This window comes from Lissotriton helveticus, chromosome 5_1 (genome assembly GCF_964261635.1).
Source record: "Lissotriton helveticus chromosome 5_1, aLisHel1.1, whole genome shotgun sequence".
NCBI lineage: Eukaryota > Metazoa > Chordata > Amphibia > Caudata > Salamandridae > Lissotriton > Lissotriton helveticus.
Genome location: NC_136065.1, coordinates 1,917,182,567 through 1,917,254,655, shown reverse-complemented (window position 1 = coordinate 1,917,254,655; position 72,089 = coordinate 1,917,182,567). Strand labels below are relative to the sequence as shown.

The 72,089-nt window shown below is 43.4% G+C and overlaps 2 protein-coding genes across 2 annotated transcripts in view; both read left to right on the top strand.

Moving 5' to 3' along the window:
- Positions 1 to 1,416, top strand: part of LOC144756023 (keratin, type I cytoskeletal 12-like) — an 8,231-nt gene extending 6,815 nt beyond the window's left edge. The window contains exons 6-7 of the mRNA XM_078645496.1: positions 816 to 1,033; positions 1,270 to 1,416. Of these exons, the coding sequence (XP_078501622.1) occupies positions 816 to 1,033; positions 1,270 to 1,345 (294 nt within the window). The 3' untranslated portion in view covers positions 1,346 to 1,416. The remainder of the gene's footprint in view (positions 1 to 815; positions 1,034 to 1,269) is intronic.
- A 34,356-nt stretch (positions 1,417 to 35,772) lies between these two features.
- Positions 35,773 to 45,928, top strand: LOC144756022 (keratin, type I cytoskeletal 12-like). Its single transcript, XM_078645495.1, has 8 exons — positions 35,773 to 36,192; positions 37,307 to 37,389; positions 38,945 to 39,101; positions 41,437 to 41,595; positions 41,955 to 42,080; positions 43,351 to 43,568; positions 43,804 to 43,856; positions 45,240 to 45,928. Exons 1-8 carry the CDS (start codon positions 35,839 to 35,841, stop codon positions 45,341 to 45,343), a joined length of 1,254 nt encoding a protein of 417 aa, XP_078501621.1. The 5' UTR covers positions 35,773 to 35,838; the 3' UTR covers positions 45,344 to 45,928.
- Positions 45,929 to 72,089: the final 26,161 nt, after the last annotated feature.

Genomic DNA, 72,089 nt, shown 5'->3' with positions numbered 1-72,089 from the left:
ATAAATGTGACTTTGGAATCATGTGTTGACCCTTCAATCTGAATGTTACTCAAAGTAGCTGACTATTGCGTCAAGAGGCAATTTGATTTCTAATGCATTCTTTGGAAGTTTTCTTTGCCACATAACTTGTGTGTTGAAGTAAAGTTCATCTATAAATTACCATGGGCAATACTACAATATATTTTTACTTAATGTATTTACAATGCTCAGAAATTTCACGGATTAATACAAATAACATCTGGGTGGGGGGGTGATATTGGGAGTGTTGAGGGCCCTTTCTTAGGCATAGAGAGTGGAGCTGACTCTGAGAAAACCAGGGAAGAGTTGCAAATGCAGTGGGGTGGCTTTAACATACACACAGCTGCATCAGCAGCTTGGAGTGGTAGTAGGAAGTGCACTGCGTGCGTACCAAGAACTGGCATGGAGACTATTCCAAGGCGGCATTCACAATGGGAATGAAAAGAAAGCATGAAGCATGTGGTCGTCGTCCCAGCATCTCCCCTCTAATAATGCCCCCATGCAGCCTTAAAGGCATACTGGGCCCCTCTTGGGCATGAATAAGAGAGAATGCTCTGAGACTGCTAACAACTCCTGCCTGTGCTTAGTTGGCAAATGCCTGTTTTTCTAATAAAAATGAAAAGAAACAAGGCTTGGTGAAGTATCACACGTAAATGTAAGTGACTGCAGAATATTATTCTGGACTCGGTGTAAGGGATTTAGGCTAGAGCCATTTTTAATCACTCTTGGCCCACTGAAAGCTAGAACACATTCCATCTCGTTTTTTCAGGTGTACATCTTGTCTTTTTTACACACAGAAAAAATCCCTTGAAACCAACTTGGCAGAAACAGAAGGGACCTACTGCGCCCAACTGGCACACCTTCAAGATAAGATCAGTCAACTAGAGGAGGAACTTGAAGGAATCAAGGAAGAGATGGAGAACAATATGGCAGAGTACGAGCAACTCCTGGACATCAAGAGCCGGCTGGAGAGGGAGATTGAGACCTACCGGTGCCTGCTAGAGGGTCAGGGCAGGTAAGATGATGGCAAATCCTGAACACCTACACTTGACCAATATTTAGGTTCCAGGCAAAGTTCTTCACCTTGGGTACCATTGCAGTGAAGAGAGGAGCCCTAAATTACCCAAACAAGTAACATTGGTAACCCTTTGGTAAACCCTCACTTGTCAGCAGACATCAAACATTGCGTATAGAATGGTTATACAACATTCTTAGTCATGTGTATGTAATATGCATGTCATTTCCTTTCAGTTACAAAGTCGTCGACCAAAAGCCCAAGCGTCCTAGCCCTCAGTCATCAAAAGGTAAGCGTCCCTCTTTCTGTTAGCTTTGTTATAATGCTCGGAAATCAGAGTGGCGGGTTCTTGCGCCCTTCTCCCATTTGTCTGTTTGAAGTCTTGTCTCGTATAATAAAGCTTAGGCACCAAATGATTCCTATGAGACATATCGGTTCACGGTGGTAACAGTAGTTCATGTCATGCCACCAGATAAGGTGAGTACTGGCCTTTGAAATATTCTAACCTCCACTGCTCAACTTCTCTGTGTGGATTATTAAGAGCAGAGATGACTTTGCTCCAGCAGGTCCAATTCAATGAGGGATTTAAAGGTGAAGTTAAGCCCATCACATTTCTGGGGCATGCCCCACAATACAAAACACTAGAAACATCTTGGGGCATATTAGCAAGAAATAGCGATATTTATCGCTAAATGCGACTAGCGCATTTTTTTTATCGCTGCCTATCGCTGGATATGTTAGCGGAGAAAACCTGCTATTAGCAACGTTTTTCTCCATTGTGCTAAAATATCCAGCGATAGTGGCGAAATGCGTGAATATCGCTGGAATTCCAGCGATATTCACACATTAACGCCAATGGGGACTTAACCTAAAGATCCACCTCCCATTGGATAAACAGGTAAGTTATGTTTTAGCAGGCATTAGATTATAGCAAAAATCGCGCTTAGCGAGATCTTTTTTATCGCTGTGCCTGCCTTGCTAAAAGGCGATAGCTGTGTTAGCGACTGCTTTCAGTCGCTAACAGTTTGGGTACGCCCACTTTGCATGTCATTAGCGATAAATATCGCTGACATGCAAAGCGGGCCCCAAACGGTAGTTATTGCCTAAAAGCTGTCGCTCACTGCTGTGAGCGACAGCTTGCTAATAGGGCGATAAAATATTGCCGCTTTAGCAGCAAAAAGTGCCGCTAAAGCGGTGATATGGCTCTTGCTAATATGCCCCCTGTTTTTTTTTTCCAATGTAACTTCTGGCACCTTTCTCTAACTTTAAAAGCTAAAGTTAACATTTTTGTAGCGGCCATCTTGTTCTCTCTTTCCTTTGCTCAGACGGTGCTAACGAGTCACCTGTTAAATTGCTACTTTACGATGCATGGGTGTGAGTGCTACATATAAAGTATCAAAGTAAATGTGCTTCACCTATACTTGAAATGTGACAATGAATACCAAGGATGGAAAAGGATGAAAGTAATAAAATGACTGTATATTATTCTATGATTTTGTTTCATGTGCCATTCAATGCCCCATAAATATGTTAGGTTAATTTATTCTTTAAAGCATGAACATTTCTTTTACATGAACCATAAGTGACATATAAAACAGGATTTGCATTATATTTTGCCTGATTAAAAATAACCCTTTTAACAATGATAATTCCCTTTTTCGACATAAATTATTGAGTTAGTCTCAACTTCCAAATGTTTAGAATGAAGCACTCCTACTTATCCGGAGCACTGGACTCCATACATCTGATATAGTTGGGGGCCCACTCTATCTCCCCTTAATTTGTCACATACAATGTACCTTCTCCCTCAAGCACAGACTCACTCCTTTTTGCCACTAAGTTGCTTCGCTGTGTGATGAAGGTGGAGATGACCTTTAGGATACCTACGACTCCTGGATGAAGGACAACAAACACTGGAGGGTGCCAGTTGACTGGGTTATGTAAAGACGGTCATTAAGTCTAGGCATGTTAGAGCCAGAGAGGTCTGGATGGCCCATTAGGAGAACCTTTTCACAAGCCACTTGCACCACTGTTAACATGTTCTACTGCACCATTATTAACATGTTAGGATGAGGAGCTCTCATTATAAGTAGAACATTCCCACATTGTGCTTGCACCAACTAGAACATTAACATAAGTCTTATTCACCAATCAGAATACTTCCACGAGACACATACACCAAATTTCGGGCCGTATTTAGATCTTGGCGTCGGATTACTACGTCACAGCGGTGACCGATATCCGCCTACTGAATATCCCATAGGATATATTGGGATTTATATTTCGGTGGACGGGATATCTGTCAAAGTTGTGAGTCTTACAAGTTGTTAGTCTTTATGTGATGCACATGACCAGTGACAATGGTCACATGGCATACATGCACCATCTAGAAAATTCCCCCGAGGCGGTTGCACCACAGACTCTTCACGAGGCACTTGCACTAACTCGTCTATTCTCATGAGGCACATGCATCAATGTAAACGTATTCACATGAGAAACATGCACTGATAGCATGTTTAAATGAGGGGCTAGTAACAATATTCAAATGAATATTAGAATAATTAGAATATTAGAATGATCCGACGGGGCGCCACCTCAGCACAGCAAACGTTCCAATGAAGCCCATGCACTAGCGCCCACATGAGGTACATGCACCAGCTACAAAGTTCACACGAGGCAAATGTATACGACTTTCAATGTTCACTAGAGGCATGTACTTTCACTAAGAAGAATGTTTACCTCAGGTCACTGCACTAACGTTAGCAGGTTTACACAAGGGTTGAAAACATACAACGAACCATTCACAGGAGGCACTGACGCTACCGTGTATAAGAGAAATGCACCAGCACAATAACAGCAATAGTGAACAAGCACAAGTTTAGAATGCTCAAAGGTGAGACCACGCCAATATGTGCATGATCACATAAGGGCCATGCACTATTCTAAAAGTGCTCACATGGGAGACATCTGTGAATGGTCACGTTAGGGGCGTGTGTCTAGAAAAAATGGTTCAAATAACAGAGATGGGAAAAGGAGATTGCAGTCCTGTCATTAGAATGTTCATATGAGGCACATGTGCATTGTTGAACCATTCACAAAATACATGCTCCAAAATGGGCCCGATTTAGAAAGCTATTTGCTTACCTGAGTTTAATTTAGGTAAAAAATAATTAATTAATTGGAGAGGACTACCAAACTTTATCCAACATGCCATTGACCTTCTCTGTCATTAAACACATCATCTGTTCTCTCAGGATATCCTACCTGCATTCCTTTGTTCACCGCTTCTTTTCTTGTTTCAGCCTCAGATCCAGTTAGAAGCCGAGTTGTAAGGACCATCGTCCAGGAAGTTGTTGATGGCAGAGTAGTGTCAGAAGAGGAGAAACAAAGTGAACAGAAAATATAGACAGAAGCTGGGCCTCTCCTTATGGATCTACCGGTAAACCTACAACATGATGCACAACCCGGGAGGAGGAACCCATTCCACAATTCTACCCCGCTGCTCTTCTGCTTCTCCAGGGGGTTTGCAACTCTTCCAACATAACCGCAGAATCTTCTGGACAATTAAATGCGCTGAGCGCCAAGCAGCAGTCCCCGTGCATACAGGCAAACCAGAAGACACCCAAAATGAATGAGCGAACACCTAAGAAAGCGAGAGGGCCTCCAAGATGTTCATCACGTGGCTTGGTATTGACCAAGGAAGAGTATTCTTGTGAATCATCGGTTAACAGCCTTCTAAAACTTAGGCCAACTGAGAGCATTTTAAACGCCATACTGGTTGTAAATTGACTTCTGAAGACCTCATAAATTGACAGCTCGGCAGGGGTACCAGCTCGGAAGTGAGGCTATTCACTGTATCAAGGTTCTTACTTTGAGCTTTCACCTCTTCCTCTTTTCCTTTCTTTTGCACAAAATGCTAATCTTTTCTTCTGTGACATTTTAATTCAATAAACTATTTTTGAATGCTTGAAAAAAGGGTGTTTTTTATGACATTTCCCCAAATTTAGCTTTTTATTTATTGAGAAAAATCATATGACTCACATTTCTGGACGTTAGTATGAAATAACCTAAATTGGTACTGAAGTCAGTGGTAGACAAAGCATTTGAAGAACATATGCTCAGAATAGGAGGGCATGTGACAGCAGTGCTCTTGAACAGTGGCGTTTTTTTTTTTTTTTTTTGCAGAGTTTTATATAGCGCGAACTAGAACCGAATCAGTTATCAGAGCGCTTTACATAGCACCAGTTACGTTACATGAGGACACACTTTCATTTTTAGGCACGGGGAGATTAAGTGATTTGCCCAGAATCACAGGGGGTTTTTGGCGTCGTTACCGAGACTCGAACCAAGTTCCCCAGGTCCGAGGTCGAGCGCCTTAGCCGTTAGGCCCTAGAGAGGGGTTCTTAGAGTGATATTTAGGAATGCTTATACAGGACCATGGATAAAACTGAACTGCGGGTGCTGGCTGCAAAGGGCAGTTGCAGAGAAAGTGTGCACAAGTGTGTGTGTATGTGTGTGTGTATATATATATATATATATATATATATATATGTATATTCACTGTAATAAACAAAGATTAAAGTACGTTATAGTTAGGTGAATATGTCAGTGACAACATTGATGTTTTGAACTAAAAAGAAAAACAGGAATTCACCAGTTATAGTTAGCAAAGCTCCGCCATGCACTGCTTATGACCTTACATATTATAACAAGTATGACATGTTCTATCACATCATTTATGATATCCCAAATGATATCTCAAACACAAAGTTTGGCCCTGACAGTGGGCTTCCTAGGGCCTTTAATTGCTCGAGAGGGGAGCAGCGTGCCCTCCCTCCCCTTAAACAATGACGCCTCGGGGTTGGGTTCCCGTGGCCTTTGATTAAAGATTAAGGCCCCAGCTGTTAATTTTTGATCCTGAGGTAGTCGTGCGAGATCGCAGCAGAAACTACTGAGGTTTTGAGGATTTTGGCGTGCCTCTGGGTCCTCCCCATGAGGACTCGGGGGGCAGGGTATCCCTACCTTGCCCACTTATATATCTTTTTTAAATTTACTACTGCAGAGCAGGAGACAAAGTCCCCGAGTTGTGTGATGGCTGCAAGCAACATTTTTCTGATGTGGCTGGCAGTCAATCAGTGTGACTGCCGGTAGATCAAATATGCCCAAAGGAACTAAAGATCCCTGGGTCAATTGGAATGCTCTGTTTTTAAATTGGTGCTCCAGCAAGAGTATCTCAAGCTTCTCACAGAACCAACAGTCCAGATAAACAATTACTTTTGACCCTTCAGTTCTGATAAAAACATACTAAACGGATTTACACCAAATCACAAAAAGCTCAATCTGCGTACCAAGTTTAAACTACCTTCCAAATCTGTTGTAATTCTGTTGAGCAATTTTTCCTGTAGCCCGTCTTAAAGATGTCAATAGAAATTGTATGGGGATTTTGTGTTTTGGGACATCACTGATGACATCACCCAAGCTTTGTTTTCCCGCATATAAATTACTATGGCATTAGATGTCTGACAGTAAGCACACAATAGCTCAGGAGAAGACCAGGCATTGTTGCTACCAACACAGAAACGACTCCCTTAGGTGTTAAAAATAAGCATTATGTGCAACATTGACTCTATAGCCTATACTTTAGAGGTTGCATAGTTCACATTAACAATCAACCACATACATTTTGGAAACTCTCATTGAGTACTGTGTTCAATATTTATACAACTGTTAAGAGGAAGCCAAAATAGTGAATGCAAATTACTACGTACATCTTTTATCTGTATCAAAGCCTACATTAAGAAATGAAGCTGATATCAGTAGATAACTAAGTATGGTGAACAGTGTTTACTCTATGGGGAGAGTTCACTCTACATCATACTGTTTGCAAACAGTTAAACTCTCATGAGAAATACACCACATAGTAGTTAAAAGAACAAAATGCTCTTAAGTTTTCACGTGTCCTGGCAGTGACAAGCAGCTAAATTTGTTTTTCACTGCTGTGAGGCCTACTCCTTCCATAAGCTAGCATTGGGGTTCCTTAAAACGCCTTTTAAGCTGTTATTCATGATTGGAAAGGAGTAGCTTCTTCGTGTTTAAGATCTTTGGAACGGTGCAAAAAACCGCTGTGTATCCGCACTCAAAATGTCCATATTCTAGTATTTTATGGTCAACAAAACAGTGTTAACACTATTCTTGCAACTGCTCACAATCAAGTAATTCTTTCAATAAATAATTTCGTAAAGTCTGGCGGTCCTGCAGCAAGGATTTCAGAAACACCAGGGCTACGATATGCCCCTAATCTTCTGTATTTCTCCCGTCCGGTCCAGGAAATCGTAAAGTAACAAAACAGGTGTCGGTGGCCATCATCTCTCAAAACATCGAGGAAAACATCAAGAACACGTTTATCATTGACTCAAACATTATTTCCTGTTACTATGCTTTATGAAACATGATCTTTTATTGTTAAGTGAAGTACTATCATTAGATAATTAAAATTTAAACCTCTTTGCAAATGATCTGAGAAATCACTTGGAGTGATTTATTGAAAGAATGGACATTTCTCTGCTCTTACTGCTCTGTGTGCCTTACAGTCTGTCTATAATACAGGTCTGGGCTGGGTTACACCTACACTTTATGCATTACCTCTAGACAGCCACAATACAGTAAGGACTGTGTGTGACAGGACATTAGTCTGTATTCATCTGCATACTGAAAGCCTTCCTGGGCAAGAAGGGGAAAAGATGAATTACGCTTACATCTGAATAGGTTGTGTCCTGCCCTCACACAAAGGACTGATTTATCCCCTACTGGTAGTCTGGGGCCATGGTTGGGCTGAAAGGGATTCTTGTGCACTTCAGAGAGTTCCTTTGAAGCCACACCCTACATCAAAAGCACTTTTGAATATAAGTACCAGGGCTGTGGCCCTATCAAATCTGTATACTACTGGACCTGGGAAAAACTCCTGCTGGAGTAAACACTGCTGTGCTGTAAGGATTGCCACTTTGCTGTGGCTGACTGTTCCGAGGAACCGCTTCTCTGCTTTCCTGTGCTTTTCTGCTGCCAGCTGATCTCTGACCTTCTGAGGACAAGGACTGAACACATAACACTTGAACCCAGAGTGACTCCAAGGGCTCGTTGGCTTGCCTCCTGTAGTGTGGAGTCTCAGGGACACAAACGACTTCCTGTAATCCTGCTAGTGCTGCTGGACTCTGCCATCTGATAGTCCTACCCTTGCCTGCCTGAGGTGCCCCCTCTTTTTTCTACCTCGACACTGACGCAGTGCTGACTTTGCGCCAATCAGAACTGATGCATCGCTTTCAACACCGAAGCAGTGGACGCTGTAGGACAGCAATTCTACAGCCGGCGAGGCTTGATGCTGATAGACAATGCGGCTCGACATAAACGCAGCGCCTGTATCACAATGGGGTTGTACACTGAAGCTTCCATCGAAAGCATGCATCAGCGCCGACAGTCGCCTCCATCTTTGGATCAACGACAATGCAGCTCCTCCTTGACACCTCACCTCGAGTCTTCAACATCGACCAAAGCTCCATCCAAGGTATTATTTCAGCAGAACCTGGCTGTGTCCTACAGCCGGTCTGCCATCGATTGCGGTCGGCCTGAATTTTGTCTTTGCACCGGTTCCTCACGACCTCAAGTAACCTCTTGACTGCCGGTGACTTCTAAGCACCTTTTTCACATTTAATCTTTAAAAATACATATCTCAACTTCTACTGGTTTGATGTTTGTCTTCCTGGTCTTTTTTTAATCAGATAAATATTCTCTATGTGTGGAGTCTTTCTGTGATGTTTACATTTAGTTTCAGTATTTTAAGTGTTTCAAATACTCTACACCTTGCCTCTTACTTTAAACGTAACGCTCTGTGCCAAGCTACTAGAGGTAAAGCGTAGGTTAATTTAGGGTGTGTATCTGACTGACCCTGACTAGGGTGGTGGTCCCTACTTGGGCAGGGTGCAAACCTCTACCCACTAGAAACCCCATTTCTAACACCTGCACACAGAGTGATTCATAAATGCAAACATTTATAATGTTTTCAATACCTCTAAACAGCTAGGGTGCATTACAAGCACATGCATTTTGTAAACACTCACACCCTGGCAGTACACCCTGGACACAGGAAGTACAAAATTCAGTTGAGAAGTACTATAGTAGTTACTCACCACTATGTAAACGATAAAACAAACTAACACTCATTGGATGATGTCATCAGTGATGTCATTTGAGATGTCATCAGGGATGCCATAAATTATGCAATGGAACATGTTATGATTGAGGTCATAAACAGTGCATTTTGTTTATGTCTTTTTATTGTTAATCTTATTCGAGATCTAAATCTTTAATAAAACTTGTGAACTTGGGGTGTAAGTTATAGTTCATGCTGCTAACTATAACTGGTTAATTTCTATGGTCTTTTTTGTTCAAAACATTAATGTTATCACTGACATATTCACTTAACTATAATGTTACTTTAACCTTTCTTAAAAAAAAAAAAACGGATCCTTTTATCACACCTCACTATAACGTTACTTTAACTTTTGGTTTTTCAGTGCAGTTCTAGTTTTCATTTTACGTAAAGTAACAGTTTGCTTTACTGCAGCCAACATCCCTCCCACACACAGTCAACACCAAGCGGCACACGAAAATTTGTCTGCCCTGTAGGGGGTTTGCCATAGTCCCTAGGCCTGGGAACACCATCCACAGGTCTGTTTATTTAAATTAAAAGGGAGGCGACCCCTCTCCCCGAGCCCTTATTGGCCCCGGGAATGGCTTCCCCGGGGTCATTTATTTAAATAATGGGTGAGAGGGCCATGTAGCCCCTCTCCACAACACTTGTTAAGCCCTGGGGACTCCAGGGCCACTCTTTTAGATAAAGGGGAGAGGGTGTATGTGGTCCCCATCCACGTGATTTGGCCCTTGGGACCACATCCGAGGCCATGTGTCCTCCTCACCGGGTCGATTTTGGTTCTGGGTACCCGATCTTCCGGGGCATTATTCAACCCCATCCCCCGGGGTCTGTAGGTATTTTTAGGGGAAGGGGTTTGCATGGCCCCCCTACCCACACCAATGTCGGCCCTGGTGACATGTCCCCCAGGGACCCAACATGTGCCCCCCCCCCCCCCCCACCAGGCCAATTTCAGCTCAAGGACCCTATCTCCCAGGGTCTGGAACCAACTTAAAGGGGGAGGGTCAGGTGGCCCCACTCTCTGGGCTGATTTCTGCCCCAGGAACCCCATCAACCCATGGCACAGCACTAACTTAAAGGGGGACACATGGGCCCACTGGCTGATATTGGCCCCAGGGACCCCATCTCCCGGCAGCATTTTAATGGGGATGGGGGCACTCGCACTCCTCGCCAGGCTGATTTTACCCCCTGCACCCCATTACTCAGGGCCAAGCATTAATATTTGGGGACGGGGACACAGGCCACCCTTCCTGGGCCAATTCTGTGTACAGGGACCCCATCGTTGGGGGCCTATCATTGAAATTAATGGATAGAGATAAGTGGCCCCCTCCCAGGGATTCCTTTGGCCTAGGGACCACACTCCTCAGGGCTCAGCATCATAACCAGGGGGAAGGGGGAATGAGGCCCAACTCCCCAGGCTGATTTCAGTCCCAGAGGCCTCATCCCTCGGGGCCTGGCACCTTAAAGGTGGATACCCACCCAGGGCAACAACCACACAGTTGTTGTGGGCCGTGGATGTAGCCCCGAGGAAGTAACCCACATGCAGAGGAAGCTGGCAGTGCTCCCACCCTCAGAGATCAGTTAATAATGCTGCTCCCTGCGGGCAATTGTAATATTTAGATCTGTTTCCCTGTCCACATCACTAGGGCAGGAGAACAGATCTCAAGTCCACTCCCAGCGGGCTGCAGCATTTCTGAAACTCCCACCAGGTGGGAACGGACTTGGTGTTTGCTGCTGCTTGGCGAGAGATTTAAAAATACTCCTGCCAAGCCCGATGACACTGCCCACAGCCTCGGACACTAGATCGAGGACTGTGCCAACACCCTCGCCCCGCAGAAGAAACCCCCCCACAGAGACACCAGCAAGAGGGCCAGCTGGTTCACCCCCGAACTCCTAGCCTCCAAGCAAACCTGCCGGAAACTAGAGAAGAAATGGCACAGTGAACAAACTCCGGACAGGCACGCAGCACACAAGGACGCCATCCGCAACCACCACCACCTCATCAGGGTAGCCAAAAGGACCTCCTTCAAAGACCGCCTCGACAACAACGCACACAATAGCAAAGAGCTTTTCAACATCGTGAAGGAACTCTCCAACCCCAGCTCCAACACCAAAAACACCCTGCCGTCGAAAGCCCTGTGCGACTCCCTCGCCACCTTCTTCCACCGCAAGATAGCAGACATCCACGACAGCTTCAACACCGAGACAGCCTCAACAGACAGCAACACAACAGACCCTCCATACACCATCGACCATGACCCCTTGCTAGCCTGGGCCAACGTGAGGTTTGATGACACCATCAAGACCATGCGCTCAATCAACTCCGGCTCCCCGTCGGCCCATTCCCGCACCACATCTTCAACAGAGCAAGCAGCTCCATAGCACCCCACCTGCGCAACATCATTAATCTCTGCCTCGAGACCGCGACCTTCCCAGAGATCTGTAAAGACGCCAAGATCAACCCCCTACTCAAAAAAAACTAAGGCAGACCCAACAGACCTCAAGAACTTCCGGCCCATCTCTCTGCTCCCCTTCCCGGCCAAGGTCATCGAGAAAACCGTCAACAGACAGCTAACCCGATACCTCGAATAAAACAGAATCCTGGACCCTTCCCAGTCAGGGTTCCGCAGCAACCACAGCACCGAGACTGCCCTCATCGCCACCACAGACGACATCAGGACCCTGCTGGACAACGGCGAGACAGCAGCACTCATCCTCCTAGACGTCTCTGCCGCCTTCGACACCGTCTGCCACCGCACACTACGCGCACGCCTCCACGCCAAAGGGATCCGAGACAAGGCTCTGGATTGGACCACCTCCTTCCTCTCCGGCAGAACCCAGAGTGTCCGCCTCCCCCATTCCGTTCCAAAGCCTCTGAGATCATCTGCAGTGTACCCCAGGGATCCTCTCTCAACCCGACGCTGTTCAACATTTACATGGCCCCGCTCGCACACTTAGCCCGACCTCAACATAATCTCCTACGCAGACGACACTCAGCTGATCCTCTCCCTCACCAAGGAACCCATCACTACCAAAGCCAACCTCCACAAAGGAATGAAGGTCTTCGGCGACTGGATGAAGACCAGCTGTCTGAAGCTGAAATCAGACAAGACGGAGGTCCTCATCCTTGGCTCCAACCCTTCAGCCTGGGACCACTCCTGGTGGCCGACGGCACTGGGAGCAGCCCCGACACCCACCGACCACGCACGCAACCTGGGAATCATTCTCAACTCAACGCTCTCAATGACCAACCAAGTCAACGCCGTCTCCTCCTCCTGCTTCAACACCCTCCGCATGCTCCGCAAGATCTACAGATGGATCCCGACAGATACGAGAAAGACAGTCACCCAGGCCCTCATCAGCAGCAGACACGGCTACGGGAACGCCCTCTAAGCGGGAGCCCCGACCAAGCTCATCAAACGACTACAACGCATCCAAAACGCCTCAGCACGACTGATCCTCGATGTACCACGCCACGGCCACATCACCCCCTACCTGAGAAACCTGCACTGGCTCCCCGTCAACAACAGGAAATTCTTCAAGCTCCTCACCCACGCACACAAGGCACTCTACAAGACTGGCCCAGCCTACCTCAACAGACAGCTCTCCTTCTACATCCCCAACCACCAGCTACGCTCTGCTGACCTCTCACTCGCCACTGTCCCGCACATCCGAAGAACAACCACCGGTGGGAGATCCTTCTCCCACCTCGCCGCCAAAACATGGAACACCCTCCCACTGAGCCTACGACAGACCCAAGACCTGCTGACCTTCAGGAGGATACTCAAGACCTGGCTGTTCGATCAGTAGCACCCCCCCCGCGCCTTGAGACCCTCACGGGTATGTAGTGCGCTTTACAAATGGTTGATTGATTGAGAGCAACCACAGGCTTCCCTGCCTGCACTGTTTTTTTTGTTTTTATCCTCTGATATTCTTGCATGATTGACCAGGGGTGTATAGGTATACATATATATTTTTGTTTTTTTGTTTTTTTACACATTCAGGACTGAGGACTAAGTCCCAAGTCCTGTAATGGCTTGCAGCAACATTTTTCTCATGTTGCTGGCAGCCAATCAGAGAGCTCACTCTCACAGAAGTCTGACAGCTGCAGGAGCAAGATGGTCCAAGAGAAATAAAGCTCCCTAGGCCAATCAGAAAGCTCTATTTTTAAATTGGCACTCTTGCAATAGTCTCGGAGACTCTTGGCAAGACCGGCTGCCAAAATATACAATTATTTTTTTACCCTTGATGTCTCAAAAATTACTGAATGGATTTACACCTAATCACAAATCTAGCTTCCTGCTAAATCAGGTGTAATTCTGTTCATCAGTTTTAGTTGTAACCTGTCTTATAGAAGTCTATGGAAAATGCATGGGGATTTTGCATTTTGGGACCCCCGCTTTTCTCTTGGTACCTGCTTTATGGATCATCCTGAACGTTTTCAGGAAGGAGCTGAGGTGGATGACATTTTTTTGCAGAATGTTTAGGGAAGATCAGTCAGACGGGGCCAAAGTTATTAGCAAACCAAATAACGCTCCAGCTATGGAAAAGCAGACCTTCTATAACTACTTAGTGGTGATTACCAATAGGGAAATTATCCACATTATATCATTTATAATATGTATTATGTACATATAAACAATATGCAATACATATTCACTGAATAAAAACGAAGGTTACAGGGACATTATAGTTAGGCTCAGATATATCTCCTACAAAACCACTGAAATTTAGCAGTTATAGTTACCTGAGCTAAATGTAACTTGCACCTTTCTAATGCACTGCTTATGACCTCACATATTACATCACTCATGACATGGTCAGTGGCATCACGGATGACATCACTGCTGACATTTTAAATTAAATCACTGATGACATCATCCAGCGAGTGTTTTGTAATTTTTTCTGACAGTTAAAGATATATACTAAGCTACAGCATAAGTTAAATTATTATTCTTTTTGTACTACTAATAGGTAGAACTGTTTCTAGTGCATGTCATTTAAATGGCACTGTGACTGTATTGGTGTGGAAGTTTATTGTTTATTGTTTATTGTGGCATACTTATATAGCGCAACCTGTCACCACCAAGGGCATCCTGGCGCTTTGAACCCTACTCAGTGGAAACAGTAGCTCAGCCTATCCTGGGAAGAGATGAGTTTTCAGAGCCTTTCTAAAGGAAAAGAGATCTCCAAGGCTTCTCAAGGATATGGGTAGGGAGTTCCAGAGTTTGGCTGCCGCTACTCTAAAGGAGCGGCCCCCCATCCTCATTCTCTGGAATCTTGGGACTACCAGTAGTCTGGATGACGAGGAGCGTAACACTCTGGAAGGACAATGCCAGGCAAACATTCGCCGCAGAGGAATGGGGCCCAGGTCATGAATAGCCCTAAACACAATACACGCTGCTTTGTAGCGTACCCGTAGATGAACTGGCAGCCAATGAAGTTCTCGCAGTGCTGCCGTAGAAGAGCTATGGTAAGGGCGAGAAAGGGCGAAGTGAGTGTCTAAGTGGCTGTATGGGTGAAGACGTGGGTGTATGAGTAGCTGTATTGGTGGGTGAGTGACTGTGTGAGTGGCTGTATGGGTGTGTGACTATGTGTGTGAGTGGCTGTATCAGTGACTGTGGTGGTTGTGTGAGTGGCCCTTTGGATGGGTGAGTGTGTGTGAGTAGCTGTATGGGTGACTGAGTGGCTGTGTGAATGGCTCTAAGTGGATCTGAGAGCGGTGTTTGTTGACAACTGTTTGAGAAGTGGCTGATCCTCAGACAGTGTATTTAGAAACTTTTTGGAAAACGGGGGACCCCTACATGTACTAAGTTTGCTAGTCGTAGGGAACAATGGACAATTATGGAAAGAGAGAGAAAGCTCTCACTAGCAAACAGAAGGTTAACAACTGCCCAATGTATTTATTAAGATCAAAGCGACTTTCTTTAATTAATAAATGATTCAACACCATATATTAAAAACTTTGGTTTTGTTTTTATTTTATCTATTCTTTTTTATATAAATATTTTAAATCATTTTTCATTCCATATTGTATACTTTATACAGATGTTGACATACTGCAAACATAAATATATATACACAAGACAAATAAATGAAAATTAAACTGTGAAGCAAAAGGAAAATTTCCGGTCGTTGTAATAGTGAAGTAGGCAAAGCGGTGGAATAGAACTACGCGCGTTTCGGCCAGTAGCCTTCGTCAGGTGACCGTCATTCGCAACTAACAAGACATGACATTGTGCAACATAAATCTACAAAAAAAGAGGAAACACAAAAATATATATATCAGTCGCTATAGAGCTTAATGTAATATATTACACTATAAATGTAAAAACTAGTTTGGTCAGTATTCACATTTCTATTAATAGCATAGTGCCTCATAGTTATATAACGGTAAGCAGCACCACATTACATAGTATGATAAGTCCAATAACAATTGTGATTCAATATTCAATTTATGCATTCTTACATTGGATATTTTCAATTCATATTATTAAATATATTGGTCGTTGTACATTGTGCGTGTCTCTTCTAAAAGATATATCTTTCTCCTACTTAGCAAGAGTTATTCATCCATGTTAGGTACTATGCACATATCCCATAAATAACGATCTATATCCTTTATATGTGAACAAGGTAAAAGGTAAGGGAAAAGGACAGAGAAAGAACAGCAAAGCAATGGAAGCATATTGTGATTAGTTTGGTCCAGCAAATAGGTATATTCTATTCATTCGGATGTTTTCAAATGTAGACACCTAAATTTTAAAGATAATGAAATCTCATCAATACTTACTATTAAGATATGTAAGTTGAAGTTTCAATTTTTTAAAACGTCTATCTTTTTACTTCCCCAACTTAGATAAGTTCCAATAAGGACGCTCGACTTTTTGGTTTGTGGTAAGTGCTCTGGAGAGAAGCTGTATAAGGAATAAGAAAACTTTTACTAAACCTTCTGTTTTCTTATTTTGGTCTGCTAAAAAAACACCATTATCCTGACCCTCACAGTTGAAAGTAAAGTTTATATCTATTACGTATCTTTATTATGCTCTCACATATAGATATAGAATATGTGTGGTAAGGGCTAAGGGCTAGTTTGTTATCAAGAAATCATTAATACTGATCTAATACGACTCCATAAGGTTGGAAAAAGGAAAGAATATTGTATCCATTATTCTTGGAAGCAGCGATAAATGAAGTCTAAGCTCCACTAGAGTAGCTTTCTTTAGTATTTTTATTATTGCATGCAACTCATTAATGACAACGAGATTCAAATCAATAATGCCCTTTATATGCATACAATAGACAAACTTTCCTATTTTACCGGTTGAAATTTTTCGATTCTTGTAGGATTTATTTAGAGTTGTTTTCAAGAACGGTACGAGGGAAGTGAAGAGCAAAGCCTATCAAGTGAAATGAGGAGAGAACGATGTTTTACTTCCAACTACCCACAATTATTAATAACTATTTAGGATCTCTCTAGTGGTCTTAATTTACCTTGAGAAATATTGTGCCCTGCCGAGCATTTATTCTACGAAGTCGCTAACTCCGTGCTGTACGATCATTAGATCTAATCTGAACACTTTCAGTATTGCCTCTACGGGTTCAGTCTATGGGGGAACAAAACGATTGATTGAATATCCGGTATATTACATTATTGTATATATATGAAAGTCTCAACTCTGACACATATATAATAGCAATACCTTTTATTTCTGTTTAGGTGAGGTATGGAGCCATCCGGTTTCCTTTTGGTAGAGTTATCTATACATCTAAAAAGATATGGAAACAGAAAACACTGTAAACATCAATACAGCCGTTATGATCTAAAACTAATCGTTATCTACGGGCTCCTAACATGCTATCTTCATTCGCGTACCTTTGTTCCGGTATGGCCTCTCATATATAATGATATTCCTCTGTTTTCAGCCGAGTCTCCGCAGCGGTATAAGCAAGGAGTTTACCTAATATTGGGTCCATATATATAGAGATAAAAAAGACCCGCGTTTTTTAATTTGTTAACTTCAGGTGTTTAGAGTTTGGACGGCGCAGCCTGATGACGTTGTTATAGCGTCAATGTTTTACATTGATGGTCATAAAAATAGAGAACGGACTAGGGAAGCACAGTCAAAAACGTCAGAAAAAGTTGATAATGTGCCCCAATGTAATCTCTTATCAATGCATTGCCATAAGTCAAAAATGATCGGGCTTTTATAATAGTTTATTTGCCGATTGGAAAGACCAGCGTTTATCGTATTTTTTGAAGATTCAAGTGCTAGAGTTTGGACAATACTGCCAGATGACGTTGGTATAACGTCACTGTAATTCCCTAATGGTCACAAAAATAGAAAACGGACTAGGGAGGCAAAGTTGAATTCGCTTAACACGTGGATACTGTGCCCCACTGGGCCTCATTTCCGTATATTGCTCTAGGTCAAAAATGCAAAATGCTATATAATAGCTTGTTCCCACGGAATTTCTAGGTTCAATCCAGATTTTACAGTGTCTAAAGTAAAAATCCAGAAAACTTCTCGTTTTCACCGGATTTTATCGACACATAGTCCTTCTTTTGGGGTCATTTTCTCCAAAATCACCCATTGGATCTCTTCTGGCTTATGTTCGTATTCTATATAATGGGTTACTAGTGGGGCATTCATTTTTCTGGTACGAATCGCAGACTTATGTTCTGTTACTCTCTTATATATAGAACGAGAGGTGTGGCGCCGCGGCCAGGGCGACTGACTCCGGAATCTGGGGATCACGGTTCGATCCCCGGCACCGGCGGCAGATTAGCCCAGCACCATGTGACTCTGGGCAATAGCTTGCTTAATCTTCCCGACGGCCCCCAGTGCCTAGAGACCCTTACGGGTGATTGTGCGCTTTACAAATGTGGATTTTTTTATTTAGAATTCTCCAACATATCCTAATTTGCATGGACATAATAACAGATACACAATGTTTTTAGTTTTACAGTTCGTCATGTAATTCCATTGTATTGTAATCCCATTATGTTGGAACTCCTTTGTTTCCATAGCTTGTGGACAAATTTTGCAAATTCCACACTTATAGTTTCCGATCACCGGATCCCCGGTGATGACATTGCTTTGTATGCTTTCTTTAACTGCTGGCATGCGTGATCTTACAACCAGATCTTTTAAGTTTTTATTTTGACGAAATGCAAAACGTGGCTTAGGTATCAGTTCTTGACCAGTTTTATTGACATTTAACACATGCCAATTTGAGTATATAATTTGGCGTACCTGGTTGTTTAAGAGAGAATGTCTTGTTACAAATACCAGACTAGCATCTTGTTTTGTTTTGGTATTTTGTAAGAGATGTTGTTGATCGTAATACCTGGCTCTTTTGCAGGATTCGCGTATTAATCTGTGGGGATATCCTCGCTCTTTGAATTTCTCCTTCATTAAAGTGGCTCTTTCATCATAATCTACCAATCTAGTACAATTTCTCCGTAGTCAGAGAAATTACCTGAATGGTATGCTGTTTTTCTGTGTAGAAGGATGAAAACTACTGTAATGAAGGAGAGTATTGCGGGCGGTCGGTTTAACAAAAAGGTCCATAATCAATTGGCCCTGATCGTGTTTAATCATTAGATCCAGAAATTCAATATATGTATTGCTTATTTTCATAGAGAATTTCAAATTAGGATCACAAGCATTAAGCCAAGATATGAATTCTTGTAAAATATCTTCGTTGTCATCCCAAATGAATATAATATCATCGATATATCTCCACCAATAAAAGATCGATTCAAAGAATGGAGCTACCTCGTTAAAGATATGGCGTTCTTCAAAATATGCTACATAAATATTAGCAATAGTAGGGGCGCAAGATGCGCCCATACTTACTTCCTTTACTTGCCTAAAGAGGCTACCACTGAATTAAAAAATGTTGTCTTCTAAGATAATTTTGAGACAATCCAGCATAAAGTTTATATTGCAGTCAATATCGAATGACTCAATAAACCATTTTGTTGCATCAAGGGCCCCTGCACAAGGAATATTGGAATAAAGGCTTTCAACATCTAATGTTATGATACACTGTCAATACGCATTGAATGGAGTGCCTTCTAGTTGATTGATGATATGTCTGGTGTCCTGAATATACCCAGGTATTTTCACAATGTGTGGACGCAAAATTGCGTCCAAATATTTGGATATTGGTTCAGTGATACTACCAATAGTTGTAACGATGGGACGGAAAGGCGGATCCCATTCGTTTTTGTGCACTTTCGGGATGCCATATAAACTAGCCATTTTCGGATTTTCCACATTCATGTAGGCATGTTCTTTGGGACAAATAACTCCATTGTTTAGTGCCTTAGCAGTTAGTCTAGATATTTTGCTTTTAATCTTTGTAGTTGGATCTCTGGAGATTTTAGCATAGAAGGTAGTATCGCTCAACATTTCTTCTATTTTATCGACTTATTTATCTGTGTCTAGAATGGCAATCCCACCCCCCTTATCACAGCTTTTAACCATTATTTTGCTGGAATCTTTAAGTTCAATCAAAGCTTGATGTTCATCCATTGATATATTACAGGGGGTATGAGGTACATTTTTAGTAATATTTTTCAGTTTGTTAATGACAAGTTTTTCAAAAATTCTTACTTCTGGGGCTACCTGTTCTAGTGTTGGAGTAAACACTGATTTTGGGGCCAGACCTGATTTGTTATTTTCTAATACATTATTTTCCATGTTAGAAAAGAAGCTTTTTAACCGGATTTTCCGAAAAAAACTCATCATGTCATTAAATAACTAAAATTCATTCAACCCAGAATTGGGAACAAACGAGAGTCCCTTTGAGAGTATAGAATAGGTGAATGCACTGGCTACATGGCTACTTAAATTAAATATAGGGATATTTTTTACTCCCTCCAGTAACGGGCGTTTCTTGTTTCCAAGTATCTGCCCGAATTCTGTTGATGGTCCTGGAAATGTGGTAGATACTGTCCCTGAGGTTGGAAAGATTGATTCTGTTGATATTGTCCCTGAGGTGGATAGGATTGATTTTGTTGGTGCTGGTATTGTGACCGATATTGGGGATGATAATTTGGTCTCCAATTCCCTCGTTGTTGAGGGCGTCTCCCTAAAAAAGGTCGATATCCCTGATTGGATCTAAATCTGTTACCTCTCGATTGATATGGTGACATACTGGAATTACTACCAGAGTCAGAAGAGTTGGAGAAGGTGGTAAATGTATTTGACCTAGGGTATGAAAGATGCGGCACATTATCTTGATCCACAATTTCTGATTGGGCATAAAAATTTTCTGCTAGATAAGGGTAGATTTTTTCACTACCAAAAAAGCGAAGATCTTTTTGAAATTTGTCCAGTTTTCGTTTATATAGATAATCGCTATAGGAGTTAAGGTCCATTTCTATGTCTTCTAGTTTCTTTTTAATATCTAGTATGACAGTGGACGATTTGATTTTATCCTCAAGTTCTATAATTTCTTGGACCAACTGAGTTAATAACTCCTTAGCGGTTTCCACAATCAACATCATTAGGTCCCTCGAGCATCGATTAGCGATAAGGGACCAACGTTCCAAAAAAATGTTTTAGTTGTACAAATAGACCTGGGATGTTTTTTATTTGGAGACCTTGGGGAATTGCTCCAGCTTTTAAGTAATCTAATATAAATTTGCCATGAAGTTAAATTCTTTTTGACTTCTTTTTTAGAGCTAACAATTTAGTTAAATCTTCATTCTGCTCTGTATTGGTTGTATTTCTTGAGTAAAAACCAACAGAGGATCCTACCATGGAGACAAAGTCTTCACCACTAAATCCAAATGATTTTATTGTGGCCAATATTCGATAGATGGATTGATGCTACAGCTAATTTTAATTACTATGGTTTGGATCTAGTAAAAATATTGCAATTAGAGATTCATCAAAAGGAAGAGGGTTATAGAGTGTGTGGAGCAAGAAAACTGGATAGATTCGCAATCAGACACTAACAAAGAGATAGAAGAATGAAAAGTAAAAGAAGAGAACAACGCACAACTGACAGTGTAAGCAGTATATAAGAGGCTGAACTAAACTTGATCATTGACTGATATGTCACTAGCAACAACTACCCCTCATGGACAGGCCATGAGTATGCAATTTTTGGAAAACGGGGGACCCCTACATGTAGTAAGTTTGCTAGTCGTAGGGAACAATGGACAATTGTGGAAAGAGAGAGAAAGCTCTCACTAGCAAACAGAGGGTTAAGAACTGCCCAATTTATTTATTTAGTATCAAAGCGACTTTCTTTAATTAATAAACGATTCAACACCATTTATTAAAATTAAAAAAACGTTGTTTTTGTTTTTATTTTATCTATTCTGTTTTATATAAATATTTTAAATCATTTTTCATTCCATATTGTATACTTTATACAGATATTGACATATTGCAAACATAAATATATATACACAAGACAAATAAATGAAAATTAAACTGTGAAGCAAAAGGAAAATTTTCGGTCGTTGTAATAGTGAAGTAGGCAAATCGGTGGAATAGAACTATGCCCGTTTCGGCCAGTAGCCTTCGTCAGGTGAGCGTCATTCGCAACTAACAAGATATGACATTGTGCAACATAAATCTACAAAAAAAGAGGAAACACAAAAATATATATATCAGTCGCTATAGAGTTAATGTAATATTCATAATGTAACACTCTAAATGTAAAAACTAGTTGGGTCAGTATTCACATTTCTATTAATAGCATGGTGCCTCATAGTTATATAACGGCAAGCAGCACCACATTACATATTATGATAAGTCCAATAACAATTGTGATTCAATATTCAATTTATACATTCTTACATTGGATATTTTCAATTCATATTATTAAATATATTGGTCGTTGTACATTTTGCGTGTCTCTTCTAAAAGATATATCTTTCTCCTACTTAGCAAGAGTTATTCATCCATGTTAGGTACTATGCACATATCCCATAAATAACGATCTATATCCTTTATATGTGAACAAGGTAAAAGGTAAGGGAAAAGGACAGAGAAAGAACAGTAAAGCATATTGTGATTAGTTTGGTCCAGCAAATAGGTATATTCTACTCATTCGGATGTTTTTAAATGTAGGCACCTACATTTTAAAGATAATGAAATCTCGTCAATTCTTACTTATAAGATATGTTAGTTGATGTTTCAATTTTTTAAAACGTCTATCTTTTTATTTCCCCAACTTAGATAAGTTCCAATAAGGACGCTCGACTTTTTGGTTTGTGGTAAGTGCTCTGGAGAGAAGCTGTATAAGGAATAAGAAAACTTTTACGAAACCTTCTGTTTTCTTATTTTGGTCTGCTAAAAAAACACCATTATCCTGACCCTCACAGTTGAAAGTAAAGTTTATATCTATTATGTATCTTTATTATGCTCTCACATATAGATATAGAATATGTGTGGTAAGGGCTAAGGGCTAGTTTGTTATCAAGCAATCGTTAATACTGATCTAATACGACTCCATAAGGTTGGAAAAAGGAAAGAATATTGTATCCATTATTCTTGGAAGCAGCGATAAATGAAGTCTAGCTTTCTTTAGTATTTTTATTATTGCATGCAACTCATTAATGACAATGAGATTCAAATCACTAATGCCCTTTATATGCATAAAAAAGACAAACTTTCCTATTTTACCTGTTGAAATTTTTCGATTCTTGTAGGATTTATTTTGAGTTGTTTTCAAGAACGGTACGAGGGAAGTGAAGAGCAAAGCCTATCAAGTGAAATGAGGAGAGAACGATGTTTTACTTCCAACTACCCACAATTATTAATAACTATTTAGGATCCCTCTAGTGGTCCTAATTTACCTTGAGAAATATCGTGCCCTGCCGAGCATTTATTCTACGAAGTCGCTAACTCCGTGCTGTACGATCATCAGATCTAATACGAACACTTTCAGTATTGCCTCTACGGGTGCAGTTTATGGGGGAACCAAACGATTGATTGAATATCCGGTATATTACATTATTGTATATATATGAAAGGCTCAACTCTGACACATATATAATAGCAATACCTTTTATTTCTGTTTAAGTGAGGTATGGAGCCATCCGGTTTCCTTTTGATAGAGTTATCTATACATCTAAAAAGATATGGAAACAGAAAACTCTGTAAACATCAATACAGCCGTTATGATCTAAAACTAATCATTATCTACGGGCTCCTAACATGCTATCTTCATTCGCGTACCTTTGTTCCGGTATGGCCTCTCATATATAATGATATTCCCCTGTTTTCAGCTGAGTCTCCGCAGCGGTATAAGCAAGGAGTTTACCTACGCTTTGATACTAAATAAATAAATTGGGCAGTTGTTAACCTTCTGTTTGCTAGTGAGTGTATTTAGAAACTTCAGTCTGTATCGATAGAGAGGATATTGAAACTGTTCTCCTAGTAAGTATACTTAGAGGATTTTATTGGGCTTGGTTGTGGATTGTGAAATACTGATCAATTTATTATGTTTGTCACACATATGATGTTTGATTGCATGTTTTTGTATAATTTCTTGGTGGTGGTAAATGTAACACACTGGGTGTAATTGTACAAATACCACGATGGCCCTGAATAGGTAGGGGTCTAGTGGTCTGTGTTATATGTCTGTCTTAAAGCTGGCACATAACACATTATGTGAACTTTTGAGCACATAACGTCAAAGCAATGTATATTGTTTCTTTATTATTGCAGAAGATGGTCCTTTCGATGTAAAAATTGTTCTTACATAGTTTGTGGGCATTCTGTTCTTATTTTTCTTATACCTCCTAGGTGGTATTCTCTTCCCCGGGTGGAGTGGCTCTTGTGAGGGCTTTATATCTGGCAGGTCCTGATGAAGGTGGCATTTTATCATCTTGCAGCCACCGAAACGGGCTGACCACTGCCCTGAGAACATACTGCTTCTTGCAGTTTTTGTCTTTGGGCATTCCAATTACATTGGCATTCTGTAGTTGAGCTCCCCAGATATGTTATGAATGTGAAGGTTTGTCTGGGTGTGTGTGAGTATGGTTTGAATGGGTTGTTGAGAATTGGCTTTGTTTTTCTCTACAGGGGCTTATCTGATTCATTTGCATTTATTGTTTTCTTATTTTGTGATTATTTATGAATTTGTAATCAATGTTGATGAAAATGAAAAGAGCATATAAAAACATGTATAATAATGAAAATATTTTTGACAAAAGAAATGAAATAAAAGAACATATTTTTATAATTGATGGAGCATTTGTCTAGTGGGCTAACTCGTTGGTTTGGGTGCTCACTTTATGTATTTGGATTAATTCCAGTGTAGAACAATTTAGGTCTAGAGGTAGATTATTTTCTTGTCCATTTTTTCCTATGTACATGATACCGAGGTCAAAAGTACAGGACATAATCCACAGTTGCCTTGACCTCTGGGCAAACTGGACCACTTAGGTTAGGTTGAGCATCAGCGAGGGTTCACCACCACTTCACACAAAATTATCAGGGAGTCTAAAAGCAATTCTGCTCCACTTCCAGCAAACAAGAGCATTCAATGCTCTCACCTGCTGGAAGCAGAGCGTTTGCTGTGGCTTGGCAGAAGCGGTACAGCTCCCATCAAGCCACAGCAAACAGCTATGTCCTGGGGGTGGGACCCAGGGACATAGGAGAAGCCGGCCATGGGGTGGTCCCAATGGCCACCTATGGCTCCAGATGTTGGGCCATGCAACACCCTCCTTTCTTGATGTTGGGTCTGCCCCCTCCCATCTTTTCAAAAACAAGTTGGCCCCGGGGAGGTGTTTGTCCCCAGGGTTCAGGAGGCTTCTGAGGCCCCCGTTACAAATTAATCATAGACCCGGGGAGGTGGTGGTCCCCAGGGCCAGGGGCGGTCTGACAGAGCCCCCATAACAAAGAATTAGACCCGGGGAAGTGGTGGTCCCAGGGCATGGTGGGGTCCAAGAGGCCCCCCATTTTGTATTTCACATGTGGCTCCAGGGAGGTGGTGGTCCAGGGGCCTAGGGGGTCCGAGAGGACCCCCCCATTTTAAAACAAATAAGCCCGTTGGAGGGGGGCGTGGCTAGCAGCCAACAATTGCGGCAGCAGAATAGAGAGACTCCTGGTGAAAGGCGGCTTCCCACTACAATCCGCATACATATCCGGATGCAACATTGCTCAGACGAGGCGCCCCGGGTCGGGTGACCGAGTGACCACTCCAGAAGCAATTTCACGGCGGCGAAGCACCGGGAACCGGCAGACGGACGACGCGACTGCAGGGGCCTAGCGCTGGTCAGTGAGCAGCGGGCTGAAGTAGCAGCGGTGCCCAGGCGGAAGTGCAGCCTCGGCGGAGACCGAGTGCCGGAAGTGGTCCTCAATACAAAACATAAAAAAAGAAAAAGAAAAAAGAAACAGCAGCGACGATTGCCAGTTAAACACCTGAGAGGGGCCGCGCATATCACCAGCGACCTGTGAGTGGAGACCGAGCGGAGGTAACACACGGCGGGAGGCGGTGACACGGACAGAAGCGGCAGCCAGAACGCGAGTAATGGCGCCGCCGCCTCATGCAACAGCAGTGACCCTAATGGCGTGACGACAGGCACTGGAAGCCCGAACTACAACCTCCCCAGGTGCGTGCACAACGTACGGGAAAAAGCGTTAGTGGCTGAGAGTGTGACACACAGGCGCCCACTGAACACCGGAATAAGTCGCCTTTGCGGGCTATCTGGGGCATCGTGGAGGCGGCGGAGGCTGGAGTGCAACGCAAGTGCAGACGCCGGAGTAAAGGGACCAGGCAGACGCGGGCCACCGGGCAACGGCGCATTATGAACGCAGCGTAGCATGTGGTTGAACTCGGGCGAATAGACACGGACTGCATCCGGAGGGAGCGTTGCTTAGATTCTTAGCAATCCATTGATTGGCCCACACGCCACCCTGGGAGAGCGAGCCAAGGGCCACAGTGGAGCAGTACTATTCATAACATTACTCTGGCTTACCATACTGTCAATTGTGAAGGCTGGGCAAGTAGACAGCGATCTTGACACGTCACATCACTTATAACACACAGCGAGAAGCGCGATCTGGTGCAGGACGCCTTTTAGAGGGCCCACACCGCGGCACGATCACGAAATAGCCGCGTCCACCCGACATTGATAGCGGGTTCCGGCTTGTGCGCACCGCCCAGTACGTCAGGGAAGAAACACGACGCCAGACAGCAGCCAGAATGCAAAGCGAGTGGGGAGTGAGAGGGGACAATCCCACCCCCGCCCCCTAGGAATAGTGCAGCGCCACTCGAGGGCGGAAAGACTTTGGGGTCGCAAACATGGCTGGCAGAGGCCCCAAACATAATTCCACACAAGCCAAACTTGACAAATTCGCCTATGACAAGCAGACCCCCCCGTCGGGGGACCAACGCAAGTCAACAGGTAAATCGGTGGATAGCGCAGGGGTGAAGAAGGCCATGTTGGAGGACGTGATGAGTGCCCTGGCACAAGTGCAGGCGACGGTTGGGGCAACAGCGACGGAGGTGACCTTGATACGTGCGGACTTCCAAAAAATTAATGAACGGGTGAAACAAGTGGAAGTGGTGACCAAGTCCCTGGTGGAGGATGTTTCGGACCTACAAGTGGAGATGGAGAAAATGCAAGCCGAGAACAAAGTTCTCAGGGAGAAGCTGGATGATCAGGAAGGGCGCTCTCGTCGAAACAACGTCCGAATACTTGGGGTTCCGGAGTCGGAAACTACAGGGGCCATGGACCTTTTTGTAGAGGACTTGATTAAAAAACAGCTCAATCCTAAGGGTCTATTGCACTTCTTCTCTGTAGAAAGGGCCCATAGAGTACCCGGTGGGCAGCCGAAGCCAGGGGCGCCTCCAAGGCCAATACTAGCAAGACTTTTCAACTTTCGGGATCGGGATGCCATACTACAGGCAGCTAGGGTGGCGCCAGCCGTACAAATCCAGAACTCCAGAATAACATTTTTCCCGGATTACACTGCGGAAGTATCGCGGAAAAGAAGGACGTTCCTTGAGGTTAAAAGGACGCTGCGAGAAAAAGAACTGCCTTATTCAATGCTGTATTCGGCCAGACTGCGGGTCGTTGCCGATAAAAAGGTCTGGTTCTTCGACACTCCGGATGCGGCCAGGGACTGGCTCGAGGGTTGGCGTACTGCAGCACCTCCCCGAAGATCGCATAGATCAAACGACGGACACCGTGACAACAGCCAGGCCGGGTCACACACATCAGGCAGAGGAGGCGCGGACCGGTCACCGACGCAGGACCACACCGAGGCTGAGAGAAGAGAATGAACCGGAGCACCCGGTGCGGTGTCGGACGCCGATTCTTTTACTTAACTTCTTTTACATACTGGTTGCGAATGGACGCTGGCCTGGGATGCCCGGAAGAGTGCAGGGAGGCCGCCTGCCCGGGGAGACACTCTACCCCTACACGCAAGTACTTTGGTTGAGGGATGGGTAAAGCGCTCTGCTCAGTTGGGGAGGCGGGCAGTTGAATGTCCGTTAAGCAGGGAGGCAGGGAGGGGGGATCAGCGGGGGCGTTGTTTCATAGATGTTAGAAAACCACAAATAGGGTCACGATGTACAAATGGATACTTGCACCGCTTGACTGTCGAAGGAGTGTGGGGCGCATGTGCCGCAGGGAGCGATAAACATACATTACACCACAGGATGATCTATGGCCGATTACACGGTACCTAGCACAGCGGGAGAGGGGCCGAGGAAGCAGGGTGCACCACTCCGCATGCTGACATGGAATGTAAGAGGGCTGGGGGATAAGGTAAAGCGCGGACTGGTACTTACTGCACTGAAAAGACAAGGGTCCACCCTAGCACTTCTCCAAGAGACACACTTGATGGGAGGGGCAACCAAGGCTCTAGACAGGAGAGGTTATCAAATGGTAGTACATTCCGAATTCACCTCTGGCTCCAGAGGATCCGCCATTTTAATCAAGAAATCCTCACACTCCATACTAATGGGCACCAAGGTGGATGGACAGGAACGCTTTGCGGCACTGCAGGGACAATGGGAGGGGCGACTCATTAATGTGGTTTCGGTATACATCCCCCCGGCGCTTCACTCGGTCATGCTGCCGGCACTAGGTGATTTCCTTTTAACCCTACCAGAGGGAGATGTTATACTGGGGGGGGATTTCAACGCCACAGTAGACACCCTACTAGACAAATTCCCGGTGGTGACTCCGACGGGAGGTCCCTCCCGCTTTCAGCGCTTCCTAACCGCTATGGGTCTGGTGGATATATGGCGGCATACCCACCCTCGAGAAAAGCAGTATACCTTCCACTCCTCTGTCCACAACAGTTTATCGAGGATCGACTATTTCCTGGCACTGGGAGATGGCATACAGCGCGTAGACACCGTAGACATTCACCCTAGAGGCATATCGGACCACTCACCGGTCACCCTGACGATCTCCACCCAAGAAAAATCACGTAGACGCATTTATCCCATACAGGCCACATACCTTAAGGTCCCCAAGGTCAGAAAGGCACTCAAGACGGCGACGACACACTACTTTGCTGAGAATGCAACGTCAGTGCCTTCCGCAGCAATTTTGTGGGAGGCGTATAAGACGGTGCTCAGGGGCCAGGCCATAGCTTCGATCACGGGTTACAAAAGGGAAAAAGCAACTGAACTTGCTGGACTAGAGTTGGCACTGCGAGATGCGACAGCAGCACATGAGGCGCACCCCGGGCCCGACACGTCCCATGCCCTACACATCCAACAACAACTATACGCGGAATATTTACGTCATCAGGTGAGGGGGCAAATTACTGACACACAGCACAGGATTTACGATATAGGGGACAAGGCGGGTAAGATGCTGGCCTGGCTAGATAAAAAGGGAGGGAGCTCCAGGGGTATCCAACTAGTGAAAGACAGGCAAAGGGAGGTTCACACAAGCCCCGAACTAATAGTGGAGACGCTGGCTGAGCACTTTGAGGAGGTGTACACACCAGGCGGGGAGGTATCGGCCGACATGGCCAGGGCGGCACTAGAAGCTATCCAAACACCAACACTGCAGCCGGAGAGATCGGCAGAGTTAGACGCCGATATAACTACGGAAGAAATACAAATGGCCATACGAGCGATAAAGCCCGGTAAGGCGCTTGGACCAAACGGCATCCCGATAGAGTGGTACCAGGCCACACCGGAGAGACTGAGCGAACACCTACTTGCTATGTATAAAGACTGCTTGGGAAAGGGCGAACTTCCTCATGATCAAAGAATAGCGACCATTGTCGCAATCCCTAAACCTGGGAAACCAGCGGAAGAGTGCACTTCCTACCGCCCTATTTCTCTGCTTAACGCGGAAGTTAAAATACTGGCCAAGCTCCTGGCTACCCGGTTGATGGCGCACCTGCCTGACCTCATACATCCCGATCAATCCGGGTTCATGCCACACAGAAACACGGCAATGAATCTACGTAGGGTACACGGAGTGTTGGCAAGGGCGGGATCGATCCCCGAGCCGGCGGTCATATTGGCACTCGATGGGAAGATGGCTTTCGATTTGGTGGAGTGGAATTATCTGTTCGAGGTCCTGACACATTTGGGTTTCGGACCCAAGTTCGTAGCATGGGTCAGGCTACTCTATGCTAAACCAGTGGCGCATGTGGTAGCAAATGGCCACATTTCGCGAACATTCCCGTTGAAGAGAGGCACCCACCAAGGTTGCCCTCTGTCGCCGTTGCTCTTTGCAATCGCCTTAGAACTCTTAGCGAACCTGATTTGGTCTACTCCACTGCTGAAAGGTATATCCTGGGCTGAGGGGTGGGAAGACCGCCTCTCCCTATATGCGGACGATATGCTGGTGTACCTAACGGATCCAGAGCGTGGAGTTCCAGCGCTCTTGGCCCTCTGTGATGAACTCGGGAAAGTCTTGGGCTACACGTTGAACTGGACTAAATCGGAACTATATGTTTTGAGGGGCCCGACTCCGGCGTTCAACAAAGACTGCCCCTTAAAGGTAGCCGGCTCCTCCTTTAAATATTTGGGAGTCCATGTCACCATGGATCCATTAGAATTTGTCCGGAAGAATTTGATGCCACCCGTGGAGCGGCTTAAGCAGGACGTTGCATATTGGGCAGGGCTGCCCCTGACGATGCTGGGTAAAGCAGCACTTTATAAGATGATGTCACTGCCCCGTTTCTTATACATTCTAGAAAATACGCCATACCCGGTGGAACCAGGATACTTCAGGAAAGTATCCGCGTTGGTGGCAGGTCTTCTATGGAGTAATCGTCCGGCTCGCATTGCACAGGCTAAAATGCATAGAGGTTGGTACGACGGGGGGATCGCACTGCCTAGTTTGCAACTGTATTACTGGGCAGCGCAGTTGAAACCCATAAATCAATGGCTTCATGCTCCCCAGAGCGACCCTGCATTCCAGGCCGACAGGGCGCAGTTAGGCACCAGCACCTTACTGGCCCATTTATACGACCGCCGAAAGGTATACAAATTGGTGGGACCCACGAGACTAACCGCAGCACTGTGGCACACAGCACTGACAGCCCTGGGATGGAAAGGAAGAATAACCAAACTCACTTCGCTGTGGGTCTCTCGAGCTCTGGGAAACCTGAGACATAGCAAGGGCTTCTCCCATTGGGATACCATGGGGATTACCACGGTGGGAGATTTATGGGAAAGAGGCACGGTGGTCCCCTTCGATCAGCTGAGGGAGCAATACGAACTGGGAACTCGGGAATTGTTCCGATATGTTCAGATTCGGCACGCATTACTCACGGCCATTCCCCCGAGACAGAAGTCCCAGAGGCCTCTCCGCTTGAAGATTGCCTTCTTACGGACTTCATGCCGGAACGGGCAACCTCCCTAGTATACCGTAAGTTAATTAATAACTTGCCGGACCCCATGCTTAAACTGAAGGACAAATGGGAGCGAGACGTAGAAGCTATGGACGAGAATGAATGGACTGCAGCACTGGCATCGCCCAAAGAAGTCGGCATCTCGGCTAAATTCCGACTTGTACAATTAAAAATTCTACACGGGGTGTACTATACAAGAACAACACTACACCTCATACACCGTGCACAACACCCATACTGTCTTCGTGGATGTGGTGAGGAGGGCACGTTCTTCCACACGATATGGGAATGCCCACGCATTCAGGAGTACTGGAGGCGGATAATGAGCACAATATCGCAGACGGTAGAGACCTCCTTAGTCCCGGAGCCGCGACAAAGCTTACTAAATGTATGGGGACCCAACGATTTGTCCAGGAATGGACAGCAGTGGGTTACCTTAGGCATAATAATCGCAAAGAGGGACATAGCGCAAAAATGGGGGGCGGTAGAGGTGCCAACGAAAACGCAATGGTGTATGAATATGGACAGGCTGATGATAACAGAAAGGGCTGTGTATGCAGGCCGGGCTTGTCCAAGGAAATGGAACAAGATATGGACCCCGTGGAATGTATACAGGGGGGAGATTTGTGAACCCTTACCGGAGGAAGACACACTAACATCAGATGATGAAGGGGAAGACGACTAAAGGAACCTAGAAGTAGAGACGGGGAGGGACATGCCACGGATAGGGAGGGATTGAGAATCGGAGGGTGGAAACGAGTGGGTCCCAAAGTGTAAAGCCCCAGTAAGACCAGACACACATGACCGCACTCATTCACAGGCAGCACGGCCTCGGCCGCTACTAGGAGTGTTCGCACTGCTTTCCTTAGCGGGAGCACTACCAGGCACAGTTAGTGCTAATTACTTATTATACTGAGGACCTAAATGTGGTTTATTCATTGTTATGTTGTTTAATGCTATAAAACTGAAAACCAAACCTATATAGATCAGCATGCTGCTGCGAATGATGCACCTTCATTATGCTGTGAATTAGCCAAACACCGAGCATGGCGGCTGGTGGGCGGTATTATCCTATTGATCAATACTTGTTTTAATAATGTGGCGGCCGGCCCCCTGGGTTGTAGGCCAATGGCTGTGTAAAAGGATCAAGTGCAATAAAGGTTTTTAAAAAAAAAAAATAAGCCCGGAGGAGGTGGTGGTACCTGTGGCATTAATAAGCCCCAGAACGGGTGGCCCATGCACACCCTCCCTCATTATCAAAATGCCCCCTGGACCTGGCCCATCCGGAGGACGATTACTAACGAAGCGCGGGAGCCCACAATTTTTTTTTTTTTTTTGGCGGGATCCGCAAATGTATTTTTTTAAATTAAAATAAATCCTTTTTTGGTCTTGCGGTGTCCCTTCTCAAGAGGCCTATGGGGTCTGGGTATTTTTACCATGTTTTTTCTGGGAGTCAGCACGAGATTGGAAGTTATTGGCAAATGAAAAAACGCTACTTCTATGGAAACTACATCCAAACTTTACATACTGGCGACTGTACACATACATATATATATATATATGTACGAGTCGATTCCTCCCAGTGAAGAGATGGAAAACCAGCCACACCAAAAGAGCTTTAATCCATGATTTTTTATCATTCAGCACAGGTGAAAAATCACGCGTTTCGACCTACATCGGTCTTGGTCACATGACCACTGTTTCCCAGCAACGGTAATAACTACTACTTCTAAAATTAGTTCTGAGCTGCAAGTCCTTTTTGCTCCCAGAAACGCGTTGTACGAATATATATATATAAAATATAGAAACCTCTGCTCCACTTCAGGAAAAGAGTATACACACGAGGGCTATTCAGGTTAAGGCCTCTTCATTTATTTATTGCGATTTTATATAGCGTGAACATTACCCGAAGGTGTCAGAGGGCTTTATATAAGAATCAGTTGCGATACATAAGGACTTAGGATTACATGCGTTACATGAACAACACAAACAGAAGAAATTGCAAATGTACAAGTTGTAAAGTCTCACAAGGGAGAGACACAGAAAAAAATTGCAAATGTACAAGTAGTAAAGCCACTCAATGTAGAGATATAAATGGATAAACTCTAAGAGTCACATAGGAATGGTAGAGAGTACAAAGGTCTACTGTAGGTACAAGTGATTAGAGTTATCTCTATATACATCTATATACAAATAGTAGATTTCAAATCAGAAAAAGGAAGAAACATTTGGGGATCGTCAAGGGGGAAACGAGGGAGCAGAGTAAAGATTCGGACAAGCCGTCTTTGCTCCCGCGCACCCATACCTGGGCAAAGTTCACAAACAGATAAACTCTAAAATCACATAGGAATGGTAGTTAGTACAAAGGTCTACTACATATACTAGTGGTTTGGGTTATATATATGCAAATTACAAATTCACTCAGGATTACATTTATCAGCGATTAGGCATGGACAAATCTATATTACATATTTATAGAGCAGGAAATGTTTGCCATTGTTCAGGCAGGTGTTCAGGTGGTGTTGCACTCAAGAGTGGTGGTCTTGGGTCTGGAGGGATCCCAAAGTTGGAGATGGCCCTAGGGGTAGACACAGCCGGATGGTGGTGGGGGAAGCAGCACACTGGATCCCCAGGCCGATCCCGAGGTTATGCTGGGCTCCATCCCATGGTAGACGTGCGTATCTCGAGCCGACTGTGAACGGAGCTGTGGTCGCCGTTTCTCCCTCAATTGGCCACCATGTTAGGGTCAGGCAGGCAGGTATACATTGTCCAAAATCAGTGGTTAGCAGTTAAAAATCAGATCCAATTTAGCCTATTTAAAAGCAGATCACAGTGATCTTTAGTTTTAGCTGAAGTGACTGGCTTTCCGCATAGGGCCGCACTTCTAGGGATCACGATCAGCCGCCATGTTAGGGTCAGTCAGGCATACAGGCAGATACACGCTGGCCGTAAATTAGCAAAGTCATTAGCTCGTATTTTCAAGACTCGTTGGCAGCCTTATTTGGTGTGGTAGTAATGTACCTGGTAATACTGATAGAACAGATATGAGTAATTCTTGAATGCAGCATTATACTAGGGCCACAAATGATGCACAAAAGGTCCCTTCTGAAATAGGTAATTGAATTCAGAAATCGATGTTACTCTGCCGATTTCCGCATGATATTCCAGAGTTGAGGAATATTAAGTTTGACCAGATAGAATTGTCCCCATGATCAACTGTAGGAATACCACACGAGTTATTATGGTGTGCGGTATTACAAAATCCTGTATAAAAACGACTGGACAGAAAATCCAGTTTCCACCCAAAACCATTTGGAAAATGGACCTATATGATGTGGTTAACATGTAATTGGGGCAGTAATTTTATTTTTACGTTACTATTTTTTTTACAACTTGAAAGGCATCGAAAGAAAGTGATTGACCGAGACTCAGGCATCCTGTGTGCTCACCCTATTACTTGTGTGAAAAATCGCCTGACTTCATACACAGCAACTTGGCTGCTGAGCACTAGACATCTCAAACCTTCAGACAAAACATTGTCCCATTTATAATCCGTGGGCCTCATTTATGAGGCCATGCGTCACTTTTACGCCGCCGGTGCGTCACTTTTTGTGACGCACCAGTGGCATAAAAAATGCGCCTTGTTGCGCCATATTTACAAAGTGACGCATCTAGGTAGATGTGTCACTTTGTAAACCCCTGCGCCACATTATACCTGCGCCAGGTATAATGTATGCAAGGGGGGCGTATTGACGCAAGGAAGGGTCGTAGAAGTGACGCAGTGAAATCTATGAGATTTCACTGCGTCACTTTTAGGATGCCGTTGCGTCAAAATCTTGCACCTGCCTCACAGCAGGCATAAGACTGACGCAGGCCCTTTCACATGGGGCTTGCCCCATGTGAAAGGACGCATTGCTGGAGTTGCGTCACTTTTGTGACACACTCCAGCAATGCGTCAATTTTGCGCTTACAGATACGTCAGAAATACTGACGTATCTGTAACTCCTTGCAACATGATACGTCATACATTAAATATGGCACATCAGGAATGTCGCAAGGAGTGCGCACTGAGAAGTGACGCATCGCTGCTTTCACGCAGCGATGCGTCATTTCTCATAAATGAGGTCCCGTGATTTTTTGAGAGGCCATTGTTAGCTGGTTCTTAAAGGGAAAAGAGTGGTACAAACTAATTGCAAATTCTTCTATTTATTTATAAATTGCTCTTAAAAAGTGTCACAGTCCTGCTTTCAGTTACTGTAGAGCACTATATTGTCATTGCCATTGCATTCAAGCTGCAAGAATCCTTCAGTCCCTCGGGATACCTCGGTTTAGGACACATGTTCTAGGCGTATCCTCTGTGTGTTCATCTTTTTAATGAACGTGTCACACCGCGTACACTTCAAAGCTGAAAACTGTCTATTACTGCTCCTTGCATACAAATGAATCGATAAGAAAAGAGGGCAGCGCTTTAATGAAATAAGATTACAGAAATAAAACAATTAAAGTAAATGCTTAGCATTGCCCCGCCCGCTGTATCTTGATTCATAATTTGATGAGGAATGGATATGCCCAACAAGGCCTGAATATTAATTAATCACACCTATGGTAATGAGAGGGAGAGTCTGACCTTGAAACAAAACCGCATATTTAGCAGTTTACTCACAGAAATGAAACACCCACTAAGGTTTGTATATATAGGCAAAAAAATCCAGCCATTGCACCAGCACCCTCCACTCTCTCCTACTCAGTGCCTCTTTGCAGGGTAGCAGTTCTTCGGGAGCATCATGTCTTACTACCATAAGAGTGCTGGTTCCAGCCGGGGGTCAATGGTTGGTGGTGGAGCCAGCTTTGGCGGCTTCCAAGGCAGTGTTGGAGGAAGCGTAGGTTTCCAAGAGGTCTTTAACAATGCAGTTATTGGGAGCCAGCCCAGCAACGAGGGCCTCCTCTCTGCTGGGGAGAAGCAGACCATGCAAAACCTCAATGACCGCCTTGCTAGCTATCTGGAGAAAGTCAAGCAACTGGAATGTGCCAACTTGGAGCTTGAGAACAAAATCAAGGATTGGTATGCACACCACCGTCCAGCAGTGGCTCATGACTACAGCAAATACTACACCATAATTGCAGAGTATCAAAAAAAGGTAAGAAAATTATAAATCATTACAAACTTGGCCTAATGATGTACAGGAGTACATCATTCCTTGTTATTGCTGCAGTGTGTAATGCAGAAATGAATTGTTACTTTTTAAGTGATTGCAGCTGAGGATTTCGTCTCTCATAGTTTCGAGTAGGGCTTTACACAGAGTACAGGACACTTTCTTCTCTTGATGTGTAAAGAAAGGCTCTCTTTGTCTGCATTTCGTCACTGCGGTCAATTGCCAACACGCCTTAATTGTGACCCCACAACGTCCTTGAATGAAACTGTGACCAATCTCTAATAAACACCGGATTATTAAAAGTTCCCATGTTGTTTGAAAGACTACTTCCCTGTTGTAAATATCTGTAGTACCTTTCGTGATTATCAGAGATAAATTACAGGCAAATCCGTTCGACTGGGTTGCTGTTCGATCATTGGGCCGTTCAGCCATGTTTTGTGGGTTACCAATTGACTCCATGGTGTACCACGTTTCCAGTCTAGGGCTTTATTTTAGCACATGTTAATTCAATGCACACTTGAAATTGGAATCTTAGTTTTCTTCAATAGGGTCATTTCGATGATATTGATTATGTAAAGGGATCAGGGGAGACAATGTCGCATTACGACCAGAGCGGCCGACTTTGGAAATGGAAACCAGGTTCGAGTCCCAGCATTGGCTCAACATCCTATGATATCTGGGCAAATCATTTAATCTCCCTGTGCCTAAAAAATGAATGTGATCATGTGTAATGTAACTGGTGCTCATACATTCGGGTCGAGCTTGCGTCCTCGAGCAATATAAAGCTGCAAAAATAGCTGAAAGATGGTTTTCTAGAGTTATGAAGCCACAGAGTGTTTCTATGGATATTGCAAGATGGTGTCTGGAATATTAATTACAATAGGAAACTCGGGAACTGGATACTATGTGCACGCACCAGATGTCTGCACAAATACTCATTGAACCGACAGAAATGCTTAATCAAAAGTGTAAATGTCTAAAATTCTTTTTAGAAGGATTATTGACTTTTGTTTTTGAAGGTCAGAATATTTGCCCTATTGGAAATGACACGCCACACACTGCACCATTGTCTTCCATGTAAACTTTTATTGTCTTCCAGATCATTTGTACATCTACTGATAATGCTAGGATCGTCCTGCAAATCGACAATGCCAGACTGGCTGCTGAAGACTTCAAACTTAAGTAAGTCTGTCCATTTCCTCCATCAGTGGCAATACCTTAGCAACGAGACAGTCATCCAAATGCTAAAATACTCTTGACTGTCTTCACCTTCCTTTCCTCACCGCCAATTCATCCGCATAGCCTTGCCTAGAGTAGACTAGATCACTGGAACACTTTAATTAGGTGTTGCAATACTTGCTCGCCCCTTTATAAGGATATTACCATTGCCACATGGACTCTTTCTAACCTTGCTTGGCACACCAGGACCACCACTTGTCAATAAAAGGATAAACAAGTATCCAAGAAGCACTGATTCCTCTCATTAATTCCTCTTAAATCTTGAAATCTTAGGGCCGGATTTAGACCCTCACTGATGGACCACATTCCAAGAGGGTGGGAGGGGACATCTCCTCCACCACCTTGACCATGACCTTGTGCGTCACAAAGAATTTGGCTCTTCAGACAAGGCCCAATCACTGGACTCACATCTGGTAACTCTAAAACATTCAAGTGGATGGAGACCTCTCTTTTTCCACTCTTTACCTCACCCTTTTGCCCCAGAAAGGTCATTCCCTTTGTGCACGTCTTCTTATCTCAGTGGCTACTTTCCACCTCACCCACCTTCTACATTATATCACCACCTAATACCCATTCAAATACATTTCAAAACAATAAATAGAGCAATTGTGTTTACTTTTAACCTATATATTTTCTTTTAAATAAACAGTATTTAAATTACATTTACCTGTCTTTCCAATTGTGAAATAATCCTTCCTCAAGAGATAAGCACAAGATTAGGGTTCAATCCCTTAAACTTCACCTAGATGGATGGCATGCTTAAATTATTCTCAATAACTGCGATCACTCGAAAATATATATCGAGGACTCATAGGTGGATAGTGTGGATGGAATGCATTGCACTGCCTACCGTGGTGTGCAATTATTTACTGTAGAGAGGTCTTCTGAACGGGAAAGAGTTTCCTCGTGGTTAAGATTTAAAAGAATATCACAACTCAGTTACATTGATTCTGTTGCATTAAGGATGTCCATTTTAATGTCAGATGAGTAGCGTAGCATTCAGACCCTTAACCCTTTGGAATAACTAAGTGCTCAGACTTTGCCATGCACATTTGGAGTTCAAGGAAGGAACATAGCGCCTACTGCAAACTCCATCACCTAGGAGATATCACCAGGTGTTAGCTAGAAAGAAATGCTAATGGTTTCATTGAATTTAGAATGATACTAGTCCTATTTGGTCTTGTCTTAGCCAACAGACATATATCAGAAATGCAAAAACCATAAGATCGGTCTTAACCTTGTCCTTCTTTTTACTGTACCAATAGTCATATATATATGAAGACATTTCTTTGTTATAGATGTCTTCCACAATATTGTACTTATACACCTTTTATAAAAGCATACAGACTTAGATGCACATTTGAAGTATCACAGGGCGTCTGGCAATGTGTTGTTGCAAACTTTAATTTACGTGCTTGGAACCTCAGTTGTTAGAACTTGCTGTTTCAGATGAGGTTTTCCTTTGCTGAGATTGACGTCTAGTTACTTTTTTTACCAGGTATGAGAATGAGCTGGTCATGCGCCAGAGCGTGGAGGCCGACACCAACGGGCTGCGCAAGGTGCTTGATGAGTTGACCATTGCCAAGTGTGACCTTGAGGGAGAGGTAGAGAACCTGTCTGAGGAGCTGTCTTGCCTCAAGAGGAACCACGAAGAAGTAAGAGCAATGTGGCATGAAAGTGATGGTATTGAGATAGATGGAATCCTATGATGTGTTACACGCCTTTGAAATGCGCTTTCTGATTTATTAAAGTTTTTTTAGAGTTGTGTCAGACAAGTTACTTACGGCCACTGCACTGACATGCAGCTTATCATCTACGGTTTGCATTGCACATCACAAACACCTAAGCAGTGAAAAGCATTCCATGTTTTCTCCTAGTCTTGCTCTATGAAGAACATATCTTGTGGTGCTCTCCAGAAAATTAGCCTTGGCAGCACTGTTGTTTCTTAACCTTTTGCATTCCTAGACAGGTTAAAGGGTTTTAATTTTAGTTGATCGTGGAGAGAGGATATCTTTAGAGGGTGGACTATCATTGACCCGAATAATTCAATCATTTTTGGAAGCCAGGGAAAAAATCAGATGGACAAAAAAGGAAAGTGTAAATGCATTACAGTGGAAAACATTCATATATATGATTCAGGTGTCAATAAAATGGGGACTCTCAGTACTGAGTGATTTGGGCACTTGAGTAAAAAAAGCAAGTGAGATAGGAGTGCTCAGCAACGGAGTGAGAAACTCATTAATTTGAACTAAGAGCCCATGATTACTGAACCACTACTTTTTGCTAGGGCACATGTCCTTCTTCTTCTTAGGCGATGCGTTCTTTCTGTCAGCTATGTATCCTCCTAATTGAGCTCATCACCTGCCATGTATTTTTTGAGTAATACACATTGCCTTTTTTCTGCTAGACCATGTATCTTTCACACGAGACAACAACTCTTTATTTTACCTGGTCTAGAGTTTCATTTTTTGCTATACCACAGTGTGTTCTTCTTGGTAGACCACGTTGCCTTACTAGTAGGATATTTTCTTCTCCACATTATCCTGTTAAACCTTTCCTCCTATGACACATCTGCTTAATTTTGTCTGGACACATCTCTTTGAGCTATTCTTCCTCATGTTAGGATAGATCTCCTTCCTATACCATATCTCTGTTTTCCAGACAGTACCTCTCTCTCCTAGTGATAGACCACATCTCCTGCATTCCGTTTATATACTCAGACATGAGTCCCTTGCTCATTGCACCATCAGGATTCAAGCAAGCCGGGCCGACGAAGGCTGTAATGCCAGAAACCGATCCCCGGAAGCTTGTTTCCTTCCCAGTGTAAGAATTGGCTTGGTAGTTTGGTTTGCCCTGTTCCCATCATGCACTGGGACAGGAACAGACTAATTTGCATATAGCCAGGTTCTGAGCTGGGATGGTGCAGTGAGCTAAAAAACAGGTGATGGATTAAAACCATGATCTCTTGACTTGGTAAGAGTATTCTGCATCATTCAGAAACTCTGTCCATCACCACCCCCTTTTCCAAAATCGATTTTATCCACACTATGTGTGGGAGGGTATACTCAGACGTGAGTCCCTTGCTCATTGCACCATCAGGATTCAAGCAAGCCGGGCCGACGAAGGCTGTGATGCAAGAAACCGGTCCCCGGAAGCTTGTTTCCTTCCCAGTGTAAGAATTGGCTTGGTAGTTTGGTTTGCCCTGTTCCCATCATGCACTGGGACAAGAACAGACTAATTTGCATGTAGCCAGGTTCTGAGCTGGGATTGTGCAGTGAGCTAAAAAACAGGTGATGGATTAAAGCCATGATCTCTTGACTTGGTAAGAGTATTCTGCATCATTCAGAAACTCTGTCCATCACCACCCCCTTTTCCAAAATCGATTTTATCCACACTATGTGTGGGAGGGTATACTCAGACGTGAGTCCCTTGCTCATTGCACCATCAGGATTCAAGCAAGCCGGGCCGACGAAGGCTGTGATGCCAGAAACCGGTCCCCGGAAGCTTGTTTCCTTCCCAGTGTAAGAATTGGCTTGGTAGTTTGGTTTGCCCTGTTCCCATCATGCACTGGGACAGAAACAGACTAATTTGCATATAGCCAGGTTCTGAGCTGGGTTGGTGCAGTGAGCTAAAAAACAGGTGATGGATTAAAACCATGATCTCTTGACTTTGTAAGAGTATTCTGCATCATTCAGAAACTCTGTCCATCACCACCCCCTTTTCCAAAATGTACAATCATTGATCCTTGTCTCCCACCTCACAAGCCAATCAAAAGTGCTTGAGAGGCCAAGGCAGGCCTACTGGTCAAACCTGAGATGGTACTGGGGATCAAATGATGCATGATGTCACTTATGCTGCCTCTGCTCTGGCATTTTGGTGAATTGACTTATACAAAAGCAACAATAAAAAGAGCAGAAAAAGGTACCCTTTTATGCTTGCCTATGTTTTACCCTGAATAATGCCCATGACATACTGCTTCTCTTCCTGCAGGAACTGAAGGGACTACTGGGAACAGAAGGGCACCTCAGCGTGGAGATGAATGCCGTTCCAGGCATCAACCTGCTGAAGCTCCTTGGGGACATGCGAAGCCAGTACGAGGAGATGGCAGAAAAGAATCGCCGGGATGCCGAAGCAAAGTTCCTGGAAGCGGTGAGGAAGGAATGAATGTCCTGTGGGCTGTGGGATAAGAAGGACTGAACTATGGAAAACCTACATATTTTCAAACAAACTATTGCCCCCTGAAATACCCATAAGGCTGTTCTGAAGTCAGTCTCATCCCAGACCCTGCATAATATGCCACTGACTATGGCTTACCGCCCACACATGAGTCCCCACAGATCAGTATAGGAGGAAGTGGGGTTTAAATATGAATTTGCATGTACAATTTAAAAAGACTGGAATGGAATATGCCCGAGTAATTTCCTGTGGCTGGGACAAATTCAAGAAGTCCATCACTTTTTGTAGTGTCTTAATATGTGAACTTTACTCATTCCCATACTGTCTCTTAGAGCACTGCCCTCAAACAAGAGATCTCCGCCGGGGCTGAGGAGGTACAGACGAGCAAGAGAGAGATCTATGACTTGAAGCGCTCTCTACAAGCCTTGGAAATTGACCTACAGGCAGCTCTCATAATGGTAAGTTGTCTCAATTACTCCGCTTCTTTCTACATAGACCTCGCTGGTGAGAAACCTTTTGAAACATATTAGATCCCCCATTCCTTGGGGAAGGTCATGAAGAACCTACAACCATGCGGAAACCACCACTTTCATAGCACATAGGTATCTCTCCTTAGTGTGAATACGCTTATATAACTACCAAGGTTCCTAGGTCCATGCGTGGCTATCTGTCCCAGTCCAGTTTATTTCTTCGTTTTCTAGTACTCTAGTATTGGTGTTATACTGAGATAAAATATACCTAAAAGCACTAGAATGCAAAGACTAAATATGGACTTGAGCAGCTAGTCAGGCATGGACTTGCGAAACTTGGAGGAGCGGCACTTATTGATATTAGTCAGAACTCTGTAACTGAATTGGCTTGAAATCTTATTTTGGTAATCTCAGAAAGAAGGAAATATAAATGTGACTTTGGAATCATGTGTTGACCCTTCAATCTGAATGTTACTCATAGTAGCTGACTATTGAGTCTTCCCTTTAGCAGCGCCAAGAGGCAATTTGATTTCTAATGCATTCTTTGGAAGTTATCTTTGCCACATTACTTGTGTATTGAAGTAAAGTTCATCTATAAATTACCATGGGCAATACTACAATATATTTTTACTTAATATATTTACAAAGCTCAGAAATGTCACGGATTAATACAAATACCATCTGTGTGGGGGGTGGCAGTGGGAGTGTTGAGGGCCCTTGCTAAGGCACAGAGAGTGGAGCTGACTCTGAGAAAACCAGGGAAGAGTTGCAAATGCAGTGGGGTGGCTTTAACATACACACAGCTGCATCAGCAGCTTGGAGTGGTAGTAGGAAGTGCACTGCGTGCGTACCAAGAACTGGCATGGAGACTATTCCAAGGCGGCATTCACAATGGGAATGAAAAGAAAGCATGAAGCATGTGGTCGTCGTCCCAGCATCTCCCCTCTAATAATGCCCCCATGCAGCCTTAAAGGCATACTGGGCCCCTCTTGGGCATGAATTAAAGAGAATGCTCTGAGACTGCTAACAACTCCTGCATGTGCTTAGTGTGCAAATGCCTGTTTTTCTGATAGAAATGCAAAGAAACTAGGCTTGGTGAAGTATCACACTTAAATGTACGTGACTGCAGAATATTATTCTGGACTTGGGGGAAGGGATTTAGGCTAGAGCCATTTTTTAATCACTCTTGGCCCACTGAAAGCTAGAACACATTCCATCTCGTTTTTTCAGGTGTACATCTTGTCTTTTTTACACACAGAAAAAATCCCTTGAAACCAGCTTGGCAGAAACAGAAGGGACCTACTGCGCCCAACTGGCACACCTTCAAGATAAGATCAGTCAACTAGAGGAGGAACTTGAAGGAATCAAGGAAGAGATGGAGAACAATATGGCAGAGTACGAGCAACTCCTGGACATCAAGAGCCGGCTGGAGAGAGAGATTGAGACCTACCGGTGCCTGCTAGAGGGTCAGGGCAGGTAAGACGATGGCAAATCCTGAACACCTACACTTTAGCAATATTTAGGTTCCAGGCAAAGTTCTTCACCTTGGGTACCATTGCAGTGAAGAGAGGAGCCCTAAATTACCCAAACAAGTAACATTGGTAACCCTTTGGTAAACCCTCATTGTCAGCAGACATCAAACATTGCGTATAGAATGGTTATACAACATTCTTAGTCATGTGTATGTAATATGCATGTCATTTCCTTTCAGTTACAAAGTCGTCGACCAAAAGCCCAAGCGTCCTAGCTCTCAGTCATCAAAAGGTAAGCGTCCCTCTTTCTGTTAGCTTTGTTATAATGCTCGGAAATCAGAGTGGCGGGTTCTTGCGCCCTTCTCCCATTTGTCTGTTTGAAGTCTTGTCTCGTATAATAAAGCTTAGGCACCAAATGGTTCCTATGAGACATATCGGTTCACGGTGGTAACAGTAGTTTCTGTCATGCCACCAGATAAGGTGAGTACTGGCCTTTGAAAGATTCTAACCTCCACTGCTCAACCTCTCTGTGTAGATTATTAAGAACAGAGGTGACTTTGCTCAAGCAGGTCCAATTCAACGAGGGATTTAAAGGTGAAGTTAAGCCCATCTCATTTCTGGGGCATGCCCCACAATAAATAGCGATATTTATCGTTAAATGCGCTTAGCACATTTATTTTATAGCTGACTATCGCTGGATATGTTAGTGGAGAAAACCATCTAGAAAATTCCCCCAAGGCGCTTGCACCACACAGACTCTTCACGAGGCACTTGCACTAACTAGTCTATTCTCATGAGGCACATGCATCAATGTAAACTTATTCGCATGAGGAACATGCACTGATAGCATGTTCAAATGAGTGGCTAGTAACAATATTAGAATGAATATTAGAATAATTAGAATATTAGAATGATCCGACGGGGCGCCACCTCAGCACAGCAAACGTTCCAATGAAGCCCATGCACTAGCGCCCACATGAGGTACATGCACCAGCTACAAAGTTCACACGAGGCAAATGTATACGACTTTCAATGTTCACGAGAGGCATGTACTTTCACTAAGAAGAATGTTTACCTCAGGTCACTGCACTAAAGTTAGCAGGTTTACACAAGGGTTGAAAACATACAACGAACCATTCACAGGAGGCACTGACGCTACCGTGTATAAGAGAAATGCACCAGCACAATAACAGCAATAGTGAACAAGCACAAGTTTAGAATGCTCAAAGGTGAGACCACGCCAATATGTGCATGATCACATAAGGGCCATGCACTATTCTAAAAGTGCTCACATGGGAGACATCTGTGAATGGTCACGTTAGGGGCGTGTGTCTAGAATAAATGGTTCAAATAACAGAGATGGGAAAAGGAGATTGCAGTCCTGTCATTAGAATGTTCACATGAGGCACATGTGCATTGTTGAACCATTCACAAAATACATGCTCCAAAATGGGCCCGATTTAGAAAGCTATATACTTACCTGAGTTTAATTTAGGTAAAAAAATAATTAATTAATTGGAGAGGGTAACATCCAATTCCTGATTCATAAAGTGAACGCAGACTACCAAACTTTATCCAACATGCCCATGACCTTCTCTGTCATTAAACACATCATCTGTTCTCTCAGGATATCCTACCTGCATTCCATTGTTCACCGCTTCATTTTTTGTTTCAGCCCAAGAGCCAGCTAGAAGCCGAGTTGTAAGGACCATCGTCCAGGAAGTTATTGATGGCAGAGTGGTCTCACAAGAGGAGAAACAAAGTGAACAGAAAATATAGACAGAAGCTGGGCCTCTCCTTATGGATCTACCGGTAAACCTACAACATGATGCACAACCCGGGAGGAGGAACCCATTCCACAATTCTACCCCGCTGCTCTTCTGCTTCTCCAGGGGGTTTGCAACTCTTCCAACATAACCGCAGAATCTTCTGGACAATTAAATGCGCTGAGCGCCAAACAGCAGTCCCCGTGCATACAGGCAAACCAGAAGACATCCAAAATGAATGAGCGAACACCTAAGAAAACGAGATGGCGTCCAAGATGTTCATCACCTGGCTTGGTATTGACCAAGGAAGAGTGTTCTTGTTTGGACAATAAATAGTGAATCATCGGTTATCAGCCTTCTAAAACTTAGGCCAACTGAGAGCATGTTAAACGCCATACTGGTTGTAAATCTACTTCTGAAGACCTCATAAATTGACAGCTCGGCAGGGGTACCAGCTCGGAAGTGTGGCTATTCACTGTATCAAGGTTCTTCCTTTGAGCTTTCATCTCTTCCTCTTTGCCTTTCTTTTCCAAAAAATGCTAATCTTTGCTTCTGTGACATTTTAATTCAATAAACTATTTTTGAATGCTTGATAAAAGGTTGTATTTTGTGACATTTCCCCAATGTTGCTTTTTATCTATTGAGAAAAATCATATGACTCACATTTCTGGAAGTTAGTATGAAACTAACCTAAATTGGTACTGAAGTCAGTGATAGACAAAGCATTTGAAGAACATATGCTCAGTATAGGAGGACATGTGACAGCAGTGCTCTTGAACAGTGGCGTTTCTTAGAGTGATATTTAGGAATGCTTATACAGGACCATGGATAAAACTGAACTGCGGGTGCCAGCTGCAAAGGGCAGTTGCAGAGAAAGTGTGCACAAGTGTGTGTGTATGTGTATATATATATATATATATATATATATATATATATATTCACTAAAAAAACCATAGGTTATAGACCATATATAGTTAGGAATTAGCATTTACAAAACCTTATTTTACTCACACAAAACCATTGAAATTCCATATATAGTTAGTTGCACTAACTATATATCGCGCACCCGCAATCCACTGCTGATGATGTCACATATTACATCATTCATGACATGGTCAGTGACATCACTGATGACATCACTGATGACATCTCAAATGACATCACTGATGACATCACTGACGACATCTCAAATGACATCACTGATAACATCTCAAATGACATCACTGATGACATCACTGATGACATCTCAAATGACATCACTGATGACATCATCCAGTGACTGTGTGTTTCTGTAAAGTTAAAATGTGTCTTACATATTGAAGAATGAGTGGAAGTATAAGTGTCTGGACAAAGGATTTAGTAGGTGCATGACTGAATGTATGAGTGAGTGATTAAATGTGTCTCACTGAGTGCATGGGTTAGTGACTAAACTATCTTAATTTGAGCATCATTATGTCTGTTGTTCTGTAAACTGCTGCACGTGTTGATCAGTAGCTATATGATTAACTATATGGGTTACTGATTGATTGTCCAAGTATTTGTATGGGAGACTGAGTGTGTGTGTGGCTGGCTGGCTGGGAGGTGTGTGACTCTGTGCAGATCAATGTGTACTTGTATCAATGATTCTATAAGAAGGTAAGTATGTGTTAGTATATGTTTGAAAATGTAAGGTGCTCTATGTTCAACTGTATAGACAAGAAAATGGAAGTGTCATTGATTCTTTAACAGGACTGACTACGTGTGTGAGTAACTCCATGGATGAGTGGCAGTCTGTGAGTGTCTGTATAGGTGTATGAGTGCATATGATAGTGTTGTAAAGATGAGTGATTGTATGTATGAATGATTGTATGGGTGAATGAGTGAATGTGTGTGTAGACATAGGAATCAGTGAGTGCGTATGTAGTAACTAGTATTGGTGTGTCAATGGTTTCAAAAATTATACTCTGTATTTAACACTGGGTGAAACAGAGGTTATATTAAAATGTGAGGAGATGCATTGTATTGTCACATGAATGATATCATCAGTGATGTGGTCATTGATGTCAAATCACATGTCATCAGTGATGTCATCAGTGATGTCATTTGAGATGTCATCAGTGATGTCATCAGTGATGTCACTGACCATGTCATGAATGATGTAATATGTGACATCATCAGCAGTGGATTGCGGGTGCACGATATATAGTTAGTGCAACTAACTATATATGGAATTTCAATGGTTTTGTGTGAGTAAAATAAGGTTTTGTAAATGCTAATTCCTAACTATATATGGTCTATAACCTATGGTTTTTTCAGTGAATTTTCAAGGTTTTGTAAATGCTAATTCCTAACTATATATGGTCTATAACCTATGGTTTTTTCAGTGAATTTCATTGGTTTTTTAACAGCTAATATCTGTAGCTGTAAAATGTATTCTTCTTTAAATCCAAAAATATATTTTATATGTTTATGAATAATTTTTTTTTAAAATATTTTTTTTTCTTCGTTCCCGCTTCGCGAATCGGGAAGCTTCCCGTTAGCTGACCTTGATGCCGCGAAATAGACCGCGAGCCGGTAAACGTTTCTTTACCGCAACTGCCGCGTTACAAAACAACATCGTGACGCCTCCCGTCCGCATGACGTTTCACGTTGTCGCGTGATACGTCATATGACGTGCTACGTTAGCGAACTGGTACGCGAAGCGAGTCGCAAAGCGCAGGTTTCTGGAAGCAAACCGGGAAGCCCTGCAAAGCGCTTAACGTAAACACAGCAGGTCATGTGACTTGGTAATAACACTTTTCATTGGTTCATTTCACTTTTGGTTTCCTAATGATGTAAGACTAGGTCATATAATCTAAAATGAACACTTTTCATTGGTTGAGAACTCTTGTTTTTCCCAAATGATGAAAAACCCTCCTTCTTTCCTCACTCTGACTTTCATCATTGTGAGAGAAAGACCCTTTGTGATCACTGAGCAATGGCTTCTTTAGTAGCTTCAGCTGGTGCTTCCCCACCACCTCCACCACATCCAAGGAAGAGTGGACCACCTGCTCAAGTTATAATTCAACAAGAAGAGGAAGAAGAGGAACAGGACGACGAGCACGAAGAGAGGCAGTTTTTGCCTGAGGAGCCCAGGACGTCTCACCGGAAAGAAAACTTCATTTGGCAATTTTTTAAAATTCCCAAAGGTCAGAAAAAAGTAAATGCAAGATACGTAACTTGCCTTATATGTCAAGATAGACTGTCCAGAGGAACCGAGAAAAAATACAGTTTCGGAAACTACACAATGCATCGCCATATGACTAGGTGGCATCCTAACAACTACAGTGCTGCACAGTTTCGGAACGACCTAGATAATCTCCCTATTATGGCCAGAAGATCTGTTGTACCGGAAGTAACGGGACCAGAGGGCAGGGAGATGGTGCCAAATATACAAATGAGATTTGGTGAAGTAAAACACATCTGCGTATTTTGCGATGGATTCATTTCCTACGGAGAAAGAAGCATCACTCTGATCAACAGAGCTATTGACTATCATATGCAAGTTTGTACGAAACGCCCAAAATAATAAATACTTTTTTTTTGTTTTGTTGCTCCTGTTGAGCCCTTTACAATGAATCGTTTTCATTGCCCCCTCCAAGAAAAACCCAAAAAAATATAAAACTGTTCAGAAAAATTCAAAAAAAGTAAAAAAATGTTCCGAAAAATAATAAAAAAAAAATAAAACAACAAAAACAATAAAAAAAAAGTTCTTTTCAGAACTACCTCCCCGTTATTAAAAAATTGGTACAATATTTGGAACTGTGCCAACCTCTATTTCTCTTAGTTCGCTTCCCAGTTCGCTCGCCGGTACGCGAACCGGAAGCGAACCAAAAACAGTAAGTATAAGGGAAGGAAACAGACACTTATGTTAAAAGAAAGACAGCTATAGGGGAGTAAACTAGAGATACTATTACCCGTAATCCACTGCTGATGATGTCACATATTACATCATTCATGACATGCTCAGTGACATCATCAGCAGAGGATTGCGGGTTTTTTGGCAACGTGCCTTATCCACGGTTTAATAACGCTGCCTTTTGCTTTATATAAGTTTTCAAATTGTATGAAATATATACCAATAGGTCGTTATGAACCTTTAGGTAGTGCTTTTCTTCATGAGGTCTGGTCGCTTCCATACACATACAGATGTTTCAAAGATGATCAAGAAGTTTATCTGAATGGAGAGGAATGCACTGAGACGCCAGATCATTCACTAATGTGTAGGCACATACAGTTACACGGTTCATGCAACAAACACCGACCAAATATGGCTTGCGTGTTGCAAGGCACGCCAGTTCCTGCTATCATCCCCACGTTCAAGTTGTTGGAAAATGGTAGTTATTTGATGCTCAATAATGAAGATTGTTCTGGGTTAATTAAAAGTATTCCTTTTATCGTAACAGTAAGTGAACGGGTTATTTGCTGCAGAAATGTTCTATTTCCTCCCACACATGAACATAGGGAGTTTTCAATCTCGCCACAAATACCAACCTTGGGAGCATATTTCAACGGCATGGCAAGAATAAGAGCTCTTTTGTCTCAGAGAGAGGTGGCCTTGAGTTCGGCCCGTGAAACTTTCGTGCTTCACATAGCGAACACCCGTACAGAGGTGCAGACCCTTTTCAATTCAGATTTGCCTTTCCATTTCAGCAAGATGGTTCGGACTATCTTTAACGCATCCTCCACAAAGGCCCTGGCGCACTTTTTTAAAGTTGTTACCAGTGGTCTCGTGACTTCATTTGAGAAAATCTTTGGAGTCATCCCTGCTTTCTTTCATTCTATTTTTTCCACTCTGCTTCGTGGATTGCCATTTTTACTTGCATTACCAGCGGACGCTCTTGTGCTTTTTTACATTTTTAAATATGGATGTCCCTCCTATGCAACCTCCCGCCCTGCAGCTGCTGACACTGTTCCGCAATCGCATGCTAGAATATTATGGCACAATGCCGTTGGCGATATTAAGCACGGCATATGGATTATCTTTTCGATTCTCCTACTTCACCTGTGTCCAGCCTGTATTTCACTGCCTGACCTGTGATTTCGATTGGACCATTGATTTGTGTCTCTGCGGACCGGTTTCTCCTGACGTCGACTTTAATCAGCTGATGACTCCTATCATTACTCACGAGTTGGTTTGTCCTGGCGAAAGGATTATGGCTGTGGCATTGATGCATGGACTAATTGGTCCCTGGAATTTACTGGCGGCAACACAGTCTTTCTTGGAACAGAGCTTTCTTGAAAACCCACCGAGCTGTCCTCTGATGGTGATAGAGGATCCGGTGCTGGGAGAGCACTATGTTCTTTTCCGCTTTTAAATTGGATGGCTGAACTGTTTTCGGATGAAGACGGTGACTTCCTATTGGAGGCTGTTGCAGCTTATTTTGCATACACAGTTATGTCATAGACCTTTTTCATGTTTGATATGCTGAGTACTAGCATTTCATTGACAATTCATTGACTTATTTGTCAAGTTTTTATTATTTACCTTGCCTATTGGCTTAAGACTCGATAAAGTACTTGGCTGTTTTATTTTTCTTTAGCATTAAATTTTCCTAGTTTTTAATGCTTTACCTTGCGGACCGTCCACATATAAACTTGCAATCTGCTCTCATGAGATGGCACTTCTATTATCTTATTCAGTTCGTTTCCGGATCATGGGGAGGTGTCATCTAGGTCCTGGATATCTTTACACCGTGTTAAGTTAGCATGGGCTCATTACCGGTTTAAACGCCATTTTTCCTTTTTTGCAACTTCTGCACACGACACTTAGTTGTTGCTTTAGCTTTCAACCTAGTAGTTCATCGTGGTTTACATGAGAATAATATGTTATTGCTCTACTATCTGCTTTGCTTGTTAAACTATATCTGTACAGCGAGTGCTAAAGTTTCAAGAACAACACGATACAGAATTGTTATGAGGTCTGATCTCCACGACTTCATACTCATAACATAAGTGCAACTTCTGCCAATTCTGGGCATGAGGCGGGTTTTATATTGCTTTGCCGAACACACATACACAACACTTGATGCGGTTCACATGAAGAGAGAGCTGGTGTATGCTGCTGTGATTCCTTCAAATCTAAGACACTAAAGTATGGGCACGCCCTAAACCAACACCAAGAGACCTTTTAGCAAATAATATAATATGAGTATTAGGGAGGGTGAGATATAAGCAGCCGCGGGCCGTGGAGGGAGTTACGGTGAGGCAGGGAGGCGGGGAGGGGGAGAAGCAGGGTGGAGCCCTCTCCACCCTGCCCCTCCCCGCCTCCCTGCCCCACCGTAACTCCCTCCACGGCCCGTGGCTGCTTATAAGTGTTGCTAACTCTTATTCATTTACAGCATGTTAACATACTGTCACCATTCGCTTTTTATGTACTAGTAACTATGCTGGTAATTTTGCTACTGATAATATGTGTACTTGTATTATCTAAGATACTACGCCTGAGAAGACGGCATTAGTAAATAAACATTTCAAATACACATGTGTTCTTCTTAACTCCATGTTCTGGTTTCTAAGAAATATATAACGACCGACTGTTCATGAGTTCCACGTATCCTGAGGTACTATAAGTTCATATTCTGGATTGTCTAAACATTGAGAGTTTGTTATATCCAATGTGACACTGTACCTAGCTTGCTAAGGGGTTTTTGATTACTAAGGTGAGTTTTGGGACACCCTAATTCGCCGAGGTTCCAATCCTCTGTCCACAGTTCTGTGTGAGAACAGAAACCCTGCGACAGGGGCACCCCCGACCCTTGCTGGAGCTTCATCACACTTGCGATACAACTCCAGCAATGCGCCACCTTTACGGCACAGATACATCACGCATCTGTGCTGTTTTTGCCCCATGATGCGCCGCATTGTAAATGCAGCACACCATAGGTGACGGAACAGCGGCACAGAATGACTAACACATCCCTGGTGATGCGCCAGTCATCATAAATCTATCCCTATGCTTCTTATCTTGTTAGAGATGAACCGCCATATGTATCATCAAAGTTTTTTGCATTTCCTAAGTAGCGAACTTTAAGGAATAAATAGCGATTCTTTACCATTCCTAGTTTGCGATGAGCTATTTGCTAATTACAAATTACCCATTCATTTCCTTCATTTCCATAGGGCGGTTGGACTCACTTTTAGCTCGAACGGCTGAATGGATTTCCACGAAACTTGGCAAAATTGTAGGGACTGGTAGCCCGATGTGCCTTTGCTATGTCTCAAGATATATGCTCCAGTGGTTTTTACGAAAATTAACTTTGAAAAATATATATTGGGCTACATTGGCCTATATATATGTTGGAGCCCAAATGTAGCCCAATGTAGCCCAATGAAGCCCAATGAAGCCCAATGTAGCCCAATGTGGCCCAAAGATGGCCGCCAGAGACGAAAAAAAACAAATGTAGCCCAAATATCAGCCAGATGTAGCCCAACTATAGCCCAGTGACAGAATGACCAATCAGCTTCGCAAACCTCCGTTACGCGAAGCGGAGCGCTGTTACAGATATATATCTTTTTTTTAACGTTAATTTCTCAAAATCCACTGGAGCACATATATTGAGACCTAGCAAAGGCACATCGGGCTACCAGTCCCTAATATTTTACCAAGTTTCGTGCAAATCCATTCAGCCGTTCGATTATTATTATTATTTTTTTTTTTTGCCCCGTGGGGCCCTTTTAAAACCTCCACATCAAACCTAGGGGGTCAGCGAGGATCTACTATTCCCCCTTATGGTCATTTGCCCCTTCGCTTTCGCCTCCTCTTGTCTCTCGATCCTACCGAGAGACAAGATGGCGGCCGCTACGGACTGTTTGGAATGTTGACAGACGCCGGAGAACCAATCAGCTTCGCTTCACAAAGCTCCGTTGCGCGAAAAGTACGCGTCCTGGAGCGCTGCCCGGTCCGCTGTTACAGATATATATCTTTTTTTAAATGTTAATTTCTCAAAATCCACTGTAGCACATATATTGAGACCTACAAAAGGCACATCGGGCTACCAGTCCCTACAATTTTGCCAAGTTTCGTGCAAATCCATTCAGCCGTTCGGGCTAAAAGTGAGGCCAACCGCCCTATGGAAAACTCAATGTTAAAAACACGTTTTGGGACCCCCCTTTTTTCTCGGCCCCCCCTTGACGAACCCCCCCCAAATTTTCAAGGGCTGCTCAGAAACAGAATGTGCCATTTTCCTGAAAATTTCAGCCAATTCCGTCCACAAACGCCAACGTTATTAGACATAGAATTTTCAAAAATCCCATAGAGAAAAAATCCTAACTATATATACCTACTGGCGACCGCCAGTAGGTAATATATATATATATATATATATGTATATATATATATATATATATATATATATTTATTTATTTTTTTTCACCAAAAAATTACTCGCACTCCACCAGGAATATAATTCTTAATGCAAGTTTATTTTGATGCCCCATATTCTCTGCAACTCAGTGTCTATTATTTAACACTGATTGGCGGTGATGTAGACATCTATATGTTTTTATGTATAGGGACTTAGTGCCCTTATTTTATATCAGAAGATATAGGCTCCATTCACATGCCAATATTTGCTGATGGGTATACAATTGCTCCTCACTATATTGTTTCACATATATAATATCATCATAATATGGGGCTTTCAATATAATTATATGTTTCACTGGAATTATACCCGAATTATCGCACATGCATACTGATTCAATGCAAGCAAAACAGAACAATTGTGTGTAAATATAGGCAAGCAAAGTACGTCATCTGATTGGTAAAAATGTAAATAAGTAACTACAAGTACCACAATGCCTCATAACAAGGCTAATGTGAATTACTAGTATATAAGTAGAAACAGAAAAGGGACCAATGTTTGTAACCGTGATCAAGCAGCGGATGCTGTGAAACACGTTGGTGAAGCTGTTGCTGTAAAGGCATCAAAATAAACCTGCATTAAGAATTATATTCCTGGTGGAGTGCGAGTAATTTTTTGGTGAAAAATTGAAAAGCAGGGAAAGCCCGTCCCTGGAACTTGCACCGGCTGTTCAATGGTGTGCCTTTGGTAACGGAGCAACTTGGTGATTAAATATATATATATATACAGATATATATATATATTCACTGAAAAGAACAAAGATTAAAGTACATTATAGTTAGGTGAATATGTCAGTGACAACATTGATGTTTTGAACTAAAAATAAAAAAAAAGGAATTCACCAGTTATAGTTAGCAAAGCTCCGCCATGCACTGCTTTTGACCTTACATATTATATCAAGCATGACATGTTCTATCACATAATTTATGATATCCCGAATGACATCTCAAACACAAAGTTTGGCCCTGGCAGTAGGCTTCCTAGGGCCTTTAATGGCTCGAGAGGGGAGCAGCGTGCCCTCCCTCCCCTTAAACAATGACGCCTCAGGGTTCGGTTCCCGTGGCCTTTGATTAAAGATTAAGGCCCCAGCTGCCAATTTTTGTTGATCCTGAAGAAGTCCTACCAGATCGCATTAGAAACTACTGAGGTTTTAAGGATTTTGGCGTGCCTCTGGGTCCTCCCAATGATGACTAGGGGGGCAGGGTATCCCTACCTTGCCCCCTTATATATATATTTTTTAATTTACTACTGCAGAGCAGGATACAAAGTCCCTGAGTCGTGTGATGGTTGCAAGCAACATTTTTCTGATGTGGCTGGCAGTCAATCAGTCTGACTGCCGCTAGATAAAATATGCCCAAAGGAACTAAAGCTCTTTGGGTCAATTGGAATGCTCTGTTTTTAAATTGTTGCTCCAGCAAGAGTATCTCGAGCTTCTCACAGACCCAACAGTCCAGATACACAATGACTTTTGACCCTTAATTTCTAATAAAAACATACTAAACGAATTTACACCTAATCACAAAAAGCGCAATCTGTGTACCAAGTTCTAACTACCTTCCAAATTTGGTGTAATTCTGTTGAGCAATTTTTGCTGTAGCCCCTCCTAAAGATGTCAATAGAAATTGTATGGGGATTTTGTGTTTTGGGACATCACTGATGACATCACCCAAGCTTTGTTTTCCCGCATATAAATTACTATGGCATAAGAGGTCTGACAGTAAGTACACAATAGCTCAGGAGAAGGGCAGGCATCGTTGCTACCAACACAGAAACAACTCCCTTAGGTGTTGAAAATAAGCATCATGTGCAACGTTGACTCTATAGCCTATACTTTACAGGTTGCATAGATCACATTAACAATCAACCACATACATTTTGGAAACTCTCATTGAGTACTGTGTTCAATCTGTATACAACTGTTAAGAAGAAGCCAAAATAGTGAATGCAAATTACTACGTACATCTTTTATCTGTATCAAAGCCTACATTAAGAAATGAAGCTGATATCAGTAGATAACTAAGTATGGTAAACAGTGTTTACTCTATGGGGAGAGTTCACTCTACACCACACTGTTTGCAAACAGTGAAACTCTCATGAGAAATACACCACATAGTAGTTAAAAGAACAAAATGCTCTTAAGTTTTCACATGTCCTGGCAGTGACAAGCAGCTAAATTTGTTTTTCACTGCTGTGAGGTCTACTCCTTCCATAAGCTAGCATTGGGGTTCCTCAAAACGCCTTTTAAGCTGTAATTTATGATTGGAAAGGAGTAGCTTCTTCGTGGTTTATATCTTTGGCACGGTGCAAAAAAAAACACTGTGTATCCGAACTCTAAATGTGCATATTCTAGTCTTTTATGGTCAACAAAACAGTGTTAACACTATTCTTGTAACTGCGCACAAGCAAGTCATTCTTTCAATAAATCATTTCGTAAAGTCTGGCGGTCCTGCAGCAAGGATTTAAGAAACACCAGGGCTATGATACGCCCCTAATCTTCTGTATTTCTGCCGAGCATTCCTGTCTCCCGTCCGGTCCAGGAAATCGTAAAGTAACGAAACAGGTGTCGGCTGCCATCATCTCTCAAAACATCGAGGAAAACATCAAGAACACTTTTATCATTGACTCAAACATTATTTCCTGTTACTATGCTTTATGAAAATGATCTTTTGTTGTTAAGTGAAGTACTATCATTAGATAATTAAAATGTAAACCTCTTTGCAAATGATCTGAGAAATCACTTGGAATGATTTATTGAAAGAATGGACATTTCTCTGCTCTTACTGCTCTGTGTGCCTTACAGTCTGTCTAGAATACAGGCTGGGCTGGGTGATACCTACACTTTATGCATTACCTCTAGACAGCCACAATACAGGAAGGACTGTGTGTGACAGGACATTAGTCTGTATTCATCTGCATACTGATAGCCTTCCTGGGCAAGAATGGGGGATGAAGCAAAGCTTCGCATATTTTGCGACCTTGCCGAATCATGAACCTCGTTTATGTGTAACAAGGTAATAAGTGTACGTCTTACTAACGTTTATATTAAGTTTGAATAAGGGTTAAGAAGCTTGCCTATGTGTATTCCTAACTACTTTAATCCGTGTCTGTAAAATGGCCGCCGCTTGTATTTTAGTTACTGCGCATGCGTCAGCCACACTCACGTGTCCTGACGCGTCTGCAGAAGTGGAGGGAAAGTTATGCGCATGCGTAATACATAGCTGTGCCCATCATGTGGTACTGCTCGTGCCACTGCTCTTGTCATCGTTTCTATGTAGCTAACATTTAGACTGCATAAGTATATGTTATGATGATAAGTTGAAAGTACAACCCTGTGATGTGATTTCATAACGTTATTTCTATGTATTAATTTGTTCTCGCTTACTTTTCATGTACCGCGGGGAATGGGGGTCCAAACTGATTGGGAGCCATATTGACGGTCTCTTCTGCGCATGCCCAGAGAATACTGAAAGGTGGCAACTTTGGACAGTGGAACTCAGCCAGCTGGCAGCCACAGTCAAGATGCGCCTGGGAAAGCCACCTCTGCGCTACGAGAACAGAGAATTGTTGCTCCTCATGTGTTACAATGTTAATTGTCACTCGTATTACTGCACAGTTTCTCATGGGAACCCCAATCTTGCTAGGCGGTACCCAAATATGTAAAGTAGGCATACAAATCTTGTATTCTGATTGGTGTGTTACCCAAATCCTATCTTAGGACCAATCCAAATTGAGGGATTCTGACACTTTGCAACATTGGGGGGTGGTACACTGACCCAAAGAGTATATCTACCCTGGGTTCACCTAGGGAATTGTCCGACTTGTCTGGTTTAGCTGACCTGTCACTGACCCATCGTACTCAATAGGTGACTGAAGATACAGAGAGCTGCGGAGCACTCTGTCCGAAATTGACCATAGACTAAGGTTTTACTGAACCTTAAAGTGCTGGCGAAGCACTTTGCTGGGAGTTCGTTGACCCAATCGGGGTCTTGATCGATAGCTGCAGAGAGGGTGGAGCGCAGGCGTTGCTTCCAAACTGCGGGTGTGGTCCTGTCCTGAGCGGTCCTGTCCTGAGGGTTTGCTGTCCTGTCCTGAGGTCCTGTCCTGATTCCTAATCCGAGGGTATCCTGTCCTGTCCGGGGTGTCCATTCTGCACCTGCTGTCTTTTAAGGGGTATCCTTCCTTGAGGGTTTCCTGTCCTTAACAGACCCGTGGCCAGGGTTTGGTTTCCACACCAGTCTAGGTAAATACTGCTCTAAGTTCCTTAAAACTTGCACCTTTCTATATTTCAGTCTTTTGCTTTAATAAAAGACATCTTGCACATGTTGATTTTTCCATGCTTTTGCCGCAAACCATTGAAACGTAAAGTCATTTGCATAATTTTTCTTGATATGTTCTCATGTCACCCTACCTTTTAGAAATTATATTTTGCATTGCAGTTTGTCATTTTCTGATATGGTCTAGAACCTCCTTACCTAGACTGTTTAAAGGTCCCTTCACTTTAAGTTTAGCGTGTTACTCTTTATAGGCCCTCCTATAGTTACCCATGCATAGTCTGTCCATGCTTAAACATTTCTGAGATTATATAGTATTTTTCCCATTTGCATTTCATAACAGTATTTCGATGATTACCCTGTCTTTATTTCTCTATAGTTATATCATTTACATTATCCTAGTTATTGAATGCCTTATTCTTGTATATCTCATGAATGAAAATAACGAACTCTAGATAAACATTTTAAAACTTCCACTTGTCCGTGGTCATTTAAACAGTATTGAATGTCATTTGAAAATTGCATTTGCTGCCTTTCCTTTTACAGCTAGGCTCCTGATCCATTGAAGTCATAGGTACCCGTGTCGGTGGATGGTAAGTCGGGTACACTAAGTAATAACAGTAGGGAACACACACACAATTGGTAGCAGCTTGTGAAGTCGCCTGGTCAATGAATAGTGTGAATTGAAAGTATATGGGCCCTGAAGCCGGAAACGGCGTAATCATTGGCTGGGTGACCTCGCGCGCTCTATCAGTTTTCTGGTAGATCAGAGGATGGTTAGGGACTAGCTAAAGGTTAGGTAGAACTAGTTAGACTAGTTGAGTCGGAAGCTGCTAGTACATTAATGCTGCTATAAGAGCGGCTGTTCCGAGGGGACTGATCACTCTCTTGTGAATACGCTGCTGAAAATTCATGAATTGTTGTATTGTTATTATTCTTGTTCTTATATTGTTATATGTATTAATCCATGCATTTGTAAACCGTATCGTTTCTTGTTGTCCGAACTCCCCGGGGAATTGAAAGGGCAAGTGGTGAATAGAATCCATTGTCCTGAGGTCACAGGCTTAAGGAAAGTTAGGTGCAGGTTAGGATAACCGGGAAGCACTAACTAGGGTTTTTTCTGAATACATGTGTGAATAAATGTCAGTAACGAGGTTCATTGGCAAAATTCCCATAGTGGCGTAACCTAGTAAGGGTCACATCGGAAGAGTAGCAGGTTCATCGGAGCTTGGGTGAAAGCAAAGGGGTCCGCTGGGAAACCTTAGACTCAGATATATCCCGGAAAGAAGTGGATGAGTTTAGGGGAATAACAGGTTCACCGATGCTAGAGTGAAGGGTAGGCGGAAGAGATCTACTCGCAGCGCGTGAAAAGTAAATGGAAGTAGTTTACTTGCAGTAAAACAAAGCTATCCTGTCTAGACACTTGAGCACTGTGGCGAATGTGTATTTGTTGTAAAATAACCAAGCACTGAGCACTTTAAAAGGACAGAAAGTTTCCGTTACCTTGTGAAGGGAGGGAGTCAGTCGCGAAGCGCCTCTGACGTCACTCCGTGCCGCGCTGGGATTGGTAGAAGCAGCGGGCGGGTAGCGGGGCTGGAATTGTAAAGGAGGGGTGAAGCACCGAGGCGTGAGAACAGTCTCACGAAGGGGCCGCGCACCCATTGGCCGAAATTATTTGAACGCGCGCACTTCATTGGTCGCACGAAATTGCAAGATGCGTTCTGATTGGAGGTGATTTTGTAAACAGAATTAAGCGTAGAAAACGTATGTGGCACTCGTATTGTCCAGAGACTAGACCCGATCCAAGAAACCAAGGGTTCGAGAGGGATCAGTGGAAAGCTAATAGATACGATATCATGTACGGAGCTAAGAGAAAGATGTCCCTTGTAAGTAGGGTAAAGAATTATTTCAAAACGGACAAACCGATTAAGTCTAGAGAGGGCGTTACTATCCCGCCACCGAATACTCCTGCCTCATTCATGATGTTTGACCGAGGGTACAACACCTGTGTGTGGTTGGAGAATTGGGTGAAGTACACAAAAGATGACGGAGTATTGGCTTTTCCGTTAGACGGCACTTTCAATGGCAGAATTTTATTTAATTTGAGAACCCGCATGAATGAATTGCATCCCAGACCGAGACTAACGCAGTATGAGGCATTAGAGGAATGGGAGATTGAGGCTTTTGAAAGAGAGAAACCCCGAATGGACAAAGGTCTGACCAAGTGGTACCCCAGGCTGAAACAAGAGACAAGGGATAAGAGGATGAAACAGTGGAGGCAGAGCATGATTGTTGAGGGTCTGTTTCCCATGATGCCAGCAGGTAACCCTTCTGGGGGAGAGAAAAGGACAGAAAAAAGTAAGCATTGGGGGGCCCTTGGGGAGTCAGACGATGAATTGTTAGATGACATCTTTACAAGAAGTCTGCCCCCTTATAATGAGGGAGCCCGACCTTCCAATGCAGGAGAAATTGCCCAACGTCCATCTATTAAGGAGGAGGACAGATCCCTATGTAGGGGGGGAGGGGGCCAGGTATTGCCCTATTTTGAGAAGCCCGAGCCCCCGGAGGTACGAAATATATATCCCAGTATGCCCATGAACTCGGAGGAAAAATATTCCTGTGAAAAGCTCTTTTTCCCCAGACCTCTTTATGAAAACGAAGAGAAGCCATTAAGTTCAGGGGTACCCTTTTTGCAGCCTCCATATGGGGAAGAGCGTAGGTCATTTGGCACAGGAACTTTGTTCCCGAAACCAAATTATGGTGGGGGTCCAAGTGAAACGCATCCTACTGCCCCGAGTCTTACCCCTCACTTGACCCCACAGATGATACCTGACCGGACATTAGGAAGAGTACTAGATGAAAGGGAGCAAGAGGCCCTAGCTAGACAGAGGACAGAAATAATTCAGAAGATCTCCCAGTTAAATACCAGTCCTGAAGCTTTGACTATTCCGGTAACAATCGGACCCGTGGTTCCGTTGTACGGGAATAGTCAAGGAGGTCTGAACCCTCCGGTTATGAACCCGATAATGGCCCCGCCGAGGCAAGAGCCCCTACTGATAGACGATCAGTCCAGTGAGTGTGAGTCCGAAGTGGTGTTCTTGGATCTACCAAACAAACAGACCGGAAAGGGAGTGCAGAAGAGGCATAATCCTTTTGATGCGAAAGAAATTAAATTAGAATCAGCAACAGGGACTAGGAGTGTTTCCTTGGTAACGCCAGAAGAGATTGAAAATTGGAGTCGTGATTTAGAAAAACAGGCTCCGCAAACGAAACCTTTAGACCTCTACAAACTGAGAGTAGAAATAGAGGAATTAATGGCAGGAAATGTGGGGCTAGACAGACTGAACACCTATTCTGAAGAAGAGTTGCTGTTTATGTGTAAAAGTCTTACCAGGAGTACTAGGGTGCTCCACGAAAAACTGACAGACACCGCAGCTAGTATGGGAATAGATATATCCAGATCAAAGCCCTTGCAGAAACCATACCGGGCTGAGTTCTCAGACAAAGATTTAGAGAATTTGAATGTGTCAGGAAGAAAGTCGCAGATTAAAGAGTTGCTTGCAGTTTTGCAAAAATGGGGAGACGTGGAAAAATGGAAAACGAGGTGGGCACATAAGAAAGAGGAGGCCCGCTCCAGACAAGCTACCCCTGAGTTCCCTTTGAGAGAAGTAGACAAGCCCGAAACTTTATGCCCCATGCGCGAAGTACCCGGTGGGAGGTATGTGCACGTTCCGTGGTCCAGACAGGATATTGTGTCCTTTACTAACGATTTCCCGAAATTGCGGGAGAAGCCAGTTGAATGGTACCGGCAAGTGGAAAGGTTTGTAAAGGTGCAGAAATGCCTGTGGAAAGACCTGGATGGGTTTTTCGACATTGTGGTCCCGGTCGATCTATGGACCGAGTGTAAAATAGCCATTTGCCTGGCCTAGTGAGGAATACCCGAGAGATGAAAAAACCGGGGAACCATCGAAAGAAGTGATGAGAAAATATGAGCAAGTAATTCAGCATCTGAAACTAAAGGTCCCAGCAAAGGAAACTGATTGGACCAGGATAGATAGAACAACGCAGGAAAGAGAGGAGACAGTGCACTCCTATTATGAAAGGCTGTTACAGGTGTTTAAAACATACAGTGGTATAGATAACATCGAGATGAAGGACATGACGCACTTCATTTACAGGTTCGTAAATGGTTTAAGACCTGAAATTTGTCAGTGGATAAAAGATAACAAAATATGTTGGCACTCCAAAAAGGTAGATGAGGTCCTGCGGTACGCAAAGTACTGCGAGGACGAGATGGCAGAAAAGAAAAAGGCTCTCAAGGAAAAGGTGATGTGGGCTCAGGTGAAGCTCGCAGAGCAGCAGGAAAAGCAGTTGAGTAACATGGTCAAAAATGCTAAGAATGAAGGCCCTGGGGGAGGGGGAGGGGGAGGAGGCAAGCCCCGGCCCAAAATGAGCAGGGAGGAGGCTATGAAGAAATTTCCCTGCCATCAGTGCGGCAAAATTGGACACTGGCGTAACGAGTGTCCTTACTTGCCCGAAGATAACCCCAAAACTCCTGATTTAACTCCACAGACGCAGAAAGAGAGACCAAGAAAGACTCAACCACAGGTAAAAACAGTTCAGGTGCCCCGAGCACCAAAGCAAGTATACAGGGGAAAACAGGCAGAGGGAGATGAGATAGAAGTCTGGGAAAGCAATGAGAACAGAAATGCAGCAACTTCGCAGTATCTTCTAAATGATACCTTCCTTTGTGATGACCAGTACTGACGGGGCCTGAGAGGGGAGGACGAGGAGTGCGTACTTGGCGCCTCCTTGCCGGTAGACCAGTCCGGACCATACATTGAAGGAAAGGTTGACGGAAACGATGTCACCTTTCTGTTGGACACTGGCGCTACCCGTTCTACTGTAAGAACAGTGGACGTTCCAAACCTACCCCTCTCGGGAGAAGCCATCCAAGTAGTGGGTGTATCTAATCAATTGATTAGTACTCCTGTTACCAAGCCCATGGAGATCTCAATTGGAAACTTTAAGGAAATGCATAGATTTGTCGTGTGCGACACCAGTCCAGTGAACTTACTGGGACGTGACTTGCTGTGCAAAATGAACTGTACCATCTTTTGCACACCAAAGGGTGTTGAAATTCAGACCCCAGATGAAGACGGCATTTATAAATTAATGCTGGTCCGCCCTGACTCGTAAATTAAACGAATGACCTTGCAGGATTTACCCAAAGAACTCCAGGAAGCAGTGAAGCCAGAGGTGTGGGACTTTACTGGGAAAGATGTGGGGTTAATGAAAAATGTGGACCCCATACAGATAGCAATAAAAGACAATGCAGTATACCCCAATACTAAACCCTACAGAATGAATGCAGAAGTGAAAGCTGGTGTTGCTGTGGAAATACAGAAATTGCTAGAAGGAAACATCATACAGGAGGTAATGAGTAGCCCATGTAACTCTCCGATTATGGGCATCAAAAAGCCTAGTGGCAAGTACAGAGTAGTACAGGATCTACGAAAAGTCAACAAAATAGTAGTTCCCTGTTGCCCTATTGTCCCGAACCCAGCAGTGATTCTGTATCAGATTCCCTGGGATGCTGAGTGGTTCACTGTGATAGACTTGTGTCATGCATTCTTTTCCATTCCTTTGCATCCAGATAGCAAATTTCTTTTCTCATTTGCCTTCGAAGGTCACGTGTATTGCTGGAACCGGGTCCCTCAAGGGTATACAGAGAGCCCCTCTATCTTTAATCAGATCTTGAAAAAATGTTTGGAAACTTTGGTCTTACCTGGGAACTCTGTCTTAGTGCAATACATAGACGACCTCTTGGTGGCGTCTAAAAGTCATAAGGATTGTGTGATTGACACCATTGCCCTACTGAATCATCTGTGTGAAAAGGGACATAAAGTGTCCCCTGACAAGTTACAGTTTTGTGCAAAATCGGTAAAATATCTGGGGCACCAGATAGAAAAAGGTGTCAGAAAAGTGACATCGGAGAGAGTGAGGATAATTCAAAAGATGCAGTTACCCCGTACTCAAAAGGAGATCAGAATGTTCTTGGGTGTGATAGGATACTGCAGGCAGTGGATTCTGGGATTTGCAGTCCTAGCCAGGCCCTTAATAAAAATGACCAAGAGAGGAACACCCGAAATTGTAGAATGGGATGATGAAAGCTTAACAGCCTTCACCAAGCTGCGAAATTGTCTGTGTACAGCCCCTGCACTGGGAATGCCAGACTACTCCAAAGAGTTTGCCCTATTCTGTGACACTCGCGATAATTGCGCATTGTCAGTCCTAACTCAAGAACATGGCACTACGAGAAGGCCTGTGGCATACTTCTCTGCCACCTTAGATCCAGTGGCTGCTGGATTACCAGGTTGTCTGAAAGCAGTAGCTGCCACCTGTGCCAGTTTAGAACAGAGTGAGTCAATTGTCATGGGACATCCGGTAACTGTGTATGTTCCGCATGGAGTGGTAATTTTGTTGACCAGAACAAAAACACAGTATCTCACCCCTAGTCGGCTGACTAAATATGAGAGGATTCTTGTGGGTGCTGCAAATGTAAACATTGTCAGGTGCAGTATTCTGAACCCAGCCACCTTACTCCCCGACCCAAAGGATATGGAAGGGGGGGTGGATGATGAACATGATTGTATTGATCTAACTGAATTCAATACCAAGCCACGCCCAGACATAAAAGAAACGCCATTGCTTGAGCATGACAAAGAATTATTTGTAGATGGTTCATGTCTAAGGCATGAACAAGGAGGCCTGAGTGCTGCCTATGCAGTAGTGTCCCTAGAGAAAATTGAGGAAGCAGGTTATCTATATCACATCAAGTCTGCACAAGTAGCCGAATTGATTGCTATGATAAAAGCTTGCCAAATTGGGAAGAACATACGCATAACAGTGTATACTGACAGTCAGTACTGTTATGGGGTTGTGCATGACTTTGGCCAGTTGTGGCTACAGAGGGAGTTCCTGACTTCATCGGGTACCCCTATTCGAAATGGAAAAGTTATTCAAGACCTTTTAGAGGCAATCCAGTTACCAAAGGAACTGGCAGTGGTAAAATGTGCTGCTCATAAGAAGAGCATGGACAAGGTATCACTGGGAAACGATTATGCTGATCGAGTGGCCCAATGGTGCGCTAGAGATCGGTATATCGTAAATCCGAAACGAGGGGGGCCAGGAACCAGCTGCCAACTTCAGGTGTTTGAAGAAGTGCCTACATGGGATGAGGTGAAAGAGTGGCAGCAGGCGGCACCTTGGCAAGAAAGAGAGAAGTGGAAGGAAGATGGATGTAGACCAAGACGTGTGGATGGTGTCATTATAGGTCCAACTGGTATGCCTGTGTTACCTAGACACCTACTTAGCGCAATGGCGAGGTTGATACATGAAGGATCACACATTGGTAGGGACGCCATGATTCTAGTGTTCCAACAGACTTGGTACAGTAAAAAGTTCAGGAAAGTAGCAGAGTCCCTCTGCCAGAGGTGCCTGTCATGTCAAAAGATGAACCCAGGGAAAAAGACTGTAGTGGAACTGGGAAAAATTGGGAGGTCCGGGGGTCCCTTTGTAAGGATACAGGTTGATTTCATCACCATGCCCCATTGTGAAGGGAAACGATATGTCCTTGTCATGGTCTGTTTATTTTCAAAATGGGTGGAAGCTTTCCCTACTCCCAAAAATGACGCAAAAACAGTAGCTAAGTGTTTATTAAAAGAACTGATACCTAGATTCGGGGTGCCAGTCACTATTGAATCAGATCAAGGCTCACATTTTCATATTGACGTCATCGATGAACTCTGTAAGGCCTTTGGAATTGCACAAAAGCTACACTGTGCCTACCGTCCAGAGGCTTCTGGAGTGGTGGAACAAATAAATGGAACTATCAAAAACAGACTAGCAAAACTGTGTGATGCAACTAAATTGAACTGGGTGAAGGCCCTGCCCTTGGTCCTGATGGGACTCAGAAGTATTCCTGATCGCAAAACAGGCCTAAGTCCCCATGAAATAATTATGGGAAGAATAATGAGACAAGCATGGGTACCAGGAAGCAAACTGTTGAGTATTACTGATGATTTGGTACTTGAATACTGCAAGAGATTGGGTGACCAAGTGCGTTCTATCTCTCGCCAGATCGGAGAAGACGCCATCCTCAATCCAACGACTCCTCTCCACAAACTGGTCCCGGGGGACTGGGTGAAGATAAAGAAGCATACTCGGAAGAGCTGCCTGGAGCCAAGGTGGGGAGAAAAACGTCAGGTGATTCTGGTTACTACCACAGCAGTCAAGTGTGCCGGGGTTCCGCGTTGGATACACGCCAGCCACACCCAGAAGGTACCACCAGACGAAGTGCCTGAAGCAGAAGGACGTCCAGCAGAGGACGCTGCAGGAGCCAGACCAGAAGTAGCTGACAACGTACAGCCCAGTACCAGTCAAGCTGCAGAATCAGCAGACGTTGGCCCAAGAATAGTTGACAACGAACTACCAGGAGCCCAGCCTGCTGAAGGGGTCCAAGAAGCTGAGCCAGAAGTAGCTGAAGACGAGCTGCCAAGCATATGGCCAGAAGAGTGGATTCCATTTATTGACCTCACTGAAGACCCTATTCGAACAAATGAGAGACTTTGGGAAGGTAGAGAGTGGACTAGTCAGGAAAAGCAAGGCATAGGCGAAGAGCCTCAGAATCTTGAGATTCACATCAAAACTGAGGAAGGAGAAGGTCAGACAGGGACAGAGCACGTGATTGATACAGAACAAGTGAATAAGACTGAACAAGTGCCCGATACTGAACAAGTGAAGGATCTTGAACAAGAGAGGAATACAGAACAAGTGATTGATACTCCTCCACTGACACCTGATATCGGGAAGGGACAGACTAGAGATAGTGTAATAGTTCGAGCAGAAGAAAGTCCAGAGATCGAAGTGCTTGAACAGGATCAGATAGAATTAGAAGAACGTGTTCAGGAAACAGAGTCAGAGACACTTGAAGAGCAAACACACAGTATACCTGAACAAGGCCAGATTAGTACCCAGGCAGAAGAAACAGATACTAGCCCTGGAATTAGTCAGATAGAAGAAGAAGAAACTGAAGCAGAATTGCCACAAGCCAATGAGAATAAGAGGGCAAGAGAAGGAAACGAAGTCCAAGTACCAACCAAAAGACTTAAGAAAAGAAAGCATCTTGAGCCTAAATACATAAAGAAATTGAGATTGAGAATAAAAACAGTAGAAGAAAAACGTGCAGAAGAAAGGAGAAGTGCTCGTATAGCAGAACAACCAGAAGACTCTTCCAAAAGAAGGAGTGATCGGATAAAGAGACAAAACAAAAAGTACAAGTCACCTGAATGGACACTTGTGTTAGAAGAGCTTGAAGATCTCGATATCACTGACGTAAGCGACGGAGAGCCCGTCCCTGAGTACTCTGACGAAGAGGAAGAAGAGCCACCGTGAATTTGCACAAAGTAAGATACTCGTGTAAAGTCACAAAGAGGGGTCGAGAAACTTCTTCTGAGCCAAAATGTCTGATTCAAACGTGAGTGGTAGACCTAGTCGCAGCTGTTGCAAAACTTGCTGCAAGGTATGTGTCTGTAGTGTAGTTGTCCTGATATTACTCTGGATAGGACTAACAATCTTTATACCCTTTGCTGTGAGTAAAGATACTAATATTGTCCCTACTGAAATTGTAAATACTGACAGTGAAGAGCTGACAACACAGAGTGTAGCTAGACATGAAAGAGCACTGAGACAAACAAAACAAGACTTAGAAGCATCAGATGAAGAACTACATTATCATAGAATCAAAAACAGGACACGCTTAAATGTTTTCGCAAACTTGTTAATACACTATGTAGAGACTATGGAAATTTAAGATTGCTATGTCTGCATGAAGCTACCTACTTCTGTAGCTGAAGGCGTGACATACCATCACTTGCCGCTGACATACGGAATTTCCTGTAGCATTTTAGCTAGTTTATTTTACAAAAGAGGACCGTTACAGTACTATTACTCTAACAATGACGTGATCTTTTCTGAGCTTCCTATACGTGGGAACTTGAATCCTGTACATACCAAAAGTGACGCAATACGATACATGGGAGATTATTTCCTGACTATAGGTAACATTGACATAGCGGACGCACACAGAGATAACTTGACTTGTTCTTTGCATGAGCAGGAAAAGATGTTCCTAAACATGGCAGAGAAAAGGAGAATTAAAATACAAAAGAAGGCTAATGACGAAAGTCAGAAAAAGCCAAAGTGGGCAGAGAACATGGAAGGCACCTCAACTGGTGGGGCGGGTCCTGCTCTGTTGCTGGATTTTGAAAAGAAAGGCAAGCTATGTCTTCACCGCGAGAAGACTAGCTATTATAATAACATTTTCATTGGTTCCAGTGAATGCGAACATAATTACAAGGTAATTGGAGGTTGGGGTTTCAAAAATGGGTCAGAGCCTGTGTTTCCTGGTATTTATTATATTTGTGGGGACAAGGCTTATTTCAAATTGCCGGATCACTGGTATGGAAGTTGCTATTTTGGCATTGTCTTCCCGAAAATATACCATGTGAATGGAGTTGTTGGAAGCAGTGAAAATACTAATGGCTTAGTGCGTAGTAAAAGAGAAAGCATAGGTGAAATAATGGGTAGTATTTTCAGTGCACTGATACCTGGAGTGGGAGTGGTTCTGAACACTCACAGAATTTGCAAATTGTCCACTATAGTGGATGTGTTGTCGACTGAGACAGCTCATGGATTTCTGCTGGTCAATACCGAAATGGTTGCGATCAGATCAATGGTTTTGCAGAATCGACTTGCTCTTGACACCTTATTAGCGAAAGAGGGCGGAGTCTGCCGGATGTTGAAGGCGCAACATTGTTGCACTTATATTCCGGATAAAAGTGTACAGATCAAAAGATATGTGAAAAATATTACTAATTTGGCAAAGGAACTCAGACCACTCGAGGTTGATAGTGCCTGGAAGAGACTGGTAGATGGTCTCTCAAATGTAGGTCATTGGTTCGCTAGTATAGGTAAAAGCTTATTGCTCAAAGTACTGATGCCAATTGGAATTATAGGTCTCATCCTATTTTTCATATTTGTCTGCTGCAAATGCCGCAAGCGCACCGGAAAGCATGAAGTGAATGCAAGAGGGGTGAAACGAAGTGTGGATGAGATTGAATTGGAGGAAGTGAATGATCAGATATACAAAAAGGTGAAGACTTCTCACCCTACTAAAACTGAAAGAGAAAAGTTGGAACGCTTGCTGGAAGAGATAGAATTGTATAAAGTGTGAAAGAAAGTTGGCATCTGGTTCCATTATATTGTGTGATGATAGTAAATATCATCAAAGAGGGGATTGATGAAGCAAAGCTTCGCATATTTTGCGACCTTGCCGAAGTCATGAACCTCGTTTATGTGTAACAAGGTAATAAGTGTACGTCTTACTAACGTTTATATTAAGTTTGAATAAGGGTTAAGAAGCTTGCCTATGTGTATTCCTAACTACTTTAATCCGTGTCTGTAAAATGGCCGCCGCTTGTATTTTAGTTACTGCGCATGCGTCAGCCACACTCACGTGTCCTGACGCGTCTGCAGAAGTGGAGGGAAAGTTATGCGCATGCGTAATACATAGCTGTGCCCATCATGTGGTACTGCTCGTGCCACTGCTCTTGTCATCGTTTCTATGTAGCTAACATTTAGACTGCATAAGTATATGTTATGATGATAAGTTGAAAGTACAACCCTGTGATGTGATTTCATAACGTTATTTCTATGTATTAATTTGTTCTCGCTTACTTTTCATGTACCGCGGGGAATGGGGGTCCAAACTGATTGGGAGCCATATTGACGGTCTCTTCTGCGCATGCCCAGAGAATACTGAAAGGTGGCAACTTTGGACAGTGGAACTCAGCCAGCTGGCAGCCACAGTCAAGATGCGCCTGGGAAAGCCACCTCTGCGCTACGAGAACGGAGAATTGTTGCTCCTCATGTGTTACAATGTTAATTGTCACTCGTATTACTGCACAGTTTCTCATGGGAACCCCAATCTTGCTAGGCGGTACCCAAATATGTAAAGTAGGCATACAAATCTTGTATTCTGATTGGTGTGTTACCCAAATCCTATCTTAGGACCAATCCAAATTGAGGGATTCTGACACTTTGCAACATTGGGGGGTGGTACACTGACCCAAAGAGTATATCTACCCTGGGTTCACCTAGGGAATTGTCCGACTTGTCTGGTTTAGCTGACCTGTCACTGACCCATCGTACTCAATAGGTGACTGAAGATACAGAGAGCTGCGGAGCACTCTGTCCGAAATTGACCATAGACTAAGGTTTTACTGAACCTTAAAGTGCTGGCGAAGCACTTTGCTGGGAGTTCGTTGACCCAATCGGGGTCTTGATCGATAGCTGCAGAGAGGGTGGAGCGCAGGCGTTGCTTCCAAACTGCGGGTGTGGTCCTGTCCTGAGCGGTCCTGTCCTGAGGGTTTGCTGTCCTGTCCTGAGGTCCTGTCCTGATTCCTAATCCGAGGGTATCCTGTCCTGTCCGGGGTGTCCATTCTGCACCTGCTGTCTTTTAAGGGGTATCCTTCCTTGAGGGTTTCCTGTCCTTAACAGACCCGTGGCCAGGGTTTGGTTTCCACACCAGTCTAGGTAAATACTGCTCTAAGTTCCTTAAAACTTGCACCTTTCTATATTTCAGTCTTTTGCTTTAATAAAAGACATCTTGCACATGTTGATTTTTCCATGCTTTTGCCGCAAACCATTGAAACGTAAAGTCATTTGCATAATTTTTCTTGATATGTTCTCATGTCACCCTACCTTTTAGAAATTATATTTTGCATTGCAGTTTGTCATTTTCTGATATGGTCTAGAACCTCCTTACCTAGACTGTTTAAAGGTCCCTTCACTTTAAGTTTAGCGTGTTACTCTTTATAGGCCCTCCTATAGTTACCCATGCATAGTCTGTCCATGCTTAAACATTTCTGAGATTATATAGTATTTTTCCCATTTGCATTTCATAACAGTATTTCGATGATTACCCTGTCTTTATTTCTCTATAGTTATATCATTTACATTATCCTAGTTATTGAATGCCTTATTCTTGTATATCTCATGAATGAAAATAACGAACTCTAGATAAACATTTTAAAACTTCCAGTTGTCCGTGGTCATTTAAACAGTATTGAATGTCATTTGAAAATTGCATTTGCTGCCTTTCCTTTTACAGCTAGGCTCCTGATCCATTGAAGTCATAGGTACCCGTGTCGGTGGATGGTAAGTCGGGTACACTAAGTAATAACAGTAGGGAACACACACACAATTGGTAGCAGCTTGTGAAGTCGCCTGGTCAATGAATAGTGTGAATTGAAAGTATATGGGCCCTGAAGCCGGAAACGGCGTAATCATTGGCTGGGTGACCTCGCGCGCTCTATCAGTTTTCTGGTAGATCAGAGGATGGTTAGGGACTAGCTAAAGGTTAGGTAGAACTAGTTAGACTAGTTGAGTCGGAAGCTGCTAGTACATTAATGCTGCTATAAGAGCGGCTGTTCCGAGGGGACTGATCACTCTCTTGTGAATACGCTGCTGAAAATTCATGAATTGTTGTATTGTTATTATTCTTGTTCTTATATTGTTATATGTATTAATCCATGCATTTGTAAACCGTATCGTTTCTTGTTGTCCGAACTCCCCGGGGAATTGAAAGGGCAAGTGGTGAATAGAATCCATTGTCCTGAGGTCACAGGCTTAAGGAAAGTTAGGTGCAGGTTAGGATAACCGGGAAGCACTAACTAGGGTTTTTTCTGAATACATGTGTGAATAAATGTCAGTAACGAGGTTCATTGGCAAAATTCCCATAGTGGCGTAACCTAGTAAGGGTCACATCGGAAGAGTAGCAGGTTCATCGGAGCTTGGGTGAAAGCAAAGGGGTCCGCTGGGAAACCTTAGACTCAGATATATCCCGGAAAGAAGTGGATGAGTTTAGGGGAATAACAGGTTCACCGATGCTAGAGTGAAGGGTAGGCGGAAGAGATCTACTCGCAGCGCGTGAAAAGTAAATGGAAGTAGTTTACTTGCAGTAAAACAAAGCTATCCTGTC

Excerpts from the sequence above, each read along its gene's own strand:
- LOC144756022 (XM_078645495.1), top strand. The coding sequence starts at position 35,839 with ATGTCTTACTACCATAAGAGTGCTGGTTCCAGCCGGGGGTCAATGGTT. Across the intron at positions 42,081-43,350 it reads TACAGGCAGCTCTCATAATG|AAAAAATCCCTTGAAACCAG; the intron begins GTAAGTTGTCTC and ends TTTTACACACAG. Across the intron at positions 43,857-45,239 it reads TAGCTCTCAGTCATCAAAAG|CCCAAGAGCCAGCTAGAAGC; the intron begins GTAAGCGTCCCT and ends TTTTTGTTTCAG.